At 44.3% G+C, this 72089-nt stretch overlaps 1 protein-coding gene across 1 annotated transcript; it reads right to left on the bottom strand.

The window, feature by feature from the left end:
* Window positions 1–15987: 15987 nt before the first annotated feature.
* On the bottom strand, window positions 15988–41946 carry mxra5a (matrix-remodelling associated 5a). The gene is made up of 12 exons (XM_084051415.1): window positions 41765–41946; window positions 39449–39636; window positions 37828–37957; window positions 35909–36150; window positions 33786–33940; window positions 28767–32879; window positions 25649–26022; window positions 24535–24857; window positions 22270–22515; window positions 21126–21473; window positions 19852–20152; window positions 15988–19314 (listed from the first exon to the last, which is right to left on the bottom strand). The coding sequence occupies exons 2-12, from the start codon at window positions 39625–39627 to the stop codon at window positions 17983–17985; spliced, it is 7743 nt and encodes a 2580-aa protein (XP_083907541.1). The 5' UTR covers window positions 39628–39636; window positions 41765–41946; the 3' UTR covers window positions 15988–17982.
* Window positions 41947–72089: the final 30143 nt, after the last annotated feature.

Genomic DNA, 72089 nt, shown 5'->3' with positions numbered 1-72089 from the left:
ACCACTACGCCAGCGGTCCGGGCCCTTTCTTTCTTTCTTTTGATTGAGGGTGTATGTGATGTATGTTACATGTGTTTTTATTTCATGATCAAAAAAGATATCAAAACTACCAGCAGTGGTGGAAAGTACATTTACTCAAGTACTGTACTTAAGTTCAATTTTGAGGTATTTGTACTTTACTGGAGTATTTTCAATTTCCAATACTTTTACTTCTACTCCACTACATCTCAGAGGCAAATGTTGTACTTTTACTCCACTACAATTATTTTAAAACTTTAGTTACTAGTTACTTTGTAGGTTTTGATTATTATTACAAAACATACATGAACCACTTCAGCCCTATACGTTTCGGCAATTTGAAAATAGCCGATCTACAAGCTCGCGGCACATTGTGAGCTTGTAGATTTGCTATTTTCAAAAGATTTGTATACATTTGAAAACTATAAATGTGACACTCTGCATAATGAGTATACTTTCTACTTTAAGTACATTTTGATACCAATACTTTTGTACTTTAACTCAAGTAAATTTTGATTAGCCTACCAGACTTGTTATTGACACTTTTACTTAAGTGAGTACTTTTTCCCACCACTGAGTAACAGTGAGTTACAGTAGCCTACAGAATCTCGGTAAATAAAGCTGTTATGTATTCATGGAGCATTGTTTCGTGGAGTTATCAAATAACAGAGTATTTTTGGGGACCTGCAGATGGAGGCTCGGGTCCATATTATTTATCTTTCATCCTGTCCTGAATGGAAGCAGTCAGATGAAGAGCTTTAATCTTTCAGTGACTTTACAACCGAGTACAGCAAAGTCAAACGCTCACAAAAGAAAGAAGAAGAAAGTAACTGAGTGGATTTTTAATTACAGCTTGACTCAGGTCTGTCTAAGTAGGCCTACTGAGAGACTCTGACTCACTGTCTGTGACACAGCAATTTTTTTTAGACCAGGGTTCTTCAACAGGGGGTCCGGGACCCCTAGGGGGTCCTCAGAGTTACTACAGGCGGGTCCAACAAATCTTTTTCTTTTACATTAACCTAAAATAGCAGATCTACAAGCTCACAACGCCTGGTGTTGTGAGCTTGTAGATCGGCCATTTTTAGCAAAGAGGTTTGGTGTAGAGAGGGGAAAAGAACATACCAAGTACAGAGACAAAGGTCAAGTTTACTTAGTATTGAAATGTCTGAAAATACATATTGACATGAATCCAACATATTAATAGAAAAGATAGTAAACAAACCACAAAACATGAATTTACTCAACACTGATGATAGTTGCTGTCAAACAAGTCTATGAAGCTCTCTATAAAATCTATTAAAAAGGTAAATCTGCAGCACAAGTTTATGTAGTGGGGGTCCCTGCTTCATCTCTCTATCAGCTAAGCAAGCCTTAAGGGTTCCTTGGCCTGGAACAAAGTTGAAGACCCCTGTTTTAGACATATCACCGTCTAATCACCGCACAAACCCATGGCCAACTCAAAACGTGTCCAACTCGGCAAACTGTTCAATCATATAGCACTTTTCAGATGGATCTCTGTGTGTGTGTGTGTGTGTGTGTGTGTGTGTGTGTGTGTGTGTGTGTGTGTCTACACGTGTCATTCTACTCAGACAATATGACCCCTGAAACATCCTGGTGGATTTGCTTATGTCAGCAGAATAATTTCTTTGAAAACAAACAAACAAACAAACAACACATACAGTGTATTCAATAAAGGTTGATACGACTAACTAAGACTAAATCTAGCATAACACATGTTCAGGTACAAAACACAGCACACGCCTCTCTTCTCACGCGGTTCCACATCAGTCGGTACTAATGTGTATTTACTGAAGATACAGAAATAAAAAGAATATATACATGAATGAAACAAAGTACCTCAGTGTGTTCATTTGTCCACTAGGGGTCACTGTGGCTCTTTGACTCAGGCCCCAGGACCATGCTCACACATACAGTACAGTGCACCATACAGCAGACTGCAGACTGCAGTGGTAGCGGATGCTGTGGAGTAGAGGATGCTGGGCTGTGTGTGTGTGTGTGTGTGTGTGTGTGTGTGTGTGTGTGTGTGTGTGTGTGTGTGTGTGTGTGTGTGTGTGTGTGTGTGTGTGTGTGTGTGTGTGTGTGTGTGTGTGTGTGTGTGTGTGTGTGTGTGTGCGTGCGTGCGTGCGTGCGTGCGTGCGTGCGTGCGTGCGTGCGTGCGTGCGTGCGTGCGTGCGTGCGTGCGTGCGTGCGTGCGTGCGTGCGTGAGATCCAATCCACTGGGAACAATGTACATTGTACAGAACCCCTTGTAATTTACACTGTCACGCCTTCTATAGCCGACTGCTGTTAATACTACTAGGACACTGACAGAAGATTGGATGATAGGGTTGGGGCGTGTGTCTGTGTGTGTGTGTGTGTGTGTGTGTGTGTGTGTGTGTGTGTGTGTGTGTGTGTGTGTGTGTGTGTGTGTGTGTGTGTGTGTGTGTGTGTGTGTGTGTGTGTGTGTGTGTGTGTGTGAGAGAGGGAGGGGGGAGAGGGAGCGGGGAAGGGGGAGATGGAGTGAGAGAGGGAGGGAGGGAGAAAGAAATAGAGAGGGGGAGTGTAGAGGCGGGGGGGAGATGGAGACGCAAAGGTAGAGAGGGGGAACGGAGGAAGAGGGAGAGAGAAAGAGAAGGAGGGTAAAGGGGTGGAGGGGGAGATGGAGAGGGTGAATGGAGAGAGAGAGAGAGAGAGAGAGAGAGAGAGAGAGAGAGAGAGAGATTGGACGCGAGCACACAGACCGGGCCAGAGAAAAGGCGGTGAGAATGTGGACTATTATACACCTTCACAGATATATCCACGCCGCTCATTCTCCAGCCAAAGTGCTCCCGTGTGAATCCATCCCCGGTTCGCCCAGATTAAAGCGCTGATCCGGAAGAGTGCCGATCCGTCCGGGGGATCAGTCACTCTCGAAAGCCCCATGCCCTGTGTTATATTATATTATATTATATTATATTATATTAGGTCCAGACTCCAGGATTCCTGGTCCAAAACCAAACCCGGCTCCATTTTTTTTCGGAGTAACAATGATATCTGTATTTAGCTCCCAGAGCCGCCTCTAGCCGCTTGCCGGCCCCGTTTCCTCTCTGCCCCGCAGAGCTGACACGGCGGTGACCCCGCCGGGCTCAGAATTCCACGGCGTCGGTGTGTTTGTTTTGACATGTGTGGGACGTCTGAAGGCCAGACGGGACCCCTCAGACATTCCACCCAGGGCCCAGACAGGTAAACCTACATACTATACAGTGGTGGAAAAAGTACTCAAGCCCCAAAAAACACAATCCGCAACTACCGATATTTACAAGAACATAAAAACAAGCCCAAAGTCGCTTATGATAATAAGCGGACATGGCAACCCCTGGCCGATGTGTCTCTGCATCACATTCAGGCAGTGGTGGAAATAGTACTCAAATCTTTTACTGAAGGTTTGAGTTGCACTGGTTTAGCCTAAACTCGCGCTCGCCTCATGTTCAAAAAACACTCATAGAGTTAGTTTCTGTCAAAGCGGTCCCAGAGCGTGGAGAGGAACACATTACTTTATTGAGTCCAAACATGTTAACAATAAATCATTGAGTTTACTCCTATAATAGTAATAATACATTTCACATTTCACATGAGAGGAACACATTAAAGCACCTCCATAAGGTTTTGCTCCACGTGTTCTCTGCTTTCTAGACGTGGCTAACGTAATGTTTTAGCTTTAATAAAATACATTCATTGAGTGTGATTCAAAGTGTGCATTGTGTGCTTGCGTGCGTGCGTGCGTGCGTCAGAACATTGCATGTGTGTACAGCTAGGCCTAATTTAAAGTAACTCTTGAAGTCAAGTCAACCACCACAGGGCTTATCTCTATCCATGACATCACCTTATTAATGCCTTGTTATAAGTACCTGGCAGGCTTTCATTTCATCTAATTACTGTAATGCCACTTGTATGCAAATAACAAACCATATGAGACCTCATTAAATAATAGCTAGATTAATCAATAAAAAAACAAACAAACTGAGGTTCAGTTTAAAAAATATATATATAAAATTGTCACTGCTCAGGCAGTGATGCGCACGCACACGCACACACACACACACACACACACACACACACACAGACAGTGAGTTTGGGATGAAAAATCAACACGCTCATAGCTGTCACAGAGCCCTAAGTGCCACCATATGCTGCAGTGCTGGGGCAAGCCGCCTCTGAAGCACAGCTCCACCACTCATAATGGGTGCTAACTGTTGCATGACCACTTTGATTAGTCTCCAACGCCATTCTGTTAATATGATCGGTGGCTCCTCCACTGGTGAAGTCTGTTAACCCATTTAGACCGGGAACGCATCTGTGTCATTCGAGATCTGAGCTATAGCCATTATTTGGCTATTCAAAAGATAGCAGATCTACAAGCTCGTACGGTGCCGTGCTACGAGCCTGCATGTAGATCTGCAATTTTTTTTTTAAATCGTGAACATTCATTTGTGCAAATCTTTGAATACATATATTTTTTTAAACAACTTTTTTAACTAAAAGCTTTGCTTCTGGGGGATTCAACAAAAGTCTTCTAAATCCTAATAAATAAACTTATGTTGCTATATATCAGTGGTTCTAAAACTTTTTCATGTCGAGGACCCCCAAAATGGTGTATTTGGCCGCCGACCCCCCATCTCAAAATATTTAGTTCCAGGGACCCCCCCCCCCAGAAGCAAGGATTTGAGTTACAAATGTTCCCTTTAAAAAAACAATCATTCAAATATTTGCACAAAATTGGTCAAGGTTTTAAAAAAATAGCAGATCTACAAGCTCATAGCCGCGCTTTGAGCTTGTAGATCTGCTATTTTTGAATAGCCCAAAGTATAAGTGGTTACACAGATGCGTTCCCGGTCTTAACAAGTTAATGACACACGATTTCTCCCAGTGGGCCCATCGGGAGCCTGGCGTACACAGAAAGTAAATCATTGTCAGCTGCAGATAGAGACAGTGAAGGGGGGAGGGGCGGGGGGAGGGGGCTCAGAGATGGGAACACCATTCAAAGGTCACGCAGCAGTAGCTATAGGGAACCACGGTACCCAGAGAGAAGATGTACTCGCCAGATTAGGGCCTGCAACCCCCCATACGGGACCGAGGGCTGTGAGATCCATAACGTCCGAAACCACCCTGACACCAAGACGTGATTAAATATTGACTGAATTGACGCGTTAACGTCGACAAAGGCAATTTCAGGGGGGTGGGGGTTAGGGTGGAGGGCTTAGCGGTTTAGGCCAGTGATTATCAACCTTTGTCAATTAAATTCGAAGGAGCTTTTAGAGAAAACATTTTACATTACGTTGCCAAAGCAAGTGTCAAAATATAATAAAAAATCACACCCAGTGTGAAGTGGGCGGTGTGTGGTCATCACTACATGACTCACTTAAAAAAAAACATAAATGTGTTTTTTTTAAGTCAATACTGCTATTCATAGGGCTGCACATGTGTCATGTGTTTCGCTAGCCAATCACAGTCCTGAATTTGCAAAGTCAGCCAATCACATTACAGCTAGTGGTGATGACACTAGCTAAAGTATAGATTTGCATTGACTGTGGAAGGGTTAGGGTTGTAGACTGCGTTTAGTAGACTATTGGCCAATCACGGTGCAGGATTGGTCAGTGTCCAAACCTCACTTATAGGAGGCGGTTACACCGCCCCAAAAACAGTTGAAAATGGGGAAAGTACTGATACAGTTTGGAGGGTGTACAGCATTGTGTAAACATGTGTTATGTCACATTGCGTCGTTATATAGGCCTACATGTTATATGTACAGGGTATAAAATAGCAGCAATGTTTTGCAGTCCACCCCCCCCCCCCCATCAGCTGTATTCTGCTTACCCCTACCTCAACGTGAACCTTTGTAAAATGCACAGCATTTTCACTCATTCTCCACTCTTGGCTCTGTGCATTCTCAGGTGCTGCTCTGCCCACATGGCAGAGCATTTAGTAGGTTATGCCATTATTGCCCACACCTGTGGTAAAGCTGCAATCCAGAACCCATTAAGACCTGAGGCCGATGCTACAAAATGCATTCTAAATCAGTGGTTCTCCAAAAGAAATTGTGCCAAGGACCTCCCAAATGATATGCATTTGGCCGCGGACCCTAGGGGGTTGCCAACTCCCAGAGATTCAAATAAAGGACACTTTTTGGTGGTCAAACCTCCCGAAATGCATAGAAAACTATGCATTTTATACCTATAACACAATACAAACGCATTGGTCTTACACCTGCATTAGGCTACTACATCACACTTACTGGAACATGGTTGTAAAAAGTTCTATTCAGACCATAATCATCAAGGAAATTAAATGCAATGCTTCAGCCATACACCAGATATGTATTGTGTATGTATGTATGTTTTGCAGTTTGACATTGGCAGTTGTTGGCTACACGTGAAAAAGTAAATAATACAAGTATGCTTTGGAAAATAGTCGAAATAAGTAGGCCGTACATGATTTGAACCTCCAAAATGTACCCTTCACCTTGTTGTTTATGCCATAATGACATCCACAGGTTTTATAGCAAATGTTGAAATGAGGCCTTAAATGTGAAATGTTCTACAAGCTGTGTCAAGATGTTCAAATCGGCTACAGGATAGGTGGGCACTAGGGACATCTGGGCACCTCGATGTACAATCGGCTATTTTGTCAAAAATGTTTAAAAAATAACAACATTTGAAAACTCCTATTAAGTAATGTAAAGTATACATTATGTGAACATGCACTGTACATCATTATTAGACTTAATGTTATCCTTCAACCAACCATTTTCCCAGCACTATTTTCCCATAAATCAGCTGACTCTCACACACACGCACGCGCACACACACACACACACACACACACACACACACACACACACACACACACACACACACACACGGGGTGCATTTACTTGCTCACCTGCTGCAGGTCTTCCAGAATATCCAGCACAGTGTTGGGGCTGTTCATCATCTCAGCCTTGGATTTTCTTTGCAGTATTTGAATCATTAAACATTGCACTGTCCAGCTGGTTAGTGCAGTCCATGCTGTTGCAGCTCAGCCCGTGTCTAACTTAACTATAAGCTAGTATGATGTACTAACGTAACCTCACATGCAGCAACTTATTTTCTGTATAGAGCAATGTTCGATGCACCTTTATTTTGCGTCGCCCGCTTGAGCATGTCTGTGGCAGCATGTTATGAGTCCTCCCTCTGACATACAGTAGCTCTGGTCCAGAGCGTTGCAGGGAGTTCTAACGTGGTGCTACAGAGTCAGACACAGTCCATCTGACAAATCTCCACTCATGGGCTTAAGTTTTTCTTCCCACTGTTTGTTTTAAGAACAAAGTATTCTAGGGCCGGGGCATCAGCTCTAGACCCCCCCATCTGAAAATGTGTTGTGCCAGGGACCCCCCCGCCAGGCCCCCCCAAGATTTGTGTTAAAATAATTATTCAAAAATGTTCAAACCATTTAAAGGTTTTTCAAAGAAATGTTAAAAAAAATAGCAGACATACACGCTGTTAACTTGTACATCTGCTATTTTTGAATACCCAAATGCTAAAATCTAAAATGACACCCATGCTTTCCCGGTTTTAAAGGGTTAATTAATAAAATGCTATTTTAACCAATCTGTAACTGGTACATCTGCAGTGGGTACAGTAGGAGGTGAACTCCCTATTCTTCCATTGAGTCATTTAGACCTCTATGAGACATCTAATTTACATTATGACTATTTTTCTAGTTAGACCCAAATGCAAGGAAGTCAAAATTCTTGACATGGAAAACTTGTGTACTGTATAAAAGTGAGAAAACCAAGCAACAAGAACTGACTATACAACTGGTTACAAAGGCAGACAATCCAACAAACATCTAAGGAAACAGACAGGCATAAATACACTGGGAACTAACGAGACACAGGTGAACTCAAGGACAATCAACACAGGGGATTGGCTGGGGCAAAGGAGGACATAAAGCTGACACAAATTAACAATAATCACAAGATGGAGAGAGACAAGACAGGTAGACAACTTCAATGGAGTACAGGAAACACAAGACTATTCCTTCAAAATAAGATACAAGAAGTAGTTCAAAATAATTAAGGCTCAGAAATGATCTCTCTCTGGGGTTGACCGCTTCAAGATATATGAAGAAGACAGTGCATGCAGCATGTGAGTGTGGCGAGTCTGAGCAGACTGCCGAATATATTATCCCCTGCACCCTGTACCAGTGGTTCCCAAACGTTTCAGCGCTGCAACGTCACAAAACAATCATATTTCAAGTTGGGACCCCCCCACCCTGACAAGCACTTTTAATTGTAAGAGTTGAGGCATTACATTTAGTTTGACTCGATTCCACATATTGTGAAAATAGCCAAACTACAGCTCACAATGCCTCGCACTTGGCGTCAACCGTGAGCTTGTAGATCAGCTATTTTCACAATCTTTGCCTCATTCTTGTGTAATATTTGACAATTTGTAAATTGTAACTTTAATGTTGGTTTGTTTACTGTTAAGCGAGAAAAACAATGTTGCACATTAAGCTAATCATCTGGGGACCCCCCAACATCATTTGGGGACCCCCCTGGGTAGCAGAGTGTTTCCAGTAAACCCAACATGCACAATATCAGCACCCTGACTCTGTTTGACCAGAATGGAACACAAGTTTAAAGGAGTACTGCAGTAGTTCACCCCCAAAAAATACTTGTTTTGTATCAATTACACACGCCATGAAGCCTTGAATTCATGGCCTCTTCAACGTAGGACCAGAGATGAGAGCATGGCTGCACGACACTGAGCTGGCCTTCTGACGACAGACGAAAAAAGACAAACTTGTGTCCGTTGGTCGAGTGAGACAACAGACATAAAAATGTACCGACTGTAGCTTTAAGTTCCAAGCTGTTCAAATACTTCAAATAGCTTTGCTACCAAAACACATCCTAAAAAGAAAATCCTTCTTTTTGGGTAATTAGAGCGAATTTTGTTGCAATGAAAACACGTGTGGAGGAGGATGCTCTTTGTGGGAACAACATGATCAGGGAATGTTTGGTTTTTCCCCCCGTTGGTCTGAGAGAGTCATCGAAGACACGCAAACGTGATGGTGCAGGAGACAGAGCGATTTGAGCAGACACCCTGTGAACTGTGGCCAATGTGATTCACCCTCCACACACACATTCATGAGACAACGATGCACCCAGGCGCACACACACACACACACACACACACACACACACACACACACACACACACACACACACACACACACACACACACACACACACACACACACACACACACACACACACACACACACACACACACACACAGAGAGAGACAGATCAACAGCTAGACATGCATGCGACTGCCCACACACAACATTAATCACTAAAAGCGGCACTATGTAACTTTTCTTTTAATGAATAAAATGCAATTTTGTCCAAACTGGTAGACTAGAGTATCATCACCTTCATAAACTAATGGCCTACGTAATTTTTTTTTACGTTCATAAACAAATAAAAAACTGCTCCAAAACAAAACTATATGATATTTCTTAATCCTTTCACCCAAAACGTTTATAACAAATTATGACTATTAACATAAAAATAACACTGTCTGTCCGTTATGTAACATAAGAGATTTAAATAGGTTTAAATAGGATTAAACCTGACTTAGGCCGAATGATTTACTGATGACATAGGCCATTTTTTTTTCTCCCTGCTCTTCTATTGAGACATCTAGATCATGTCAAAGGTCATGTCTCACCTAGACTCATCTGACACAGATTTTGACCTGATAGTCAAGATTCAATTAATCCCCTGAGCAAGCAGCCAGGCTCTATTAGCTCAATGGTAAAGATGTCAGCCCTTGCTCAGGAAACCGGGTTCAAATCCGGGGTAGAAGAGGAAAGTTGTGTAGTGCAGCTTTAAACCTGACCTATATCGTATGTCAGGGGTCTTCAACAGGGGGTCCGGGACCCCTAGGGGGTCCTCAGAGTTACTGTAGAGGGTCCAAGGTTAACCACTTGAACCCTAACATCCCTATTCTGAGGGGAACATTAGCCGAAAATGGCAGATCTACAAGCTCACAACGCCTCGCGCTGAGCTTGTAGATCTGCTATTTTTATGATAGTCAGTCAATGAATCTAGTCTATGACATGCATGAAAAAGTTTGATCTGCAACGCCATTATAAACAATAAAGTGGGGGGTCCCTGCTTCATCTCTCTCTCAGCTGATAGGGGTCCTTGGCCTGAAAAGGTTGAAGACCCCTGCCGCATGTCGTCGGTGTTGCATGACGAAAACAGCCGATCACCTACGAGCTCCAAAACACGTGGAATTGTGCGCTTGTAGATCGGCTATTTTCGAAAACATATTTTTTAAATGGTAGCAGAACAATGAAAGTATACACCTAATCCCTGTATTTTTTTAAACATGTTTATGTATATTTTTTAAACATTTTTGCCTTTAATGACGTGCCCCAAAAATACAGGGTTGCCAGGGTGAATGCGGTTAAAAAAAGCTATAGCTGAAGGCACTCAGCGCCATCAGAACGTTGTCGACATCACAGCAACCACGGAGCCACAGCGAGGAGAGGGAAGACATGCTTTCATTACCGTGGAATCTATCTCAACATCCACACACTCTGTTCCCATGGGCGCACGAGGAGAGAGAGAGAGAGAGAGAGAGAGAGAGAGAGAGAGGCCGTGGTGGAAAAAGTACTCAAATTCTTTACTTAAGTAAAAGTACCAATACTGCAATGTAGAAATACTCTGTCATAAGTAAGAGTACAGAATTAAAAATGTAACTTGAGCAAAAGTATTGGCATCAAAATGTACTTTAAGTAAATGTTTGAAAATAGCAGATATAAGCTTGCGACGCGTTGTACAGTATTTTTTTTTTTCAAATAGCCCACGTATGAAATAGGGCCAAAGTGGTTAATGTATGTTTCATAATATCATAATTTATATCTGAAAAGTAACTAGTAACTAAAGTTTTCAAATAGTTGTAGTGGAGTAAAAGTATTGGAAATTAGAAATACTCAAGTAAAGTACAAATACCTCAAAATTGGACTCAAGTACAGTACTTAAGTAAATGTACTTAGTTATTTTACACCACTGGAGAGAGAGAGCACAAGATCTTTCTGTAGGGATTGTCTTTTACAAGTTTCCCAAGGGAGCTTACAGGGGGAAAAACAGGGTGTGCCAATTATGGCAATTATGGCACCCCACGTTATCAACGATAACGTGGGAATGAAACCTGACACAGGGAAAAAAGAGACACATTCAGTCTGCCTACTTACCCTACAAGTACGAGATCTCCCTCCACACAGCTGATTCTAATTAACGATCAATGCTTATTATCAAGCTCTGAAATCACTTTTAATCCCCATGCAGAGATTCAGGTGTCATAGCAGTCAGAATGACACACAGGACAGGAGTTATGCGCTAAGAGCAAGTGTCAAGAGCCATATGGAAGTGATGTCCACAATTCACAGGTGTTACCAATGACTCTAATGAAGGCTCTGTTCCATTTAGTGTAGCACTAGCGGTTCTCAAACTTTTTTAATTTAAAGGACCCCCGTAACTCTGAGAGTGTAACACATGGAACCAAATGGACCTGTACACTCTCAGAGTTACACGCACCCATAAGGTGTTTCCAGTAAACCCAACATGCACAATATCAGCACCCTGACTCTGTTTGACCAGAATGGAACACAACTTTAACAACTTATTTTCTATCAATTACACACGCCATGAAGTCTTGAATTCATGGTGATTTGTTTAGTTTTTGTCGCATTCCTAAGCCAATAATTTCCTTACCGGATGGCTGCTCTGTAGGACACCCTTTGAGTCCCAAAAACTACCGGTTAGTCATCGCCCATGATCGCCGGTCATTAAATGATTGGTTTAGGAATAAGACAAAAAATAAACAAATCTCCATGAATTCAATGCTTCATGGGGTGTGTAATTGATAGAAAATAAGTCATTTTTTGTGTGAACTACTCCTTTAATTACCATCATTGGTAAAACCCACAACACAGGGAAGTAAGGAAGAGGTCCAGTTTATTTCCAATATGGCTGCTGTGTATAGAGACTATTTTTTGTATGTAAAAATGAAGTACATGTACTCAAGTACAATTTTGAGGTATTTTTTACTTTACAGGAGTATTTCCAATTTTCAATACTTTTACTTCTACTCCATTACATCTCAGAGACAATATTCTACTTTTACTCCACTACAATTATTTCAAAACTTTCAATTACTTTATAGATTTTGATGATTATTACAAAACATACATTAATCACTTCAGTCCTATACATTTCGGCCATTTGAAAATAGCAGATCTACAAGCTCACAATGCGGCACATCGTGACGCATTGTGAGCTTGTAGATGTGCTATTTTCAAAAGATTGTTACACATTTTAAACATTTGAGAACTTGTGAAATGGGACATTCTGCATAATGAGTACTTTCTACTTTGGTACTTGAAGTACATTTTGATACCAATATTTGTGTACTTCTACTCAAGTAAATTTTGAATTCCGGACTTTTACTTGTAACAGAGAATTTCTACATTGCATTATTGAAACTTTTACTTAAGTAAAAGTACGTATCAGTACCTTTTCCACCACTGGATCGTGTTTGCAGCAACAAGGCCCAGAGGGCTCCGCCGCTGAAGGCCTTTGATGCGTCAAATCAGTTGAAATCACAAAACCAGACAATCGTAGATCATACGGCTTCCCGTTTCTCCCCTGTTTCACTTAGTTCTGTGGCATATGGGCCAAGAATATGCCCCCTGATGAATAGAAATAACCTCTTCTCTGCTGATTTATTATGATGTCATGTCACACATTTGCATAATATTCCATCACGTTAGAATGGAGAAAAGAGAGGCGGTGCAAAGTTATCTCCTGTGTAGAGCCAGGTTATTATAGTTTAGAATTTCTTGTTTTCAATTTCAGTTTGGTTTTAAATATATATTTAAAGTGGGTTTGCTAGATTTGTGTTTGATTTGATTAGTTTAGTGTTAGTGTTATTTTTTTTGGTTATTGTAATATTGGGGCTATTTGTAAGGACCGAAATTCAACAAGATCAGAACAGGTATTGTGAAAGATAATACAAAACATACAGTTACTTAGATAAATGGAAGATAGAATTTCACATCCACCCGAAATACTAGCCTGGAAAACCCTCCCTCGGTCACAGAATTCAATTAAAATTAAATCTTATTTCGCAACCAGGAGGGCTTATTAGGCTACCGAAATACTACTGTAGGCTTATATTATGCAATACCGCCTGCTTATCCTGTTACTGTAACTATTATAACCACGATGCAGGCAGGGCCGTGTAAACCTCAGAGAGCATGATACAGTAGGTTACAGTGCCTTGCAAAAGTATTCACCCCCCTTGGCTGTTTACCTATTTTGTTACATTACAACCTGTAATTTAAGAATTTTATTTGATGAATCCGCACGAAATAGTCTTCGTTTCGAAATGAAATGAGAAATATATATATAAAAAAAGGATTAAAAAAAATAAAGAACTGATAATTGGCATGTGCATATGTATTCACCCCCTTTGTTATGAAGCCCCTAAAAAGTTCTGGTGCAACCAATTACCTTCAGAAGTCATATAATTAGTGAAATGAGTCAGGGTTGGGTAAAAAAAATATCCAAATCTTTGATGATCCCCAGGAGCACCATCAAATCCATCATAATCGAATGAAAAGAACATGGCACCACAACAAACCTGCCAAGAGAGGGCCGCCCACCAAAACTCACGGACCGGCAAGGAGGGCATTAATCAGAGAGGAAGGTGCTCTGGTCAGATGAGACTTTTTGGCCACCATGTTTCACTGTGGGGATGGTGTTCTTGGGGTGATGGGATGTGTTGAGTGTGCGCCAGACATAGCGTTTTCCATGATGGCCAAAAAGTTACATTTTAGTCTCATCTGACCAGAGCACCTTCCTCCATACATTTTGGGAGCCTCCGACATGCCTTTTTGCAAACTCAAAACGTGCCGTCTTATTTTTAGCTGAAAGTAATGGCTTTCTTCTGGCCACTCTTCCATAAAGCCCAGCTCTATGGAGTGTACGGCTAATTGTGGTCCTATGGACAGATACTCCAGTCTCTGCTGTGGAACTCTGCAGCTCATCCAGGGTTACCTTTGGTCTCTCTACTGCCTCTCTGATTAATGCCCTCCCGCCCTCGTTTCAGCCAATAGCATTAATTTACGTTTGCATTTCCGACCGGCTATCAACCGGATATAGAAAGATGGCGGATTTGAAATCGCTGCACAAATAGGCTGTTTTCGGTCTGTAGAAACCAATGGCGTGGCGCTGTCCATATTCTTTTTTTTTTTACGGTCTATATGGAGGTAACAGGGTCACACATGATGGAGACGGGTGGTCCCAACATGTGAGGAGCCGCTGTGTTCCGCTGTCTAGCCGGGGGTCACAGACAGACAACTCTATAATACCTGGAGGTCACGGCAGAGCAGAGGGCCATAAAGTCTCGCCTGTTAGGCTGACATGCGGTGCTTCTTGTATGATGTGTAACATATGGACGACAGCCAGCCACGCATCACTGCATGCACCTGGAAAATAAAGGGCTTGTATAAACCACCAAAACGGGTTCCGTCTGAAAGATCAGAGCTAAACGGCACCGTCGGTCCACACCACAGGGGTTCGTTCCTCAAGCGGCTCCGTGCCAGGGTCCCACAAATAGCCAAAAAAAGGAAAGGAAAAGGAAATAGCCAAAGTAGCCCATCTACAAGCTCACATCACATCATATCGGAATACGTTGTCAGCTTGTAGGACAGGTATTTGTGCTATTTTTGCAAATGTTGAAACCCTGTGGATATTTTGGAAGATTTTTTTTAAGAGATCAAAAGTGTTCACAAATAGCTCAAATAGCTGATTTACAAGCTAAGCCTTAAAAACCTCACTCAAAACCCACCTCTTCAGGATAGCTTTCCCCAGCTGAGGTCTAGCTAGGATGTCTCCCCAACCCATGCTTAACCTTTCATCGATTTCGATCTAGCACCTATGTCTTTATTGTTTTCGTTTTTCTTTTTAAAGCCGGTTCCTTCCTTTTCTTTATGTAAAGTGACTTTGGGTACTTAGAAAAGTGCTATATAAATCTCAGCTGTTAGTATCGCAATGCAATCCATTTATGCCCGACAGCGATACTAGATTATTTCAACGTTTTGATGGGGTAACTCCCTTCTATACTCCCATTTCTGTCAGATCAGAAAACTGGTGCACTAACCCCCCTCCATCCAGATGTTTCTTCTCTCTGCATGGGAAAGGAGACCGTGACTGCATCATAATTCCCACAGCAACGGTTGGAAGCAAGTGACGTAACTCCTCCATCCGAAATGCAAAGTCGAGCATTTTCTCAGCCTTTTTAAAGTGCTCTCTGATCCACTTTGGCTCCTTTGAAGCATATGGCACGGGAAGAATACTGTGTCACTCCTAACTCACCGCAGCATCTCCACGTACGTTGTCGTAAGATACACTTTATCTTAGCATTCTTGACCTTATGATGATGATGATGATTAACTAGCTCAGTGGTCGTGTGTATGCCCTGAGATTGGGAGGTCGGGGGTTCAATCCCTGGCCGTCATACCAAACACTACAAAAATGGGACCCAAAGCCTCCCTGCTTGGCACTCAGCATCACAGGTTGGATTGAGGCGCAAGTACATGGCTGCGACATATAGCGTTCGCCGTCATGTCCATGGGGGTGTACTCGTCAGTGGTGGCAAAAGTACTCAAATGTTTTACTAAGTAAAAGTATCAATACTGCAATGTAGAAGTACTCTGGTACATGTCAAAGTTTGGAATTCAAAATTTACTTAAAAGTATTGGTAAGTATTAGTATCAAAAAGTACCGTTAACTAGGTAAAACTGTCACCTAGCTCAGCAATAATCAAGTTCTCATTTTTCAAGTTTTTCCTTTGTTTTTGGGTAGAAAATATTTTATTAAAATATGTAAAACATAAAACAAAAATAAAAAAAAGTCCTAGGCACCAGTCTGTCGAAGACAACAAATAATTTACAAATGAGGACAAGGCAGCAGACACTGCATCAGCATTTTTCATTTAGCTGTTTTCGGAGAGATGACACACGCAGCGGGGGAAACTCCCCGCGCCGTTATTAAAACAGATGCAAAGACCCTGCAGTTCCCATATGGGGTTGCCAGAGCAATAATCTGCATGATGAATGCGGTTCGGGGAAAAAACGCCACACACGTCGCCTTCAAGTGAAAGAGCAAAAAAAGAAATCCAATAAAACTGAATCAATGTCAATTTCCACTCATTAACTGTCCTGCTGAGAAATCAGTCTCTGCAATATCATACAATGTTTCGTATCAAAATACTGTTTTGAATTATATAAGTTAAAAGAGAACATTTTCTTGGTCAAGCAGAATGTGAATAATGTATACCAATCGACACACTTTGACATACACTGTCGTAGTCAGAAGAGATGGAAAATAACATTATAATGCACTAACAAAGCAGGTAAACCCAGTCATAGCCACTTAAAGGGTTATTTCACTTTAAAACACTTCCCGGGGTCATTTTCATGTCTGCTCGGCCAAATGAGTTTTTTAATTACGTTCACATTTTCTGTAATTAATGTCCATGCATGAAATCGATGAAATTCATGCATGGAATAATTAATCGACATACGCATTTGAAGGACAATATCAGTCACCAGAACCAGAGCTGTGTGTTTCCGATGAGTCTAACGTGGCTTACAGAAATGTTTTCAAGTGAAATACCAAGGGTCTATATTTGGCCCTCTCCTTTTTCCCCCTCTACACCAAACCCCTTCTACAAGCTCACAACGTTGTTGTGCTGTGATGCATTGTGAGCTCGTAGATTGTCTTGAGATGCATTGTGAGCTCATCGATTGTCTTGAGATGCATTGTGAGCTTGTAGATTGTCTTGAGATGCATTGTGAGCTTGTCGATTGATTGTCTTGTGATGCATTGTGAGCTTGTAGATTGTCTATATTCGCCGACTGTCAGGCTATTTCGACATAGCCCAGAATTGGGACGCCACGGTTCACGTCGAGATAGTGCTGCCAATGTCTTTGTTCGGTTATAGAAACTGCTGAAACATCAAACATCCATCACCTTACAGCATAGCCCGTTGGTAATAAATCACCTGCTGGAACCATCTGTTGAGTTTGTCTACGTTGCAATCCATCGATAACATCATTTAGACACGTAATGTTTTTTAATTTATACCGTTTGGACAGTTAACCACTTAAACACCAGCATTTGCATTGCGGGGAAAGCGTTCGCCGAAAATAGCAGACAGACAAGCTTAACAACGCGTCGCGCTGCGACGCGTTGTAAAGCATGTCGATCTGCTATTTTCAGCTGAAGCTTTCCCCGCATTAAAGGAAAACAGAAAATATACTAGTATAGAGCCCTGAGGTACTCCGCTCAACCATACGGGGTTTAAGTGGTTAAAGGAGAGATCCTGACCAAAATACATGTGGATCTGCCTATAATCCGTCACCAACATAGCTGATGCAGTTGACTTTTGTCTAATTCGGCTATTGTTTTCGCACCAAACTTTTTTTTTTGTCTCCATGTAGTGTCCTGGCACTCACACATGCACTGTTTGTCACTCATGAGCTGCCGTTCCTACAGAGCGGCTATGATGTGTGAACTCTCGCGAGATTCTCGCTTGGAGTTTGGAGCGACGAAAATAGCCGAATTATCCCCATGCTGTAGGCTCCATTCTAGCTGTGGGAGGGGTCTGCAGAATGGAGAACAGGGGCTTCTATGAAAAAAGTCAACTGCATCAGGTATGTTGGTGACTGATTATAGGCAGATACAATCCACATGTATTTTGGTCTGGATCTCTCCTTCAAGACCGGCAGCTGCATTCAACGTGTCAGTTCCTTCCGGCACGTGGCGGTGACGAGTGGAAACGGCGAACAGTTTCGAAGCCCTCAGAAAACGTTGAGGTACGTCGACTTGGAGTCCACGCCCACGGCGTTCCGGGCCGTGCAGCGGTACAGGCCGGCGTCGCGCTGCGTGGGGTTCTGGATGACCAGCGACCCCTGCGGGTGCAGGTATTTGTTCCCGAAGAGGCGCGGCTGCCCGCTGACGGCCAGCCGCGCCCGGTCGGGCGTCTCCCACGCCACCTCGGCCCGCGGCGTGCCCGTCGCCACGCAGTTCAGCTGGACGGCCACGCCCCTCCGGGCGTACACCACGGCGGGCGGCCCGCTGGTGATGCGGGGCGGGAAGGCGAGCACGGCCACGGCGGCGGAGAGCAGGGCGCCGCCGTACTCGTTGGCCGCCCGGCACACGTAGGAGCCGCGGTCGTACACGGACGCCTGCCGCACGGACAGCGTGCCGTTGGCCAGCACGGCGTAGCGGCCGGCCCTCTGCGGCCGGCCGAGGACCACGCCGCTGGGCAGCGTCCAGGTCAGCCGGAGCGGATGGCCGCCGTCGCCCGACACGCAGTGGAGCAGGAGGTCGTCGCCGGTCATGACGCTGACGGGGGAGTTGTACCTGTTGCTGATGTGCGGCTTCCTCCCGGGGAACAGCGTGACGGCGCGCTCCAGCAGCCCCGCGGCACCGCGCCCCAGGCAGCGGTACACGCCGCCCTCCGCCACCGAGGGGTTGGCGATGACCAGGGAGCCGTCCGAGGGCCGGTGGAAGAACTTGGAGAAGCGAGCGCCGCTCAGCAGGGGGGTGCCGTTGGGCAGCAGCCAGGTGACGTGGCGCGGCGCGCCGCCCTCGAAGCTGCAGTTCAGAGTCATGGCGTTGCCCACGGTCAGGGGCAGGCTGACGTCCGCCGCCGGCGCCGCCCCGCGGACCACCTGCGGCCGCCGCTCCGCGGCCTCCCTCACGTCCAGGTGCACCGTCAGCCGGGCCTCCCCGCCCTCGTTGCGGGCGATGCACGCCAGCCGGCCCGAGTCGGTGACCTTGGGCGCGCGGATGTCCAGCGTGCCGTTGCGGTGCACCGTCATCCGGCTGCCGTAGTACGGCGCCGGCAGGATGACGTTCTCCGGCAGGACCCACATGAGGCGCGGGACGGGGCTCCCCGTCGCCTCGCAGTCCACCGCTAGCCGCTGGTCTCTGACCGCGTTCACCCTGATGCCGTCGTCGCCGTCGGCAGCGCCTTGTGCGCCACCGCTGATGGTGGGCGGAGTCACCAGGACCTCCACAGTGATGACCCTGCGGTCCGTTCCCGCGCCGTTGCGGGCGGAGCAGGTGTAGTTCCCTCCGTCGAAGCGCTGGGCCTTATGAACCACCAGCGTCCCGGAGGAGAGGACCTAAAAAGATGAAAGTGTGTATCCACATATGTGTGTGTTAGTGTTGCAAATTTTGATTTAGTTTTAGTCATAGTCTTTTGAATAAAACGATGTTTAGTTTTAGTCATATTTTAGTCATCTGAAATGTTTAACTGTTAGTCTAGTTTTAGTCGACTAAATCTACAGTTGATTTAGTCGACTAAAATGTATTTTGGCGGTGCCTTGATGCCATCGAAATGGCAGATTTTCAGTTAGCTGCATGCCGAAAATAGCAGATCTACAAGCTCACAACGCGCGTTGTGAGCTTGTAGATCTGCTATTTTCGGTCTGTGACACCCGTGCGCACATATGATGACTTCTCTTAGTTTTACTGGGTCTCTTCTCCACTAGTACCTCCCAAACATTTTAGTCTAGTTTTTATTTGTTGACGAAATTGTCAGTATACTTAGTCATAGTTTTAGTCATCATAGCTTAGTTTTTATTTTGTTTTCTTCAGTGAAAAAAGGTAGTCCATGAAAATTTTTCGTCATAGTTTTAGTTGACGAAAATCAACACTACCTGGTACTTGTCGGAGGCGGCGGGCGGGATGGCCCGGTTGGTGGGGGACGTCCAGGAGACGACGGGCGCCGGCTCGCCCTCGGCGCTGCAGTCCAGCGTCGCCGTCTGGCCGTACGCGACCCTGACGACCTGCGGGGACTTGTCCCCGCGGATGCGCGGCGGCTCGGCCGCGACCTGGACCCTCACCCTGACCTTCATCTCGTCCTTGCCGAGCTGGTTCTGGGCGTAGCAGGTGTAGTCGCCCTCCTCCCGCATGCCCACGTCGTTGAAGAACAGCGTCCCGTTGTCAAACACCACGTACCTTATGGACAGGGACATCGTTAGAGCACAATGACAAGGATCTTTGAATAGTCAAATCAAACAGTACGGTGACATTTTTATTAACCCATTCACAGTGGTGGAAAGTAACTAAGTACATTTACATAAGTACTGCTTAAGTAACATTTTGAGGTATTTGTACTTCAATTTGTACTCCAATTTCCAGTCCTTTTACTTCTACTCCATCTCAGAGGCAAATATTGTACTTTTACTCCACTACATTTACTTGAAAATTTTAGATACTAGTTACTTTTCAGATATAAATTATGATATAATGAAACATGCACTAACCACTTTAGCCCTATTTTATACATACGGTATAGGCTATTTGAAAATAGCAGATCTACAAGCTCACAACCAGCAGATAACGCGATCCAAGGATTGACTGCTCCATTCACTTCCCTGTTAAAATATTAGGGAAATATTCTGAATCTCTGCTCCTGTGTTTTACTATGTATTTTTGAGCGAAACATGCCATTTTCAACTGGCGAACGCGATGACAAGCGAACGCGATGACATTTTTTTCATCATACTGGAGATAAATATTCTGTGACTACTTGAAAAGGTAGGAAAATCGCAAAATCCTGGCAGTGTGGGCTTTTTGGGCCATGTAGTGCAGGGACGTGCACAGATAGACTCTAGGTGGTGCTTGAGCACCTGCCCTTTGCCCTCTTGACCAGAAGTTTTTTTTTTCCAGTTTACAGCAGGGGTCTTCAACAGGGGGTCCCGGGCCCCTAGGGGGTCCTCAGAGTTACTACAGGGGGTCCGCCAAATCTTTATGTGATATGATTTTTCTTTTTACCATAACCACTCGAAACCTAGCATCCCTTTTCTGAGGAGAACTTTAGCCAAAAATAGCAAATCGGCTATTTTTGGCAAATAGGTATAGGTGTAGAGGGAGAAAAGAGCAGACCAAGTAAACACTGCATTCAGGACAGTACAGTACAATACGCTACCTGCGGCTGCGTCCAGGGCCGGACCTAGCCTCCTCGGCCCGCTGCTTGACCGGGTTGACCATGGTTCCGTCCGGCAGGGCCCAGCTGATCTCGGGGTAGGGGAGACCGGAGGCCACGCAGTCCACCTTGAGGTCGCCGCCGTACGCTACCACCTCCTGCTGGCCGGAGGGGGACTGCAGCCTCTTGCGCTCGATCCTGGCCGCCCGCGTCAGCACGCCGGCCCTCAGCAGCACGTAGTCGTCGCCCATCTTGTTGCGCGCCACGCACAGGTAGTCGCCGCCGTCCGCCTCCGTCACGGAGCGCACGGTCAGCGTGCCGTTGGCAAACACCTTGATCCTGGGGTCGAAACTTTGGAGAGAAGAAGAAACAAGTTGTTGACTGCCAATGACGAGATTTTGTGTTTTCAGTGGTTTTTACGCTAGATGGCGCTGTTCGCTAGGACATGAGTGACCATTTCATTCTCAGTCCCTGGATTTCCCCTGCATTTTTGACGAGACATGCTATATTCAAGGGCCTACAACAAGCGAACGGGGGATCGCGATGAATCAATTTTTTTCCCCGTGGAAGCAGAGATAAACCTTTCGTGTTTAGCTACGACCGGGGGATCGATCATACTGGAGATAAATATTCTGTGACTAGTTGAAAAGGTAAGGAAAACGAAAAATCGCTGGCAGTGGCTTATCAAACAATGTTTTATTTCAGGCGGTCAAAGAGTTAATAACCCATTATGACCTATGAGGCCGATTCTACAAAATGCCGTCTAAAATCAGCAGCTCTCGAACCTTTTTGTATCCAAGGACCGCCCAGAATGATATGCATTTGGCTGCGGACCCCCCCCCCCCCCCCCCCCCCCCCACATCTGAAAATGCTTTGTGCCAAGGACCCCACTAGAAGAGAAGAATTTTTAAGTAAAAAAAAATATATATATTCAAAATGCTGACAGGTGCCGCCTGTCAGCAAGGCAGGGAGTGTTGGGCGGGAGGAGTAGGACTACGTCCTCCCGGTGGGGGCTCCTCACTGGCAGGTGAGTCAGTATAGGATACAACAGCAGTGACACAGAAACGTGTGTGGGGGGAGGAGTTAATTGGAATAACGACTAAATTGGGTAGAAAAAGGGAGGTTAAAAACTGCCTGTCGACATCACCTGTACTGGGAGTCCACCAGTTTCTTGGAGGGAGTCCTCCAGATGATCCGGGGCTCCGGCTGCCCCGTGGCCAGGCAGTCCAGCTGCACCGTGCCCCCGTACATCACGTCTGTCCTGTGGGGGGACGACGACACGATCCGGGCCTTGGTGGAGGAGGCGGGGGCGGGGGGCGAGGGGCCCTTCACTACGGTCAGCGTCACCGTTCGCCTGCTGGAGGCCAGAGAGTTGCTGGCCGTGCATTCATATCTACAGGGACGGGAACGACATGACAATTACACCTCACGATTATTCTGGCAAAAAATAATTGTGATTATCTATATCATCACGATAATCTAAATAATGCTTAGTAACCCATTAAGACCTGGAACTGTGTCATTTTTAGATTTGAGATAAAAAGCATTTTACACTTTGGGCTATCCAAAAATAGCAGATATACAAGCTCGTAGATCTGCTATTTTTGAAAAATCGGGAAAATATGTGCAAAATCTTTGAATATATATATTTTTAAAGCGAATATTTTAAAGGACAACTTTCGTTTTTTTACAACAAAGGTTTATATTTTAGCTTGTAATTAAAGTAAATAAAAGATGAGTCTTATTTTTTTTCTTTCATTTACTGCTTTCTATAGTTTTAGCAATTTGCGATGTTTTTTACAGTGGGCGGGGGCATTCTGTCCGGTGGCTAAATATGCCTTTTTTACACAATAAAAAAGGTCCTGTGGTCTTTGATGGCCAGATGTGAGTTATTGGGGGATAGAAGAGCTACTGTAAATAATAATAAAGAAAACGAAAGGTTATTGTGTAAAAAAAAAACATATTTAGCCACCGGACAGAATGCCCCCGCCCACTTAAAAAAAAGATCACGAAAATTGCTAAAACTATAGAAAGCAGTACATTTTGAAATTTTAACACTCATCTTTTATTTGCTTTAATTACAATCTAAAACATAAACCTTGGTTGTAAAAAAACAAAGTTGTCCTTTAACTCAAATCTTTGCTTCTGGGGGTCCCTGGAACAAAATATTTTGATGGGGGTCCGCGGCCAAATACTGTACATGGGGGTCCTTGACATGAAAAAGATTGAGCACCACTGATATAGAAACATACGTTTTTCAGAAAACTGTTGAGATTTAGGAGACATGTAGATCCCTGGCAAATAAGCCTAATATGCCTTAAAGGAATAGTTCACTCAAAACATTACTTATTTTCTATCAATTACACACCCCATGAAGCCTTGAATTCATGGAGATTTTTTTGTTTTTTGTCGCATTCCTAAGCCAATAATTTGATTACCGGTGGAAAGATGCTAATGTCTCAGGTAGGAGACTCAAAGTAGACACTTAGAGTCTCCTACCAGAGTCTCCACCGGTCATCAAATTATTGGCTTAATTAGGAATGCGACAAAAACTAAAAAAATCTCCATGAATTCAAGTCTCCATGTGAGTAATCGATAGAAAAAAATATATTTTTGGGGTGAACTATCCCTTTAATACATTATACAGTAATTGTCCTCTATAACTAAAATCTAAAATTAAAAACACCTTAACTATGTTATTTATTTTAGAAACGGTTCATCTTTTACTCAATAGGGGCAATGCCCGTCACAAGTTGATGATGTCATTTGTTCATGTGTGGTCTAGCCCCATAGGGAATGCATGGAATGCATGTGCAAAAAAAAACATATCTAAAATATTGATTTGATACTCATATTAACCTTAGGAAGAATTAAGTTGTTTTTATTTTCACAGGCATTCCATACATTCCATAGGGATAGACCACACATGGACAAATTACATCATCATCATCTTGCGACGGGCATTGTAGTAAAAGATGAAACGTTTCTAAAATAATAATATTTAAGGTGTTCATTTTTCTTAATTTTAGTTATAGAGGGCAATTATAATGTATTAAGGCCTATATGGCTTATTAGCCAGGGATCCTTTTAAAGCCTCTCTAATGAAAAAAATGTAATTTTGTCCAATCTGGATGGTAAAGTTTGTTAACTCATTCACTACTACGACACCCCCGTGCGTCTAATGAGCCTGAAAAAAATCATGTAATATTCTCCGTGACCTCCGTCCTCACGGAGAATATTCCATGATTTTTCAGGTACAGTAAAATCGCGGTTTTCACCGGCAAAGGGACGGTAGACGATGTCTTAACTCTGGCAGTGAATGAGTTAAGAGGTCGGTCTTCAGATTACGGTGGAATACTGGGAGTGAGTCCGCAGTTTTATCACGACAAGCGATAATGACGATTTGCCGTACCTGCCGCCGCTGGCCGCCGTCAGACCCCGCACGTAGAGCGTCCCGTTGGGAAACACCAGCACGTTGTTGCGCCCGCCACCGGCGAACTGCGAGGGCGCCAGCTGGACCCCGTCGGGCGTGGTCCAGCGGATGGCGGGCGCGGGGGTGCCCTTGGCGGTGCAGTGGAGGTAGGCCGCCCCGCCCTCGGGGAGGGTGGCGTTGTCGTGCTGCGCCTGCTGGATCACCGGCGGCAGCAGCGTGACGTGGAGGCGGACCGAGGCGGTGTCGGCGCCCACCGGGCTGCTCCCGATGCACTTGTACACGCCCCTGTCGGCGTAGCTGGCCTGTGGGTGGTCCGCAAGGATTGTTATGGTTAACTAAAATATACAAAATGACTACAATAATTAAACTACAATAAATAAAACTAAAACAAAACATTTCAGTAAATGTGCCACTATATAACCTTTTTTTATGAATACAATGTAATTTTGTCCAATCTGTATGGTATACAATATAACTTATTCAATTGGGGTGGTTGTATTTTGTCTCCCTGCGCTTCTATTGAGACATTTAGATCGTGTCAAAGGTCATGTCTCACCTAGACACAGAATCTGACACGAATTTTGACCTGATGGTCAAGATTCAATTTATCCCCTGAGCAAGCAGGCAGGCTCTATTAGCTCAATGGTAAAACATTTCAGCCCTTGCGCAGGAAACCAGATTCAAATTCGGGGTAAAAGAGGAAAGTTATATAGTTTAACTGATACAAAAATACGAATTTATCATGTGTTTACAGAACTAATTGAAATAGTGTCGTAGCCTTTGTCCATATGTATTGAGCCTAATATTTAAAAATATATTTAAGAATAATGAAAATAGCCAGTCGTGTTGTGAGCTTGTAGATTTTTTTCGGAACTTTTTGAATATCACTCCAGACAAATACAGCATATCACAGTAATAATACAAAAACTAAAAAAAAACTAATCAAAACTAAACTAAAACTAAGCCGTTTTAAAAAAGATAAATAAACTATAGCCGACCCTCCACGAAAACTAAAATCGTATACTGAAATTGAAAGCAAAAAAATAAATACAATAAATAAAAAAGAATGAAAAATTCTAAACTCTTAATTTACCTGGCTGATTCGGAGGGTGCCGTTGTTGAACAGCGCCACCCGCTGGTGCGGTGGGATGACGGGCGGGCTGACGGACAGGTGGACGCGGTCGGGGAGCACCCACGTGACCCGGGGGGCGGGGTGCCCCGTGACGGTGCACTCCAGATCCACGGCGCCCCCCAGGGGCACGGTGGCGTCGCGGTGCCGCGGCTGAAGCACCCGCGGGTGCTGGGCCAGGACGGCCAGCGTGACCAGCGCCTTGTCGGTGCCGTACTGGTTCTGGACCATGCACAGGTACTGGCCCCGGTCCGCCGGCTGGGCGGTCCGGATGACCAGCGTGCCGTTGGCGTGGACCTCGAAGCGCTGGACGCGGGTGTTCTGGGCGACGCTCGCACCTGAAGGTATACAAACAAAAGATTTGAGAGAACATTACAGAAAATGTGGAAGAGGGAAAAAACTGGAATGATCCTACATATCATTTTAGGAATGTCGGTCATCAGTCAGTCATCTTAGAGCTGTTGTGTGGAAATAAGAAAAAAAAACCTTCTATGTTGCCTAGAACTGGATAATTGATTGAGGTCATGTGATCAGTGACATACGCAGGGTGTACTTTTGGCTGAGGGAGCGGAGCCAAAAGTGGTAGAAGACATAGTTCAATGTTGAAAATGAGTGGTATTCCCCTTTAAGCAATTGCTCTGTACTTGCACATGGCCATTGATCATTAGCATATGCACACCGTGAGGGAAGCCCCTTTTTGCGTTTTGCTGGAAACAACGAACATTGTGAGCTCGGCTGATGGGACTGTCATCATGGTTACGGCCCCCCAGCCTATGGGATCAGGAGGCCACGGAGTCCCCACAGTATGTGGTTAGCTGTTGGTGCTAAGCGTTAGCCTGTTGTTTACTCACTGTCTGATTTGGATACTCTAGTTCTTTATTAGGATGGAGAAAAGTTGCTTTAATTAAAATAGTTAAGCCGTTAAGACCTGAGGCCGATTCTACAAATGCCTTTTAAATCAGTCGTTCTCAAACTTTTTTGTGTCAAGGACCCCCACATTGATATTTATTTGGCCGCGGACCCCTATCTGAAAAAGATGTTGTGCCAGGGACCCCTAAGAGAAGATTTATGTTTTTTTTAATATACATATATATTATATATATATATAAGGTTTTTTCAAACACTTAAGATTTTTCAAAAAGGTTTCGAAAATACTGGGTGTGCAGAGAGCTTGTATATCTGCTATTTTCTGAATTTTTTGGAGAAAAAAAACCTAGCTAAAATCTAAAATGACACGGATGCTTTCCCGTTTTTAATGGGTTAATTATGAAGGAAAGCAGGCACACACTCATAGCCAACGTGCGAGACAGTTTAATTTAATAAAAAGTAATACCATAACGTGCTTTGACAGTCTTTTTCATACCCTGAAGGAGACTTGATGAAATGTTGGCAGTTTTCAATTAAATCAAACCTTCTTGCATCATTCCTGTATACCCGAGTGAGTGCTTTCCTGTCATACCTCACCGTGGTCTGCATCTCTCCAACAATGTGTTCTTCTCCCTATCATTTATGCTTTATTTAATTACACAAACTTCATCATCATAAACGTGGTTCTCAGCCTGACGGTTGCACGCTCTCAGGGGGTCCCACGTTATTTTTAGAGGGTGTTATTCCGAGAAGATTTCATGTGTAAAATATATCTCTATGGAGAAAAATTTGTGACATTATAGCAGTGGTGGCAAGTAACTAAGTACATTTACTTATGTACTGTACTTAAGTACAATTTTGAGTTTTTTGTTTACTTGAGAAATTTCAATTTCCAATACTTTTACTTATACTCCACTACATCTCAGATCCAAATATGGTACCTTTACTCCACTAAGTTTATTTGAAAACGTTAGTTACTAGATACTTTGTAGATTTTGATTATTATTACAAAACATACATTAACAACTTCAGCCTTACTGTACATACATTTTGGCCATTTGAAAATAGCCAATCTACAAGCTCACAATGCATCGCAATTTTACTTGTAACAGAGTACTTCTACATTGCAGTATTGATACTTTTACAAAAGAAATAAAAAATGTTGTACTTTTTCCACCACTGCATAATAGTTATTATTATTGCCTCTTGCTATTGATGTAATGCATTCTAGCCGCCCAGGGACCAACTTCAAACACTGATCAGCTGAAATTCTCTGAAACAAAGCAATAGTTCACAGTTTATAGTTCTACAGTATATTATCTTCAGAGGGATGAATCGTTTCTATCAGCTATCAGGGTCATGAGCTACAGTACAAGGATCACAAACACATTATATTTCAATATTAAGCCCTGGGAAGACTGCATTAGTGCTATTTTTGTTTGACTGTGTGAAATTAGAAACCATTTAAGCTGCCTTTTAATTTGCCTGCATTTACAAAATACGATGATCAGCATGATTTTATTGCCATGTTTGTGGGCACCAATCGCCCTGAGACATCTATCTCAGCGAGGTTGGCGCACGCTAGTAAATAACGACAGTTTTAACCCATTAAAACCGCGAAAGCTTGTACATCTGCTATTTTTTGGACATTTTAGAAAAATCTTGAAAGACAACTACTGAGTTAGAAGCAGTGGTGGGAAAAGTACTCAAATGTTTTACTTAAGTAAAGGTAGCAATACTGCAATGTAAAAGTACTAAGTCCGAAACAAAAAATTGACTTGGGTGAAAGTACAAAAAAAATGACTCTAAGTACCAAAAGTAAAAGTACTAAAATGTTGGAAAATAGCAGATCTACAAGTTCACAACGCGTCCCATCTTTTATACTTTGGCTATAAAAAAACAGCAGATATACATGCTCATAGCGTGGCACCGAGTGAGCTTGTAGATCTGCTATTTTTGAAAAACATTATTTTGTGCAAACCTTTGAATATATATTTTTTAAAGCGTACATTTGTAGCTCAAATCTTTGCTTTTGGGGGTCCCTGGAACAAAAATATTTTGACACGGGGGTCCGCGGCCAAATACATATCATTTTGGAGGTCCTTGACATGAAAGCCACTGTATTAATGTTAATGTTAATCAGTTATTAGTACATACAAAAGTACTGTGTCTCTGAAAGTGTATAAAGCTGAATAGGAGGTTCATTCATACATACCGGTGGAGACTTTGGTCCAGGAGAGGAAGGGCATGGGTTCCCCCACGGCCTCGCAGGGCAGCTGGGCGTCCGCCTCTGCGTTTACGGTGACGGTGCGTCCGTTGGCGTTCGTTATCCGCGGCCTCCCCCTCGATGTGGAGGCCGTCCCAGGAACATGGTGACCACTCGACACACTCTGAGTGGGTGATCTGGACGCGTCGGACCGCGCGGTGGACCGCGATGTGTCTGTGGGTGATCTGGACGCGTCGGACCGCGCCGGGGGGCGTGACGTGTCTGCGGGCGAGGGGCGAACAGTGGTCGTCTGTTTGTCCGCCAGCGCGCTGGTCGATTTCGGGGCGGAAGGCTTTGCCGTGCTATGGACTACGACTATATTTTGTCCGTCTGAGTGCGTCGCAGGACGCGCGCGGTCCGGCCCTGGACGGCTGTTGATGACGATGAGGGGATCCCCGCCTGGAGGGAGGGGTATTCTCTGCTCTGGGCGTCGGGCTCTCTCGCTGTGGCTATCTGGGATCTGGTTGAACTTGGGACCCTCGCGGGTTACGGTATTTGACCCTGTTGGGCCTCCGGCAGGGGTAGCGTCAGGCACCGTGGCATGCGGCGGCCTCCTCCCCCCGGATGGGTGCAGAGGAGGCGACTTCGCCGTGGCAGGTGTCGTCGATATAAAATGCCTTAAAACGCCGGCGGCAGCAGAAATTCCTGACGTCGGGGCAGCTTCTTTGAAAAGCTCGTCTCCGACTGAGGGACTGTGAGCTGTTCTCCCGTCACCCAACCTCGGAGGAGAGCTTTTAGAAACCACAGGCCTCTTTGTGGTTTCCAAAGCATCCTCCTCCTCATGAAGGCCACCTACTGCTGCTGTTATTGTTGTTATTATCCAGTCGCTCACAGAGTTTGTGCCGGAGGGACGGTTGATTTCACGCTGGACAGAGGGAGCAGCTGAGGGGAATAACCGCACATTGATCTCTTTGAAAGGCACCTTTTCAGCTGCTTCAGTGGGAGAGCTGCTTTGCCCCACATCTGGTTGCACTCGCACTGGAACCCGAGCGCGCTCAGCCGACTCGTCAGAGCGTGGCACGGGTCCAAGGTCTCCCGTAACGCTTCCCCTTTGTGTCTCTTCTAAGGGTTTAACGGGCGGAAGAGGGGCGCTCGTAAACCTCCGGCGAGTGGCCGGCGTGGGAACGCCCAAGCTCGTGCCGATCTCCGAGGCGCTCGCACCGGGAGCCGTCTCCCCGCGGCCTGTTCCTGGAGAGGTCGTCGGAAACAACGGCGCGGCTGACGTGCTTCGGAGAAGCGGTTTGGCCGGAGACAGAAGGCTGTGCTTTGTCAGGGGGAGAGAGGCTGGTGGGGGGGTGGGGGGCTCGGTGGCTGCCCTGTCGTCGTGCCCGGAGACTGTGCTCGCTTTGTGACTCAGCGGGCCTGATGACGTGGCTTGGCCGCCGGTGAATGGAACAGCGCTGTTGACGTTGGCTGTCGTGGATTTGGCATTTCCCCACCGTTCTATTTTTAGCCGCGTGGGAGCCGTGGCCTCGGCAGTTGCTAGGGGAGCCTCCGCAGGTGTGGTGGTGAACCGGCCGGGCCGATCCGGCCTCTGCTTCCTCCTGTCGGGCCTCTGCTTCCTCCTGCCGCCCCCGTTCCCCCTCCGCCTGGAGTTCGGGGGTCGGAGCCGAGCGGGCCCCCGTCCCCTGGTCCCCTTTTTACCGCTCAGCCTGCGAGCGGGCATAGTTGTGGGAGAGACTGTCGTCAACAGCGCTTGAGACTTCCTGTCGTCGCGTCTGGTGTCCTCCGGCTCAGCACGTGGGGCCAACGTGGCCTCGGTCTCGGTAATATATTTGTTGTTCTCATTCGTTGTCGCGGGCTCGTCTGTGGTCAGCGGAGGGTTAAGTCGACTCCCGCGGAGCACAGAGACTTCTCTGTGTTCGCTGGAGCTGCTGACAGAGCTCTCCGGGCGCTCGGATGTGTGAGAGCTGTCGGATGTTGTTGTGACTGCGTCGGCGGTTGTAACAGCATGTTGATGCACAGAGCTGTCATGCACAGTGCTGCTGCTCGTGCCGAACACGCTCGCTTGCCAGTTAGTGACAGCCCTCTGGGGGACAGATGTGGGGCTCGGGAGGGGAGGGGCAGTGCTCACGGTTGAGTCACGGGCGTCCGCTGTTTTGCGACGCGTGTTGGGCGTGAAACGTGCGCTCTGCGGTTGTTGTTTCCTGCTGTGGGTGCGGCGACGGGCGTCGGGGTCGTTAGGTGTCAGGCGTGCGCCTTGTGAGGTGCTGGCCTCGTTGTGGCGTTCGGTCGTGGCGGGCGGTGCAGTGGTGTCCGCCTCCGAGTCGTCGACCTCCGACGACCCCTCCACGTTGTTCCTCGACGGCGCCCGGCGCCCCGTTCCTTCATCCTCCCTCCTCTCCGTGGTGGTCGGACTCGCCGTGGCGTTGCTCTGAGCGGTTTTGTCTCTGATCTTGGCCAAAATGTCGGCCCACTTCGCCGGGTCTATTTTGTTGTTCGACATGCTAATCCTTCTCCTGGTCTCGACGACGGCGTTTCTCCGGTCGTTGGCGTTCGGAGCCGCGGGCCTGCGTGGCACGGCCGGTCTCCGCCACATGGTCCTGGATGGGTGGCTGCCCCTCGCGCCACCGCCGGCGCTCTGACTCGCCCCTCTCTGCTTATCTGCGGGAGCCTCGGCCTCCTCGGAGGCGTCTTCGTCGCCGGACGCCTCCTCCTCCGCCGCATCCCGTGTGGGGACTTTGACTTTGGTGTTGACGCCCGCGGCCGACTGAGGTCTCGCCGGGAACTTCCTCAACGGCCTCGCCGCCACCGCTCGCCTGCTCAGCGTGACTTTGGTGGCCAGCGTGTCCACGCCGTGCTGGTTGATGGCCACGCATTTGTAATAGCCGTTGTCGGACAGCTGACTCTGCGCGATCCGCAAAGTGCCGTTGGAAAAGACCACCGCTCTGGACGAGTTGAGCCTGAAACTTACAACGTCGCTGCCCGGGAGGACCCAGTTAATGTCGGCGTCGGGCGAGCCTGACGCCGCGCACGGCAGCGTGACGTACTCTCCCACGAAGCCCTGGACGGGCGGAGGGGAGCTCTCCTCCCCTGGCGGCGGGCTGGACGATTCCTCCACCGTCAAACGGAACGGGAGCACGGACATGTCTCCGTGCACCGTGGCGATGCAGTAGTACACACCTGTGTCCGAGTGGCTGACCGACGAGATGGCCAGCTGTCCTTCGCTGGACACAGACACCCTGTTGTCTGGGCCGCTGGACGGCGCCCACACCCGGGTGCCATCCGGCAACATCCACCGAATAACCGCCGGCTCGGAACTCCGCACTTTACAGTCCATTTGGCCGGCGCTGCCCACTACGGCGCTCAGCGCCGTCCGCGTGGCGTTCGTGGACTCGATCGCGACCCACGACCGCCGCTGCCTCCGCGCCAGCTCGGCCTCGACGGTCTGCGAGAAGCGGGTGCGGAGGATCAGCTTGGCGCTCTTCCCCGTGGACTGCGGCCTGTTGAGCTGCAGGTCCACGGACTCCTGCATGAGCCACGCCGGCACGGCGGCCATGTTGACCCTGACGCCCGTGTAGTACAGAGCGTCCCTCTCCACGTCCTGTCTGTACCGGACGCCGCCGCCGCCGCCGCTCGTCGGCACGGCGCCGTCCCGCCGCAGGTGGGCGGGCACGTCGCTGTAGTACGCGATGAGCCTCCAGAGCAGCTCGTAGCTGTCCCGGTCCACGGGGCAGTCCAGGTCCACCGACAGGCTGACGTTGGCGGAGAGCCGCAGCGGGTCCACCTGCTCCCAGTCCACCCGGGCGAGGTTCTCCCGGGGTTCGCCCACGGTGCACGTCAGGTCCACTTGGTTCCCGTGTTCGTCGGACAGGCCCAGGGAGACGTTGCCCAGCGGCTCCCTGAACTCCTCCGCGGCCATAACTTCGGTGTCGTCGGCAGCGGCGTCCTCCCCCGGGGGTCCGGCCGTCTGACGCGATGACCTGATGATGACGGGACCGCTGCAGACCATGCTCTCCTCCGCGGCCTGGAGCTCCTTCGCGCGGAGGTGTCTGGGCGAGGAGCACAGCGGACACAGCTGACCTCCAGGGTAGGCGCGGTCCTTCTTACACTTCAGCACACCTGGCGGGGGAAAAACAACACAGGAGCACGACTGTTATTATTTATGGTATGGACACACATATGACAATAATGAATGCTTGACATAAATGATAAAGTTAAACATTTACAGGGATGAATGACTGATGAAGAATGAAGAATGAAAACTCTTCACAAATCTCTGCTCTCCGTTTGTATGACACAAGACTAATTGTATGTAAAATGTTGAAAAGCACATACTATCAATTAATTCTGATTGTTTGAGGGTACATACTGTATGTAAAATATTGTAAAGCACCATGAGCCACAAGTATAGATTATCCTATACAAGTATAGTGTACTATTATTATATGTATGGCAATCCCTTGTGAATTCAATAACGGTCTGTCTGTCTTCTGTCTGTCTGCCTGCCTCTCTACTATTTATCACTACCACTAAAATACAGTGGTGTAAAAGTAACTAAGTACATTTACTCAAGTGCTGTACTGAAGTACAATTGTGAGGTACTTTTACTTTACTGGAGTATTTCCAATTTTCAGTACTTTTACTTTTATGGAAATATTGTACTTTTACTCCTCTACAATTGTTTAAAGACATTAGCTACTAGTTACTTTGCAGATATAAACGATTACATTATAAAACATACAGCAGCCACTTTAGCCCTATTTTACACCTATAGGCTATTTGAAAATAGCCAATCTACAAGCTCTCTCTACGAGCTTGTAGATCTGCTATTTTCAAGAATTGTAGTACTTTTACTTTTGGTACTTTAAGTATATTGTTAAGCCAATACTACTACTTTTACTCAAGTAACATTTTGAGAGTATTTTTACATTGTGGTATCGCTACTTTTACATAAGTAAAATATCTGAATGCTTCTTCCACCACTGCTAAAATATATATATATATCATTTTGCACCAGCGGCTCACCCGGAGACACCACGCTCTGCCAGTGGTGGAACCAGCGCATGCGGCAGTCGCAGGTCCACGGGTTCCCGTGGAGGTACAGGTTCTCCAGCCGCGGCATGGCGGCCAGCAGCGCCGGGTCCAGCGTGGTCAGCCCGTTGTCGGACAGGTGCAGGTGCCTGAGGGTGGAGGAGGCCTGTCACAGTTATTACATCATCGCCTAATCGCAATTATTCTAGATCAGTGGTTCTCAAACTTTTTCACGTCAAGGACCCCCAAAATCGACACTTAATAGCCCGCGGACCCCCATTTGGAAATATAAGCCAGGGACCCCCTTAAGAGAAGATTTTTCATGGCTAGCAGTGATTCTCAGCCATTTTAATTTCAAGGACCCCCAGTTTGACATGCATTAGCCCATGGTTCTCAAACATTTTCATGTCAAGGACCCCCAAATTGAAACTTATTACCCCGCGGACCCCCATTTGAAAAGATAAGCCAGGGACCCCCATAAGAGAAGGTTAATACGGCTTTCTAGCAGTGATTCTCAACCATTTTAATGTCAAGGACCCCCAGTTTGACATGCATTAGCCTACAGACCCCCATTTAATGGCATTTATACCTCTGGGACCCCAATTCATATTGTAAAATCAATGTTAATTTAACTCTGAGAGTGTACAAATGGAACCAAATGGACCCTAACGGGTCCATTTGGTTCCATTTGTACACTCTCAGAGTTACAGACCCATAAGGGTCCATTTGGTTCCTGTCCATCATTTAGCTGCGGACCCCCTGGAACCCCCTCAAGTACCCCTGGGGGTCCCCGGACCCCACTTTGAGAACCAATGTTCTAGATAAGCGTTTCTAGCCTGGAAACCAGACGAATCTGCCATTGCAAATATGGGGCGGGTTTAGAGACATTTTTTTCTTCCTGCCCCTTGGAAATGCACGTTCCATACAGAGATTCCAGACTAATATCCACAAAGTGATATTAGTCTCGCCATGCCAGGCTAAACCGTGTCCTTTTTCCCAAAAAATTACATAAATAGCAGATCTACAAGACAAATTCGTGACAGGATAAGCTTGTAGATCAGCTATTTCCGTTATTTTTCCCTTTTTTAAAACGTATACAATTATCAAATATGTCAGTCATTTATTTGTATATTTAAGCTATTTGTCATATCTGCCCTGTGCAATTTTTTATTATGAATCCTAAAAGTCCAAACAGATTTTTTATTTGTATTCATATGTTCAAATATGCCAAAAACACAATTTAATCGTTAATCGCAAGTTATTATATGACAAATAATCATCAACTTTTCGTTAGCCGCATAAACGTCTAAGTCATATTTGAAAGGTTATTTCAGATCTGCCTAAGTCATCCAGTTGACAATGTTCTATTTGTTTTGCCCACGTCTTGTTTATCTGCCTTCATTTATTCCTGCCTAACTCTACTCTGCTAACACTGCTGCTGCTTCACTCTGACTTATTGCCTACGTCCTCAGCCTATCAGAATGCTTGTTTTAGTTGTATGAGAGTAGAATTAGGCAGGAATGTCAATTTGACCAAAAAGTGACGTAAGCAACTATAATATGAGGCTAAAGGTCCTTACACACCGGGGCGATTTTTTTCATGCGAATAATACGTTTTTTTTTTAAACCTTATAAAGTCAATGCAAGCTTCCACACCAGTTTCGCGGAGCGAAAAAAGCGTCTTTTAATTATTCGGAACGAGTCCGAATTTTGCGTATATTCGCATATTCGCCTGTGTGTAAGGACCTTAACGTTCTAAGACCTGAAGCCGATTCTACATGTCTCCTAAATCCCAACAGTTTTCTGAAAAACGTATGTTTCTATCAGTGAGTGGTTCTCAAACTTTTTCATGTCAGGGACCCCCAAAATGATATGTATTTGGCCGCGGACCCCCATCTCAAAATATTTTGTTCCAGGGACCCCCCAGAAGCAAGGATTTGAGTTAAAAAATGTTCGCTTCAAAAGAATATAAATATATTAATTTGCACACATTTTCTCGATTTTTCAAAAATAGCCAAAGTGTAAAAGAATGCATTTTTGTTAGCTCAAATCAAAAAGTGACACAGATGCGTCCCAGGTCTTAATGGGTTAAAGTACAGTAATGGCAGCCCCTCCTACCTGAGGGTGGAGGCGTGGAGGTGGCCCCCCATCAGGGTGAAGGTGGAGAAGGTGGCGGGGTGCAGCCGCTGCAGCCGGTTGCCCTCCAGCTGCAGCAGGCGCAGGGCGGTCAGGCCCTGGAAGCTGTCCGGGTGGATGAACTCCAGGCGGTTGTGGTCCAGGTGGAGGCGGGCCAGGGACCACAGGCCGTGCAGCGTGTCCCGGTCCAGCTCCACCAGCTTGTTGTAGCTCATCTTCAGCATCTGAAACACACGCGCCCGTCAGTCACACACACACACACACGCGCGCACACGCACGCGCACACGCACACGCACACGCACACGCACACACACACACACACACACACACACACACACACACACACACACACACACACACACACACACACAGAGAGAGAGTGAAATTACTGATCGTTAACCCATTAAGTAGTTCACCCAAAAAAGTACTTATTTTCTATCAATTACACACCCTATATAAAGCATTGAATTCGTGGAGTTTTTTTTTGTTTTTGTCGCATTCCTAAGCCAATAATTTGATGACCGGCTTAAAGATGCTACTGTATCCGGTAGGAGACACAAAGCGACAAAGGAGTGTCTTACCGGATAGACCGCCGGTCATCAAATTATTGGCTTTGGAATGCGACAAAAAAAAGAAATCTCCATGAATTCAAGGCTTCATGGGGTGTGTAATTGATAGAAAATAAGAACTACACCTTTAAGAGGTCAATTCTACAAAAGCCTTCTAAAACAGTAGTTCTTTCAAGATTTAAAAAAAAGTTCAAATGTGCACAAAGTGACGCGCTGTGAGCTTGTACATCTGCTATTTTTGAATAGCCAGCGCTAACATCACCCATCACTAACACCCATCACAAATACGCACACACACACACACAAAGAGAGAGAGAGAGAGAGAGTGGAATAAGACATGAGGCCGATTCTACAAATGCCTTCAAAGTCAATAGTTCTTTCAAGATTTTTCAAAAATGTTCAAAAATAGCAGTTGTTCAAGCTCGCTTTAGTAACAGGAAAAATACTTTTTCAAGATGGGATATCAATTTTATCCAATCAGGATAAACAAGTTAAATTGAATGAATTGGACATGTAAATGAGCGGACAGGATTGGATGAAATTTGTATCCCGACCTGAAAATGTATTTTATGTTTGCTCAAGAGCTGGGAGACGCCTGTTACTGAACAAACACTCTATATAGCAATAGCACTTTTTGGTTTTACCCAAAATATATCACCTTCACCACCTTTGACTCTGAGAGTGTACAGATGTAATGAAAGGGACCGGCAAGTGCCCATTTGGTTACATGTGTACACTCTCATACAGTAGTTACAAAACGGAGATGTTATCTCTAAAGAATTTACGGCACACTGGTATGTAGATTGGGGGGGTTGTTGTTGTCTTTCATGACAAGGCCTGCCACTGCAAAAAATAACTGACCCACAAGGGTCCACTTTTACACTGTTTACTGTGTGACATGGTATGTTATTATTGTGACTTCTGTGAAGGATACAGTAGAGTAGCCTGTCAGGCTAGTCATTCATCTTAATATATGGAAACTTAATAATGTGAAACTGTCTTTTCTGGATGAAATCCGGTAGTGTCTAAACTAAAGCACTGCGTGCTTGTTATTGCCTGCTAGGTCATTGGCAGTGTGACAGTGTGTTCAGGTCATTGGCAGTGTGAAAGTGTGTTCAGGTCATTGGCAGTGTCACAGTGTGTTCAGGTCATTGGCAGTGTGACAGTGTGTTCAGGTCATTAGCAGTGTGACAGTGTGCTCAGGTCATTGGCAGTGTGACAGTGTGTTCAGGTCATTGGTGTGCACTGTGACAGTGTGTTCAGGTCATTGGTGTGCAGTGTGACAGTGTGTTCAGGTCATTGGTGTGCAGTGTGACAGTGTGTTCAGGTCACCTGCAGGGAGGTGAGGTCAGTGAAAGCTCTGTGGGGCACTTCATGGATGTTGTTCCCGTGGATCATCAGCAGCTCCAGTCGACTCAAACCAGCCAGAGATTTCTCTGTCAACGTGTGGATGGCGTTGAACCTGGAACACAATACAACACAAACAACACAACACATCCCATCAATCTGTAGGTAGGGTTGGGATTCGGAACCGGAGGAACCTGATCCAACATCACATTTTGGAATCCAGAACCAGTTTATTATCACACTGTCAGAGCTGGTATGTGGACCCCATTTTGAATTCCCATAGACGTGTTTAATATCGCATCAAATAAGAACTGTGTTGCAAAAATAAACAAATGACCCCGGCGGTTTGACTCTTATGGATATGAAGCATCAACTGACGGTGAGAAAACGCTAATGGTACTTCCGCCGAATTAGTTACATTTTTGCCAGAAACAGACTGTATCAAATATGAGTGACTGACTATCATAAACGATACAGAAACTCCTCCCTGACAATATCGCCGAGACAGTTTGTTCATTGTTGGACCACAATTCTTATATGAGACGATTCTACGATGACCCAATGTTATTGTGAATTAAATGATTTCACAGGGGATGAACGAGTGACGTCAGGACTTCTGTACTCTATACAATTACAATACCGGTCCGGTACGTTTTGTATTAGTGTTAAATAGCTCTATATTCTCACAGTCATTGCTATGGGCTAGTGTTTGTACAGATCTCCTGCCTCTCCAGCTCTTTATAACATAAACTGCATTATCGGTGGGGACACCAATTTTATCCAATAAGGAGAGAGAACTCGTACAGGATACAGGAGGAACAAAAGTTAAAATTGAAAGTAATGACACAAAGTGAGCAGAGAAAATTGGAACTGGAACACTATCTCATTTAAGCTGATAAATAGTACTATACTCTCTCCTGATGAAATGGCAGAAAATGGCAGAAAAAAAGTAAAATCTTGTTAATTCGGTAAACAGGGGCCGACCCTCTTTACCGAATTAACAAGATTTAACTTTTTAACTAACCTTCTTTTAACCATAAAATGTCACGTAAGCACTTTAAAATAAGTTACAGATTGCAGCTTTAAATGTGCGCGTAACGACATCACGTGGTTCTCAACCTTTTCAGACTATATGACCCCCCAAAAATAATCATATTTAAACTGGGGATCCCCCAAAATAATCATATTTGAACTTGGGACCCCCCACCCTGATAAGCACATGGAATTGTAGGAGTTGAGGCATTACATTTAGTTTGACTCTGAGTTCCACAGATAAATAGTGTGAAGATAGCTGATCTACAAGCTCACAACGAGGCGTTGTGATCAGCTATGTAGATCTAAGCTATGCAGCTTGTAGATCAGCTATTTTAAAATGTTTTGCCTCTTTCTTCTTTTTTAGGTATAAAAAATATCTTAAAAGTCCTTAAATTGCCACTTTACTGTCACCTGGGACCCCCCTCCCTCCAATTTAAATAAATAAATAAATCATGTGGGGTCCCGACCCACAGGTTGAGAACCATTGGTCTACCACATGTATGTACAGTATGTTTGGCTGAATAAAAGCCACCGTCATCATCAGCACAGCAGCACTATACAGTATACTAACCCCAGGTTGATCCGCTCCACGTGTTTGGAGATGCCGGAGGGGATGGAGAGGAGGGAGCGGAAGGTGCAGTGGAGCTCGGTGGGCTGGGGGCAAGAGCAGGAGCGGGGGCAGGCGGGGGCACCCCGAACACCCACCATCATCACCATCACCCACACCGTCACTGCTGTGGGCCGACACATCTTCACACACTGCAGGTGACAGAGAATGTACACATAAGTTTAACCCATTCAAACCTGGAAAGCATCTGTGTCATCTTTTTTCTTTCTTTGGCTATTCAAAAATAGCAGATCTACAAGCGCTATGAGCTTGTAGATCTGCTATTTTGGGGGGGGGGGGGGGGGGGGGGGGTGAAACGTGAACATGTGAGGTCCTTGACATGAAAAGGTTTGAGAACCACTGATATTATAGAAACATCGTTTTTTTTCCAAGAAAAACTCTACATTTGTAGAATCCCCAGAAAACAAAAATATATATATTCTATTCAAAGATTTGCACAAATGTTCACGATTTTTCAAAACAAATAGCAGATATACAAGCTCATAGAGCTTGAGCCAAGAGCTTGTCTATCTGCTATTTTTGAATAGCCAAAGAAATACAAAAAAACACATCACTAAACCAGGGGTCTTCAACATTCTTCATTCCAAGTACCCCTTAGCTGAGATGAAGCAGGGACGCCCCCCCCCCCCACACACACACACACACACACACACACACACACACACACACACACACACACACACACACACACACACACACACACACACACACACACACACACACACACTACATAAGGTATTGTATTAAATCGTGTTGCAGATTAAACTTTTTCATAGATAAGTTTAACTGCACTTCATCAAGCAGTGAATGGAAGAAGTACTCATTTTAGTTTACTTATCAATACTACAGTGTATAGGCTACATTTACTCTGTTTACAAGTACACGTCCTGTATTTGAGATTCACTTGAATAAAGTGCAACAGTACAACAGCATCAAAATATACTTAAAGTACCAAAAGTAAGAGTACTCATTATGCAGAATGTCCAATTTCACAAGTTTTCAAAAACTATAAAACATCTTTTAAAAATAGCAGATCCACAAGCTTGTAGATCGGCTATTTTCAAATGGTCAAGTATATATATTAATAGGGCTTGAAGTGGTTCATGTACGCTTTGTAATAAGAATCAAAATCTACAAAGTAACTAGTAACTAAAGTTTTCAAATAAGTACAATATTTGCTTTGGAGGTGGATTGAAATGTGGAGTAGAGATGGGATTGGAAATGGGAAATACTCCAGTAAAGTAAAAAAAAACAAATACCTCAAAATTGCACTTAAGTACAGTACTTGAGTACATGTACTTAGATACTTTACACCACTGGAATGAATTGACTTCACTCCACTTCATCAAGTTATCCACATATATCACTATACAATTCAGAGTGTTAATTTAACCAAGAGTGTACAAATGGGACCAAATCGACCCTTACTTGGTCCCATTTGTACACTCTAAGAGTAACAAATGGATATATGAGCAATATAGGCAATAGCGTCTTTTTAATAAGCAATAATATAGGCTACTATAGCCTACTGGCATGGAGTGCTTATTGTGGAGAAATTAGATTTGGAGATGAATAAAAATGAAAACTCCTTTATTGCTGAACTTGCTAAAAAAATATGACAGAAAATGTGAGTTCTCTCATGACTCCAATGAATGAACTCCTTGCGCATATTACGTAATTGGCATTTAACCCATTCAATCCCGGAACGCATCTGTGTCACTTTAGGCAATTTCTTTGGCAATTCAAAAGGTGCCGCGCTATGAGCTTGTAGATCTGCTATTTTTGATAAATCGTGAAAAAATGTGCAAATCATTGAATATATATTATTTTTGAAAGCAAACGTTTTTTGACTAAAATCTTTGCTTCTGGGGGGTCCCTGGAACAATATACTTTGAGATGGGGGTCCGCTGCCAAATAGCCTACATATCATTTTGGGCGTCCTTGACATGAAAAAGTTTGAGAACCACTTACTATAGCAACATAAGTTTTAAAAAAAAACTGGATTTAGAAGACATTTATAGAATCCCCCAAAAGCAAAGATTTGAGTTTAAAAAAATATATATTCAAAGATTTTCACAAATTGTCATGATTTAAGAAAATAAATAGCAGATCTACAAGCTGGTAGATCTTGTTGAATAGCCAAAGTATAAGATAATGGTTAAAGTGGTTAAAATCTAAAATGACAGTTGCTTTCCTGGTCTTTATAGGTTAAAGTCGTGTTTGAATCCTCATCATAAGATAAGCTTAACTCGTCTTTACCTGGAACCCTTGACAGATCAGTCAGTCAGTCAGAGCTCCACATATCCAGTCAGAACGTGACCTTGGTGACCTGAACCGTCAAGACGCATAGCTGGATCTCCAAAAGGAAAATAAACTTTTTGTCCAGGAGGAAAGAAAACAAAAAAAAATGTTTTTCTCCTTTTCTTCTTCTTCTTCTTCTTCTTCTTTAGCTTACAGAAAACCCCGTCCAAAGCTTAAAACCATCATAAAGCTCTAACAACCGACTCCAGTTTAATAAACTCCATAGAAAACAAGTTCCGTTAAAAAAAGAAACAGTCTCTGCGTTTTGGCTGCAGCCTGCAAGATGATTAGAGAAAAAAAGAGCCGGCTTTCTTCTGCATCTGTCTCTGTGTGTGTGAGCTGTTAGATTCCACCACGGGAGTGTGTGTGCGCGTGTGCATGTGTGAGAGGAGTTATGGTGTATGCAGACTCAGTCTCAGAGTGTGTGTGTGTGTGTGTGTGTGTGTGTGTGTGTGTGTGTGTGTGTGTGTGTGTGTGTCTGCGTGTGTGTGTGTGTGTGTGTGTGTGTGTGTGTGTGTGTGTGTGTGTGTGTGTGTGTGTGTGTGTGTGTGTGTGTGTGTGTGTGTGTGTGTGTGTGTGTGTGTGAGAGAGAAGTTCTGGTGGTGTGTGCTGAGTGTGCGCGCGCTGTAGATTCCACGACAGGAGTGGCGTGTGTGTGTGTGTGTGTGTGTGTGTGTGTGTGTGTGTGTGTGTGTGTGTGTGTGTGTGTGTGTGTGAAAGAGAGACAGAGAGAGAGAAGTTCTGGAGTATGCAGACTCAGAGTGTGTGTGTGTGTGTGGAGACTGGAGCAACAGGAGGGGCCACACAAAGTGCTGGGAAGCAATGACAGGACAGCACACAGTTACAGGGTGGGAGGGGAAAACACAGTGAGAAGTGATGGAAAAAGTATACTCACATGTTTTACTTGTGTCAAAGTATCAGTATACCACAATTTTCGATGAATTGAGTACAAAGGACTGACCCAATGGAAACAAGCCATAGGTTTTCTTGGGTTTTAAAATCCTCTTAGCAGACCTTGTATTGAACTGTACTTTCCTGTGTTTTTTTTGTTGTTGCAAACTGCTAATAAAGTATTCAATCAATCAATGTAGAAATACTCTGTTACGAGTAAAAGTTTGAGATTCAAACTTTACTTGAGTAAAAGTACAACTATTGGCATCAATGTGTACTCAAAGCGCCAACAGTAAAAGTATGCATTGTGCAGAAATGTCCCATTTCAAGTTTTCAAAACGTACAGAAATCTCTTGAAAATAGCAGATCTACAAGCTCACAACGCGTCGCGATACGACGCGTTGTGAGCTTGTAGATCTGCTATTTTCAAATAGCCGAAGTATAGGCCTATAGGGCTGAAGTGGTTAATGTTTTGTAATATTACATAAACAATATGCAAAGTAACTAGTCTCTAAAGTATTCAAATAATTGTAGTGGAGTAAAAAGTAGGCTACAATATTTGCCTCATGGATGTAGTGGAATAGAAGTAAAAAAAACAACAACACAAACTCAAAATTTGTACTCAATTACTTTCCAGCACTGTCAGTGAGCTCCTTTAGTGGGAGATATTTGGTGAGTCATAATCTTGAAAGAGCACCAGAAAAGCCTCGCTCGCCGCAAAGGCTCATAATAATAATAACTGCTGCCTCAAGGTCAAGCGTTGGCCAATAAATACATCGGCGGAACAACATCTATATTAAACTGAACGCAGTAAAATCCTCCTCAGTGTGCATTTATCTACTCTTGTAAACGCCAGACTGTGACACAAGTAATGGGGTCACATTTGTTACACTATCGAGTCCAGTTTTTCTCAAACTGTTCAGGCCATGACCCCCCCCCCCCCAGAATAAATATGTGAACTGGGGACCCCCCACCCTGACAAGCACTTGGAATTGTAGGAGTTGAGACATTACATTTAGTTTAGACTGAGAGAACGAGAGCAATCCATGGTCTCGAAGGGCGGATCCAAACCCAGGCGCCCGGAGCAGGCGCGTCCTCCGATTGCTTCACCAATCTATGTCCCCGCCTCCCCCCCCTCCCCCCTCCCCCCCCCCCCGGTCTGTGCACGGAGCAGGCTGACGTCACCAAATTTAGAGCGACGCCCCTCTGCACTCTGAATGGTTAGGAGATAACAAGCTTCAAAGACCATCGTTCCTGCATCGTTCCCCCAGACTTTTTTCTTTTGTAACAAAAAAAATGGCTGGGTTTCCGAGGCTACATTTAGTTTGACTCAGTTCCACAGAAAAAAAAAAAGAAAAAAAAATAGCACATCTACAAGCTCACAACGCTTCACAACACGAGGCGCTGTGAGCTTGTAGACCTGCAATTTTCAAAATTGTTGCCTCTTTCTTATATTATTTGAGAAGGTGGCCAATGTTTGACCAGTTTTTATAGCATAGTTTGTGGATTACTTTTGATATAGTAATGGTCTCTTTTTCTTTTCCTTCTTGTTTTTGTTTCTTGTTTCTTTTAGTATCAAAAAGGTCTTAAAAGTCCTTAAATTGTCACATGACTGTCATCTGGGGACCCCCCCAAAAATCATTTAGGGACCCCTCTGAGGGTCCGACCCACAGGTTGAGAACCACTACACTAGTTTAAAGGAGTAGTTCACCCTAAAAATGACGTCTATCAATTACACACACCACGAATTCATGGAGATTTTAGTTTTTGCCACATCCCTGAGACAATAACATTTGATGACGTGGTGGCTGACTCAAGTTATTGGCTTATTAGGAATGAGACAAAAACAAAGAAATCTCCATGAATTCCAGGCTTCATGGGGGTGTGTAATTGATAGAAAATACCTGTATGTCATTGTTTGGGTGAACTACTCCTTTTCCTCCACTGTGCGCGCTGCAGCGTGTCTGCTGCACGCGCCGCGCCGCACACCGAGAGGCAAAGAGCGCGTGGTGTGGAAGGTGAAGGTTAAGTGAGTCAGAGCTCTCTCATTAACACTCACTGACACGTACGTGCATGTTTAACATGCATGCATGAACATGCACGCAGTGCACGCCCTTGCTGGTTCTCTATCTCTGTGCGTGTGTGTGTGTGTGTCTCTCTGTGTCTCTCTCAGAGTGTGTGTGTGTGTGTGTGTGTGTGTGTGTGTGTGTGTCTCTCTCTCTCTCTCTCTCACTCCCTCTGCCTGTCTATCTCAGTGTGTCTCTCTCTGACACGCACACGCACGCACACACACACACACACACACACACACACACACACACACACACACACACACACACACACACACACACACACACACACACACACACACACACACACACACACACACACACACACACACACACACACACACACACACACACACACACAAAGCATTATGCAACCCTTTTCCCCCCTCTGACTACTGTTCTGCTTTATAAATGACATCTCATCTACATCATCACCTAAGTGCTGCAGTCCAGGGGCCTCCGCATGCAGGGACCTCAGGCGGGCCCCCGACCAAGAGGGGCCCCACGCACGCAGCCAATAGCTTTGTGATGAAGTGGAGTTCAAGGGAAAAAAACAGTCTCTCAAAGGTCACGGAGAGTAGCTAAGTACATTTCACTCAGATCTGACAGTCAGTATGTATTTGAAGACTCCACGGTCTAGCTCAGTAAGGACGGGCCGACCGTGCCTTTGCTGTGTTCACTTAGCACACAGTTGTGGAACAAACTCCCTTTGAGGATCCACCACACACACCACAAATACTGAACCTATGAACTTATGAACATTTACTCTCAAGTACTGCACTTTTGAAGTACTTTTATTTCATTTGAGTATTTAAATTGTTTTTTTTTTTTATTTGTTATACTTATACTCCATTACATCTCAGAGGCAAATATTGTATATACTTTTTACTCCACTGCAGTTGCTTGAAGTTACTTTGCAGATTTAGATTCTTATTCCAAAACATACATCAACCACTTGAGCCCTGCTTTATACTTTGTATTATTAAAAAAAAAAGATTATTCAAAAAAATATAAAAATGTGAGTACTTTCACTTTTGGTAGGCCCATACTGTACGTATATTCTGATGTCAATACCTTTGCACTTTCAACTCAAGTACAATTTTGAATACAGGGCTTCTACCGGTAAGCGGTAACAAGAGTATTTCTACTTTGTGGTTTTGCTATACTTAAGTACAAAGAGTACTTCTTCCACCTCTGCTGAAAGGTCATAGAAGGCCACAGAGCAGAAGGGGTGGGGGGGGGTGGGGGCTAGGGGTGTGAGGGGGTCCTCATCCATCACAGTGTCACACTGGACCCCGTAGCACACCTGCACCAAAAGGACCGACAGAGGCAAGGTCACCTCACCTCATGCACTCCTGTACACTACAGTACACACTACATCAGAGCTTTGCAAAGTCTTTGTACCCAAGGCATTTCAGTCAGTAACACCCACGTCACGAGTAGATTTAACCATTTATTGCAACAAATGGAATACAGTTATGAACTTTCCGTTGAGCAGCATGCTAAGCAAAATCAGGGAACGCTATGCAAACCCCTCACAGGTATACAAGAGTGGGCCCATAGCGAGACATTTAGTCAGATCAGTGGCGTCAGTTCAGCAAAAGCTGGTATGGTAAAGGTTAGGGTTGCCAACTCCCAGAGATTAAAATAAGGGACACCTATCGTGGGCGTGCGGCAAAGCCACCTGGCAGAAATACCTATAACACAATACAAACACAATGGTCTTACACCTGCATTAGGCTACAATTCATATATCTTATTTTTTTTCTCCTGGAGCCAAGGTATGCCATACATACCCAATTGATGCCCCTGAGTCAGATTGACATGAGTCATGCATGCCCTGCATGAACTAACGCCATGCTTCATGTCACAATCTCAACTCACACCTGTACCCCTGAAAATATGAACTCACAACCAGTCGTGACATACAAGCTTGTGGGTTCGCTGTTTTTGATCATTTAGAAAAATATATATATACATACAAATGATTTATGGTATGGTATGAAATTTGCCTCTGCTGTATTGGGGGAAACAACATCTCCATGAATTCATGGCTTCATGGGGTGTGTAAATAAGCGAAAATAAGTAATTATTTGGGTGAACTACTGTACTCCTTCAACGCCAAGTTTAACTGTATTCCATTTGTGGCAGTAAATAGTTAAATCTACTCGTGACGTGAGTGTTCCTGACTGAAATGCCCATCGGTGCGCTTTGGGTACAAATACTTTGCAAAGCCTCTGATGTAGTGTGTACAGTAGAGTACAGGAGTGCATGAGGTGAGGTGACCTTGCCTCTGTCGGTCCTTTTGGTGCAGGTGTGCTACGAGGGCCCAGCCTGACACTGTGATGGATGAGGACCCCCTCACACCCCCAGATCCTGTGTCTAGGTGAGACATGACCTTTGACACGATCTAAATGTCTCAATATAGAAGCGCAGGGAGACAAAATACAACCACCCCAATTCTATGAATTATATGGTATTAACATACTCTGCCATACAGATTGGAAAATTAGATAAAAAAAAAGATTGAAATAAAAATAGAACAAGATATTTAAAATAATATATATACCAAGTTGCTTATTTCTCTCACTAAACATGGCAACGATTTTTGATCCCATATGGTTGCTTATTTCTCTCACTAAACATGGCAACGTTGACAGGCCAAATGAGGAACAGCGCCACAGTTCATAGAGTTACATACAGTGGCCGAACACAGTATTGCGAACACAGTATTGCGAACACAGTATTGCGGGTCGTCTAAAGACGACCCGCAATACATGCCGTATCTGCGGCCGGAAGCAGTACAAAGGCACTTGTAGGGTGTAACCAACTGGCATATTTATTCACCAACATTTGACAAAACATAACAAAGACATGAGCTGAAGCACCTTCTCACAATGGTGTCTGACTTCTCACCCTCAGCTCTCTCTCTTGTGAACTGGCAGCAGCCTTTTATACCCAGCTGGGGCTAATGAGCCTGGACTATACCATTAGACTGCAGCATGGACAGGGGTGTTCTAAAACAGTGGTTCTCAACCAGTGGTCCGGGGACCACCAGTGGTCCTTGAGGGGGTTTCCAGGTGGTCCCCAGCTTAATGATGGAGAGTTGTAACCAAATGGACCCTTATTAGATCTGTAAAATGAAACCAAATGCTGAAACCAAAAGCGGAAACCAAAAGCGTAAAATGAAACCAAATGGACCCTTACAGGTCCATTTGGTTTCATTTTACGCTCTCAAGAGTTCAATTATTGTTAAAAATCTGCATTACTTAATTAAATAATTGACATTTTGATCAACGTTTGCCCGTTATCTCTCCTATGGTACTAACATCAATACAGCATGGAATTGTGGAATTGGGGCTAAATCTCATCAAATGGTGGTTCCGCGGCTCAAATGCCGAATAAATAATGGACCCTGATATGAAAAGGGTTGAAAACCACTGTTCTAAAACATATAATAAATACCTAACTAAACATACAATACATACATGTACATAAATAGCCTTAATACACACAAGTATTCTCATGAACTACACAGGTTATTCAATTATTCCTTCTTCACACTACACTAACTTTTCACTGACGAAAACTAAATAAAAACTAAGCTATGATAACTAAAACTGAGACTAAATATATTGACAATTTCGTCAACAAATAAAAACTAGACTAAAATGTTAGTGAGGGACTAGTGGAGACTTTTAGTTCCAGTAGAACTAAAAGTAATTTAATGTTTGGTTGCGCTCGGTTGTTGCGCTCTGAAAATAGCCGATCTACAAGCTCACAACGCGTCGCGCTGCGACGTGTTGTGAGCTTGTAGATCGGCTATTTTCAGCATGCAACCAAGTGGAAAATCAGCCATTACTTACATACTGTATGTCTTTAAGGCACCGCCAAATTACATTTTAGTCGACTAAATCAGCTGTAGATTTAGTCGACTATAATCTTATGATATTTAGTCGACTAAAAGTTAAAACTGAACTAAAACTAAAACATTTCAGATGACAAAATATTCAAAATACTATGACTAAAACTAAATCAGAATTTGCTGTCAAAATCAACACTAGTTATAATACATGTGCAACATTTGTAACAGAGGACCTCTCTGTTACACCGGGTAAAACAACATTTGCTAGCATCCTGCTGTAACATTGCTCTGCCACAAATGGGTCCGTCAATCTTAAAAGGAGCATGTGTTGCTCGCGGCTCGGTTAGTTTTGTCAGAAACAAAACAACGAGCCTCATAAAACAAAGGGGGAAGAAAGAATCGTGTAGCATTGAACTTAAAGGACCATAGCGCTGGTCTGGCCCGTGTTAGTCCATTGACTATATGACTCACTGTGTACTTGACCTGACTGTAGACCATTCCAAAGCCATAGAAAGTGGTTTGTTTGGTTTTCGACAAAGCCACTGGATTCCGTTTCATTTCAGTGTGGTAGACTTGAAAAGACTTGAAACCTGCAACACTATACAGTACATATCACTGTGCTGTTCTTGTTATTATAATTATTATAATTATAATGATCAAATCAAATCAAACTTTATTTATAAAGCACATTTAAAACAACAGAAGCTGACCAAAGTGCTGTACAAGGTTGAGACAAACAAAGCATCAACGCATCAATACGCGCCCATTGGCGCACAGACAAATACAGTGCATTATTAGGACACAATAGCAGCAGAGCAAGGACAATTAAAAGCCAAAGAGAATAGGTGGGTTTTTAGGAGGTATCTGAAAATCCCAATGGACTGGGAAGAACGGATGGGGAGAAGGAGGTCGTTCCAAAGCGTGGGGGCGGCAGCAGCAAAAGCGCGGCCACCCCTGGTCCTTTTATTGGTCTTTGGGACGATCAGTAGGGACTGATCTGCAGACCTTAGGGCCCTGGCTGGAGTGCATGGATCTAGCTCAGCGAGGTATAGTGGAGCAAGCCCGTTTTGAGATTTAAAAGCAAATAAAATGACCTTAAAATTAATTCTAAAATTGATAGGGAGCCAGTGAAGTGAGGCCAGGACAGGACTGATGTGCTCACGTTTTTTGTGCCAGTGAGAAGGCGGGCCGCAGCATTTTGGACCAGCTGTAGGCGCCTGATATAATTATAATTATTATTATTTTGACAAAGTTACCTTAGTGTTGTGTTGTGAATGAATTTCAAAGTATGGGTTGACTCCTTGTTTAAGCCTGGCCCAAAATAGTCCCTGGAGGAAAAAAAAACAATAACTGATGATGCATGCAATGATGTTTACACAATGTTGACTCAGTCATTAAGTAAGTAAGTTCAGGAATGTTTCACTCTAATGACAAAATGTAAACAAAAACGGTGAAATCTAAAAGTGAAGTCATTACGTGTGTGTATACTATGGCCAAAAAGCTGTGATTAGACAATAACATGTATCGGAGAATGTATGGCCTTTTAAGTGGTCGGATTTTGTTCTTGCAGCTTTGCCCTTCAAAGATGTCAATAGGTTTACACACTTAATTACATTCATGAGCTGGTGTTGAGTTTGCGTAGAACTAAGGTTGCATCTAGTGTTCATTTTGACAGCAAATCTTGATGTACAGTGTAGTTGTAGTCATAGTATTTTGAATAAAATTCCATTTAGTTTAAGTCAAATTTTTGTCATCTGAAATGTTTTAGTTTAATTCACCCCAAAATTATATATATTTTTAACTCAAGTACAGTACTTAAGTAGATGTACCTAGTTACTTTCCATGATTGATCTTCACTACCTTCACCATACGCGTCAGTGCATGGAACCTGAAAGACAGAATTCTCCAAGAGCAAAAATAAATCCATGTTGTTTTTTTTTTAACCTAAAGCAGGGCCGGCTGGGGATCCACTGGAAACCCTGAATGTCGATGACCTCTTACCCCTATGCGTGTCCCTATGTGTGCTTTTGTCCTGACATACTTTTCCCGGCCACGGCATAATAAACGTCATGTTGTTGCAAACATAAATCAAAGCCGTGTCACGGTGGCACCAACTCGCCGGATCGCGTTCCTACTAAAACTTAACACATTAAGACCGGGAACGCAGATCTGTGTCATTTTTAAGATTTCTTTGGGCTATTCAAAAATAGCAGATATACAAGCTCATAGCGCGGCACCGAGTGCCGCGCTATGAGCTTGTAGATCTGCTATTTTTTTTAAATCGTGAAAATGTGTGCAAAATCTTTGAATATATATATGTTTTTTTAAAACGAACATTTTTAACTCAAATCTTTGCTTCTGGGGATTCTACAAATGTCTTCTAAATCCTAATAGTTTTTTTTTTTAAACGCATGTTGCTATAATATCAGTGGTTCTCATACTTTTTTCATGTCAAGGACCACCCAAAAAAATATGTATTTGGCCGCGGACCCTCCCCCCCCTGCGGACCCTCCCATCTCAAAATAGGTTGTTCCAGGGACCCCCCAAGAAGCTAAGATTTTTAAATAAAAAATGTTCGCTTTATAAAGTTACGATTTTTTTTCTAATTTCCACGATTTTTCAAAATAAAATGAAAAACTTTCAAAAATAAAAGCTTCTACATCTGTTATTTTTGAATAGCCAAAATAAATATTAAAAATGACACAGATGCGGTTCCCGGTCTGAAAGGGTTAATCAGGCCTTCGCCAGTTCCAGAGAGCCTCTGTTGATCCAGAGGGCTATAATCCATCGCTCCCAGCCTGGAGTGAGTGTCCGCATGACTCAGATAAACTGCTTCCTTGTTCCTCACAGGCAATAACTTTGGGGAACTGGCAGCGAGTCCTTGGACCCGGTGATGGTGTTTGAATCGACGTGCTCAGCACAAAAAAAATAAATAATGTTGTTTGTATTTGAACTGATAGCCGTAAACTTTTATTTTATCGCCTCCGCAAAGTTCCTCCAAAGTCTTTTCCTGGCCGGAGTTCGGAAAAGTGTGTGTGTGTGTGTGTGTGTGTGTGTGTGTGTGTGTGTGTGTGTGTGTGTGTGTGTGTGTGTGTGTGTGTGTGTGTGTGTGTGTGTGTGTGTGTGTGTGTGTGTGTGTGTGTGTGTGTGTGTGTGTGTGTGTGGGGGGGGGGGTCTGTCTTCCGTTGCTCAGAAACAATTGGAAAGGAGGCTTTTGTTTCCACATAGAGATATTCAGCTGTCACGAAGTTGACACCAGTGGTGGAAGAAGTACTCACATTCATATTTTACTTTAGTAACAGTAGTAATACCACAATATGAAATAATCGGTTACAAGTAAAAGGCCTGTGTTCAAAATGTTACTTGAGTAAAAGTACAAAAGTATTGGCATCAAAATATACTTAAAGTATCAAAAGTAAAAGTACAAAACATGTTTGAAGGGCTAAAGTGGTTCATGTATGTTTTGTGGTTAATGTATCAAAATCTACAAAGTAACTAGTAACTAAAGTTTTCAAATAATTGCAGTGGAGTAAAAGTACAATAGTTGCCTCTGAGATGTAGTGGAGTAGAAGTAAAAGTATTGAAAATTGGAAATACTGCAGTAAAGTAAAAAATACCTAAACGTTGTACTTAAGTACAGTACTTGAGTAATTAGTTATTTTACACCACTGGTTGACACGCAGTCTAACACGCAGGTCCGAAAAAGAGAACCCGGTAGGCTGCAGAAGTGCACAGTAGCCATATGTTTTTTTTTTTTAAGAATCGCAATTAATTCCTTGGCTGACGAAGTTATGACACTTTTTTCGTGGACTGAATTTAGGAGATATTGACCCATGGATGAACATCTGGTAGTGATTTGTTTAAAGCCAAAATGTAGCAATACTTAGCGTGTAGGAATGCGGCCCTACTACGCTGTGCTTCTGTGTGCGACACGTGTGTGTGCTTGTCTTGGTTGCTCATATAGGCCTACAGTATGCACATAACACATAGGCCTACAGTAGGCTATGCTCATAACACGGCAACACAGCAAAGTGCCATGAAGGCACAATAATAACAACCCATTGAGACCTGAAGCCGGTTCTACATGTCTCCTAAATCTCAACATTTTTCTGAAAAAGGTATGTTTCTATATCAGTGGTGCTCAATCTTTGTCATGTCAAGGACCCCCAGAATTATATGTATTTGACCGCGGACCCCCATCAAAATATGTTGTTCCAGGGACCCCCCAGAAGCAAAGATTTGAGTTACAAATGTTCGCTTTAAAAATATAAATATTCAAAGATTTGCACACATTTTCAATTTTTTTCAAAAATAGCAGATCTACAAGCTCATAGCGCGGCACTCGGTGCCGCGCTATGAGCTTGTATATCTGATATTTTTGAATAGCCCAAAGTGTAAAATAATGCTTTTTAGCTCAAATCTAAAAATGACACAGTTCCAGGTCTAGGTCAGGTTAATGGGTTAAGTGGTTAATTGTAAAACGTGTGTCTTTTGCTCAAAACTCCTTTTCTCACGTTATACTGTAGCTTCTCACTCTCACATGCAGGCAGTGGGGATCATTCTAGACAGGCCGATATATAGGTCACAAAACACAGATAGATTTACTGACCTCGCTGAACTGCGTCATCTCTCCAGCGAGAGGATATATCCGCGTAGCGCAGTGCTATCCATGCTGCCAAGTGTGAGTGTAACCCTGTGAATTACAGCTGTGCAGTAATGCAGCTGTGCTGGCATGTCCCACTTTTTAACCCATTATGACCGGGAACGCATCCGTGTCATTTTTAGATTTCTCTGGGCTATTTGGATCTATGGCAGATCTACAAGCTCATAGCGCGGCACTCGATCGTGAAAATGTGCGCAAATCTTTGAATATATATATATTCAACACATACATTTTTACTCGAATATTTGCTTCTGTGGGTCCCTGGAACAACATATTTTGAGATGGGGAGGGGGGGGGGGGGCACATATCATTTTGGGGGTCCTTGACATGAAACAAGCTTGAGTACCACTAATACTATAGCAACATAAGTTCTTCTCAACTGTTAGGATTTAGGAGACTTTTTTATAATCCCCCAGGAGCAAAGATTTGAGTTACAAATGTTCACTTAGAAAATATGTATATTCAAAGATTTGCACAAATATTCACGATTTTTCAAAAATAGCAGATCTACAAGCTCATGGCGCGGCACTCGGTGCCGCACTATGAGCTTGTATATCTGCTATTTTTTGAATAGCCCAAAGAAATCTAAAAGTGACACACAGATGCGTTCCCTGTCTTAATGCGTTAATAGTCTCGTCTCTCTCTCTCTCTACGGCAGAATGCGATATAAATGTCTTTTTGGCTTTGGTGTTATAAACCCATGTGATTATAATGTACGAGGTCACCTCTGTTCCTGAGGACAGGGTGAATACAGTGTTTAGTTCTCAAACATTTTCAGGTCAAGGACTGCCAAATTGATACGTAGCTGTATTAGACCTCAGTTTGACAATACGTAGTGCCAGGGACCCCCATTAGATATTACAGGGGTCCCCAGCGAAAGCAGTTCATAATAGCAGCATCACAATCATTGTAACCACTTTAACCATAATTTTCTACTTTGGCTATTCAAGAATAGCAGATCTATAAGCTCATAGCGCTATGAGCTTGTAGAGTGAGGTTTGGACACTGACCAATCCTGCACCGTGATTGGCCAATAGTCTACAACGCAGTCTACAACACTAACCCTTCCAAAGTCAATGCAAATCTATACTTTTGCAAAGTCAGCCAATCACATTACAGCTAGTGTCATCACCACTAGCTGTAATGTGATTGGCTGACTTTGCAAATTCAGGACTGTGATTGGCTAGCGAAACACATGACACATGCAGCCCTATGAATAGCAGTATGGACTTAAAAAAAACACTTTTATGTTTTTTTTTTAAGTGAATCACTTCCATCACTGTGATGACCACTGTGACCACACCGCCCACTTCACACTGGGTGTTTTTTATCTGGAAAATCATTGAATATATATATATATTTTTAAAGCGAACATTTTTAACTCAAATGTTTGCTCCTGGGGTACCTGGAACAAAATATTTTGAGATGGGGGTCCTTGGCCAAATACATATAATTTTGGGGGTCCGTGACATGAAAAAGTACCACTGATATAGCAACATACATTTTTTCAGCGCCTCGCAAAAGTTGCGACAGGAAGGTCCTTGGCCTGCAACTTTTTGCAGGCCAAGGACCCCCTAGATGAGAAAGAGATGAAGCAACCCCCCCACTACATATTGTATAACATTGTGTTGTGTTCATAGATTTCATAGATTAGCTTCATAGACTTGTTTGACAGCACTATCATGCAGTGTTGTGTTGGATTCATGTTTAATGTGTATTTTCACACTTAAACTGTAAATACTTTGTAAACTTGACCTTTCACTCTGTTCTTGGTCTGCTCTTTTTTCCCTCTACTCCGAAACCTCTTTGCCGAACATGTAGATCGGCTATTGTTGGCTAAAGTGCTCTAGAGATGATAAGGTTCAAGTGGTTAATGTAAAAAAAAAAGAAAAAGACCCCCTTTAGTAACTTTGAGGACCCCCTACGGGTCCCGGAACCCCTGTTGAACGCCCCTGAAATAGAATAAATAGTGAAGACCTCGGATACCACTTTGAGAATCTCTGATTTAGAGTTTCAAGGAAGTCGGGGACAAAAGGGACATGTGTTTGTTTGATGAAGATTAATAGTATTCTCTTTGAATCGTTTACGTTAATGAAGTCATGATGTTCCGTCTCATCGTTTCTAAATGAAAAACACCACTTGTTCCCTCTGAGCATTTCAACGTTTAACTCATTAAGACCGGGAACGCATCTGTGTCATTTTAGATTGTAACCACCTTAACCATTATAATATACTAAAAAATAGCAGATATACAAGCTCGTAGCACGGCTTGTAGATCTGCTACTTGTTTTTGGTGAAGAATCGTGAAAAAATGTGCACATCTTTGCATAATATGTGTTTTTTAAAGCGAACATTTTTAACTCAAATCTTTGCTTTTGGGGGATTCTACAAATGTCTTCTAAATCCTAACAGTTTTTTTTTTAAAGAAAAAGGATGTTGCTATAATATCAGTGGTTCTCAAAACTTTTTTCATGTCAAAATTATATGTATTTGTCCGCAGACCCCCCCATCTCAAAATACTGTTTTCTAGGGACCCCCAGAAGCAAAGATTTGAGTTAAAAATGTATATATATATATATACATACAAAGATTTGCACACATTTTACAATTTAAAAATAAATAAATAGCAGATCTACAACCTCATAGCGCGGCACTCGGTGCCGCGCTATGAGCTTGTAGATCTGCTATTTTTTAATAGCCAAAGACATCTAAAAATGACACAGATGCGTTTACCGGTCTAAAAGGGTTAATCTACGTAATAGTGATTCCCGCCTTGATGCTAATGGTCTGCGTTGAGAAGACCGTCCGTTGGCCACAGGCATTCGTTCCAGTCGCTAACGCGGCGTGAGACCAAATCTATAAAAGGCCGGAGAACATGAAAATAGGCCCTGTTTGGATGATTATGTCAACAGGATTATTATTTGTATTCCCTCAAAAGAAGGCTTGCTATAGCTTTTGATGGAGAGATGAAGCAAAGGCATCCAAAGGCATCCAGAGGCATCGCGATGCATTGTGAGCTTGTAGATCGGCTATTTTCAAATGGACGAAATATATATAGGGCTGAAGTGGACAATGCATGTTTTGTAATAATAATCAAAATCTACAAAGTAACTAAAGTTTACAAATAATTGTAGTAGAGTAAAAGTACAATATATGTGTCTCTGAGATGTAGTGGAGTAGAAGTAAAAGAACTGAACATTGGAAATACTCCAGTAAAGTAAAAAATACCTAAAAGAAAGTACAGAACTTGAGTAAATGTACTGTATTGTGCTGGGTTTTTCATTCAACTCACTTGGGCTCCAATTAGCGCTATTGTGGGTTTGTGTGATCCAATTGTATGCATAATGACTGCAGCCATCTCTAATTATTGATTGACGGGCTTAATACCACATTTGAACTCACTTACTTGCCATACTCAATCTTTGTGCAAGTGTGTGACAAGTGCTGACAGCAGTACTTTCTGTAGACAAATCCGCCCACTAGAGAGACTGACTGCGGGGGTGGTCCATCCAAAATGGCCTTGCCTTTTTCAGACAAAGAACTCTTTGCCGAGGCGAAGGCAAACGCCTGGTGTTAAGAGTCATAAAACGTGACTGTTGAATGTGGTGTGACTATGAGTTATACTCACAGCAGCCTGGGGTCACAGAAGATCTCAGACGACTCAGAAGCCTATAGTTTCATGCTGTTTGGATGAGCAGATGTGTGCACCTTTCAAAACATCGTGAGAGCCCTGTCTGGAGTGAAACACAAAAGCCGGAGTTGAAGTGAAAATGACCCGAAACATAGTGAAATATCCCTTTAACCCCATTCAAACCGGGGAAGCATCTCTGTCATTTTATTTTAGATATGAGCGTTGGCTATTCAAAAATAGCAGACGTACAAGCTCACACTGCGCGTCACTTTGTACCACGCTGCGAGCTTAGCTTGTACATCTGCTATCTTTGAACATTTTTGAGAAATCTTGAAAATGTTTGAAAGCATTTGAATAATGTTGAATTCTCTAACACAAATCTTCTCTTCTGGCACAAAAAAACATTTTCAGATAGGGCTCCGCGGCCAAATTTATATCAACTTGGCATGAAAATGTTTGAGATCTACTCTGCCCTACAAAACCAAAGTGCAGTAACTACGTTTTTGGACACACCGACTTATTTGTGTATCCCAAAGGTCAAGGTACTGTATTTGCAGGTTAATAATGCTGCTATCCATTGATTAATATGCACTTAAAGATATCTTGAATCTTGAATTCATAATCCCATGGGGGAACCGTCTTTGTTTTGGTGAGTGGCGAAAGTGTATTTTTAGAGACGAGAGGCTGTGCTACCGGGGGTGTGCGGGCAACGGATGGAAAGTAACACAGCGTTAAGGAGAACACCTTCTAACGCTATGGACCAGAGCTACTAAACATCCATCCATCCCTGGTGGCAAAGGCAACCAATCACCTCTTGCTTTTTAATCTGGACTCCTGCACAGCCACAGCTACCAGGGTCCATAAGTTCTGTGGTTCATAAGTTCTGTGATGGAGCTGCAGAGGTACCAGACACATTTGTAAGAATCCAATTCTGAAATTCACAGGTTACCAACATCAACAGTAAAAATCCTGGCACTCAACGTACATTTTTTTAATAAACCTCTGGCACCCCACTTAAGTACATTTTGATGCCAATACTTAAGTACTTTTACTCAAGTAAATTTTGAATTCTGGACTTTTACTTGTAACGGAGTATTTCTATTTTGCAGTATTGGTACTTTTACTTAAGTAAAGAATTTGATTACTTTTTCCACCACTGCTCACAGGTCTGACTCACACACACAGGCAGAGCCTCATAGCCATGAGTCCTGTGTGGAGCTGCTTCTCTGGGGAGAGGAATGAGCAGAGACACTGTGCACAGCCAGGTACCATGAAGCTCCCCAAAATAAACCGCCCAACGTGTGACAGTGTGGTGAGTGTATATACTGTATATATACGTGTATGAGCCTGCATGCGCCCACGCTATGGTGTGAGACACAATAAAAAAGGCAGGGAGCGAGAGAGGATGTCTGTGTTCATGGTGAAGTGCGTGCGTGTGCGTGTGCATGTGCGCGCGTGTGTGCGTGTGTGTGTGTGTGTGTGTGTTCGTGCGTGCGTGCGTGTGTTTGTATTACCACACTTGCGAGGACCAAGTATAGTAGAATTTGAAGAAATATACATTGTGAGGACCGTTTTCCTGGTCCTCACAAGACAAATGGTTGTTTGATAGTAAAATGTCATGCACCGAAAAACAGCCGATCTATAAGCCCACAACGCGTCGCAGCGCGACTCGTGGGGGCTTGTAGATCTGCTGTTTTTCGGCTTTAGGCTTACGGTTAAAAAATATTATTTTATTATTTTAAATGGCATTCATAACATGGCTGTCTTAAAGTGTTGAGGTCCTCACAAGCATAGTAATACAAACGTGTGCGTGTGTGTGTGTGTGTGTGTGTGTGTGTGCGTGTGTGTGTGTGTGTGTGTGTGTGTGTGTGTGTGTGTGTGTGTAAGTGAGGACATATGGCCCTCATATGTGCTGGGTCTGGGTCTTTGCCACTTCCAGCTCACTGGAAGTGTTCACTGTGTGTCTTTGTGCAGGCCGGCGGTGGGAGAACTACTCAGATTATTTACTTAGCTACAATTATCAATACCACAACGTGGAAAAGTCCTGTATTCAAAATGTCACATGAGTAACAAGCACAGAAGTATTGGCATCAAAAACTATACGAAAAAAGTGTTTAAGTACTCACTATGAATGGCCCGTTTCACAAAGGTATGGAACCATATTAATTGGTCAAACTTTTTCCGAAAATAGCAGATCTACAAGCTTGTAGATCGCCTATTGTTGATTAGACAAAGTATTACATAGAGTTTAAAGTTGCACTACGTAACTTTCCTCTTCTACCCCAAAAGAGCAGGGAGACAAAATACAACCACCCCAACTGTATCAGTTATATTGTATTAACATACTCTACCATACAGATTGTAAAAGTTATATTGTATTAACATACTCTACCATACAGATTGTATAAGTTATATTGTATTAACATAGGCCTACCCTACCATGCAGATTGTAAAAGTTATATTGTATTAACATACTCTTCCATACAGATTGTAAAAGTTATATTGTATTAACATACTCTACCATGCAGATTGGACAAAATTACATTTTATTCATTTAAAAAAAAAGTTATATAGTGCCCAAGTGCCGCTTTAAGTTAAATGGTTAATGTATGTAAAAAGTAGTTTATTGTAGTGGAGTAGAAGTAGACTATAAAGTATAGAAAAATGGAAATAATCAAGTGAAGTAAAATGACCTTAGTACCTGAGCAAAATGCACTTACGTTACTTTTCCACCAATTTCTTTGCGCAGGCCGACTGTGTCTCGCCTTGGAAAAGAAGACCCAGATAGCCTTGGCCCCGCTGCGGGTTTTTTGGATCCATCCTTTGGCCCGCTGCGCGTTCTGGATCCATCCCGGAACATTACATAAACACCAGGGGAGGAAGCTTAATACCTGGAAAGTCAAGGAGATCAAATCTTCAGGATGTGCAGATGTACGGCTGTGTTGTTGGAGGCAACCAGAAGGCAAAGGGATTAATGTGTGCTCTCTATCCTTCTGGTCTACAAATTGTTGTGAGGTTGTTGGGTTATTTTCCCCCTTTACTTCGGAGGGAAGCGAGGCTAGCGCAAGGTGAATATGGAAGATTTATTCACACTATACGTGCACGCAGGTATAGTCAGAGGCACGCACGCACAAGCACACACACATGCTCGTATTACTTGTGTTCTATGTTTTATTGCCATTTCTTTTTTATTGCCGTTTTTGAGCCCAACCATAAAGCCGAAAATAGCCGATTTACAAACTCACAACGTGTCGCTGCGACACGTTGTGAGCTTGTAGATCGCCTATTTCCGACACCGGTGCGCGACTAAGTATAGGCCTAATAAATCAAACATGACTCTAATCCCAACCCCCAAAACCATAACCGCTAAAATATGCCTTAATCCTAACCCCTAAAAACCCCAGCTTACATCTCTCCCTCGTAAAACACCCATCTTTACCATATAAATGGTCCTAAAACTACTATACTTGTGGGGTACGTTTGGTCCTCACCTGTATAGTAATAGTGTGCACACACACGCGCACGCACACGCACACGCACACGCACACGCACACGCACACGCACACGCACACGCACACCTCACACCCTGGGGGTCCGGGGACCCCCAGGGGTCCTTGGGGGGTACCAGGGGGTCCCCAGCAAAATGTGTTAATATAGCGTCACCATCGTTTTAACCACTTTAGCCATATTTTATGCTTTTCAAAAAAAAAAAGTTTGAGAACCACTGTCGTAAACGATACAGAGCCACCTCCCTGACAATAGTGCCCGGACAATTTGTTTATTTTTGGACAACAATGTTTTTATGACCCAATGTTTTCCATAGAGAAAAACTTCCCTGACCATGGGGATGAGCGAGTGGCGTTGAGACTTCGGTACTCTATATCGGAGATAAGAGGTTTCTGCGGTTTTCTCCCGACAGCGACCATGTGTAAAATCTGGACGGCCGTGTATACGGCTGCTGCTCAGAGGTCGCGACCCCTCTTGTAAGGGGCCCGTGTCTCGGCCCCGTGAGTGGGTTGTCGGGGTTGACACGCTGTCACTCAGGTGTCACGCAGACGGATGGCGGCCGCGCGGGCCAGTGATGTCACCGGGTTCCTGGACGCACGGAGGAGGAACTTCTTCCAGGCAGTCAATTTCATGGCTCATCGACGCGAGACGGAGCACATGACCTTATGTTTGCAACCTGACAAGAGGACGACTGTATATATAATATACACAGTATGCCGTGTATACAGTATGTGTATATATATACATACACATACTGTTTTACATTTTGACAATTTGACAATTTGAAAAATGAAATAAACAGTGTCCACACCAATATTTCTTGTTCTGTGTCGCACTGTTGCTAACATATGATTCATATCACAGTCCAGGTCATGGTCCAAATTTCACAATCCTTCGTATGATATGAAGGATTGTGAAATTTGGACCATGACCTCGATCGTTTCCGAAAGATATAAGCATCTCTTCGGAGGGCAGCAGCATATTTGTTTTTCGGGAGAATCTGTCCGCCCATTCTCAAGTTATTTTATTCACAAACCCATTATCACAGACAGGCAGGCAGGCAGGCAGGCAGGCAGGCAGGCAGGCAGGCAGGCAGGCAGGCAGGCAGGCAGGCAGGCAGGCAGGCAGGCAGGCAGGCAGACAGACAGACAGACAGACAGACAGACAGACAGACAGAAAGACAGAAAGACAGACACACAGACACACAGACACACACACAGACACACACACACGCACACGCAGAAAGGACCATTAACAACAACTTCTACGAGTAACAAAGCAAAGCTGATTTAGTTTGGTACCACTATAACCACAGACTGAGCACATCACATCACATCACGTGGTGGTGTGTGCCTTTTGCACACGCACAGAAACAACACTCCACACGCTCCACTCTGGCTGAATAGCTGTCAGAAGGTGTTCTTTCACTGTATAATCTGATTTCCTGCACCACCAGGGTCTGGCTGAGGCCGTCAATGTGGTTCTGATTTCTGCATCCGTCCCCTTCCCTCCCCATTAGAGAGGCACTGAAGTTTTTCCATGGACCAGACACATACACACACACACACACACACACACACACACACATACACACACACGTGCGCACACATACACACACACACACACACACACACACACACACACACACACACACGTGCGCACACATACACACGCGCATGCGCACATCACGCACACACACACGGTAGTCTCCCCTGGGCCAGACATCTGTTCTCATGGTGCGGAGCAATAACAAACAAAAAGCTATAGCACTTAACCATATGAACCCCTAGTAGTGTCCCTATTCTGGTGGGGTGAACCTTCAAAAAAAATTATCTACAAGCTCACTGACTCAGTGACAGGCTTGTAGGTCAGTCCCATGGCTTGGGGAGCAGCTTCTCGTCCTCTTCCGTTTTCTCCTTCTAACCCAGAACCCCCCCCCGCCCCCCCCCACCCCCCATCCCATCCCATCTGGGGTGCCAGTGGCTCAGGAGGTAGCGGCGCCGTCTTGGGAAATCCAGGTTCGATCCCTGGCTAATCCTATGGCTTGTGTTTCTACTGCACATGTCGAAGTGTCCTTGAGCAAGACACTGAACCCCTAGCCTCGGTCCCAGCCTCACTTATCTGCGAAAAGAAGAGTCTGGTCACGACCTAAAGCAGCGAGTGTCTAGGAAGTGCTGAGTGGGTAGGATTTCCGTCGTACGCGTTTCCCCCGGAAACGATATTTTTTTGACCAATCACAACACTCGTTTCATTCACGGAGAATGTTAACAGATTTGCAAAGCATCAACGTCATTTCCTTGGGCGGTACTTCCGTCAAATTCAACCGTTTCCGGTTCTTCACTTCCCAGACAACCAACATCCCAGGTCTTGCCCAGCGTGCTGAACCCCTAACTGCTCCCGGTGAGCAGGTTGGTTAACCCATCAAGACCTGGAACGCATTTTAGTTTTCCTTGGCTATTCAAAAATAGCAGATATACAAGCGCATAGCGCGGCACCGAGTGCCGCGCTATGCGCTTGTAGATCTGCTATTTTTGAAAAATCGTGATTTTTTTTAAAATATTTTTTTTTCCGAAAACCGATTTGATGTGATTTTTCCGTCTTAATGGCTTAATGTGAAATACATTGTAAAGCGCTTTGGAGAAAAGTACTATTATATATACATGCAGGCCATTTACCAGTTACCATCTGCTTTGTTGCAGCCATGCATTCAGACCCCCGACACCTGTCTGTCTGTCTGTCTGTCTGTCTGTCTGTCTGTCTGTCTGTCTGTCTGTCTGTCTGTCTGGCTGTCTGTCTGGCTGGCAGGGGAAACAATTTGAAATAGAAGCCAGCAGTCTGGCTGCCATCATAAAGAAGGCCCATACACCCAATGCCTCCTGAGCCTATATGGGAGCCAGCAGGTCAGAGTGACTGCGGGCAGGTGTGTAAAGCTGGCTCTGCAGTAAAAAACAAGTAGCAAGCCTTGCCGAGCCATGTGGCCCTGCAGGGCGCTATAGAAAGTCCTGTTTCTGTAGCGTGATCGAGGCGGCTTGATGTACAAGTACACCACCCAGCCATGATGTACACATACAGTACACCCCCCGGACATGGCGCTAGGGACAGGGACTTACCCCCCAATCAAACCCCTTGATGCTAAATTGAGTGCTTGAGTGCCAAACTGGGAGGCATCGGGTCCCATTTTTATAGTCAAGTCAAGTCAAGTCACCTTTATTTATATAGCACATTTAAAAACAACAGAAGTTGACCCAAAGTGCTTTACAATCACAATAGCATAACCTAATAAAATACAGCAGAGTAAAAGTAGAGCAATACCTAAACAAAAACACCAAAGATAATACAAAATACAAATGCAAAAAGAAGAAAAATACATTAATGGCCATAGGTTAATTGCCCTCAGATTGATCTGAAGGCAATGGAGAAGAGGTGGGTTTTTAGGGTGGATTTGAACCTTTCAATGGTGGAGCTGGACTTAATATGCAGTGGGAGATTGTTCCAGAGTATGGGTGCAATAACAGAGAATGCCCGGTCACCTTTAGTTCTTAGGTTTGTTGGGGGAATGTCCAGGAGCATTTGGGAAGATGACCAAAGAACCCTGAGGGTAGGTGGTGCAGAAAGTAGGTCAGAGATGTACTGTGGCGCGAGGCCATTTAAGGCTTTAAAAACATAGTATAACCCGGGAATCGAACCTCCGACCTCCCAGGTCACTCCAACCACAAGGCCACATGAGCAACATGCATCCAATGCAAAAAAAAAAAAAAAACCTGCACCGTAGCCGATTGCTGCATGGAGGTCTCCTAAACCGGTAACGCGGCCGAGGGAGCCATGAATCAACTATAAATCAGCCCCGTCCCGCTGGCGTTTCCATGTACACACAGAGAGCGGAGAGGCTATGGTCGGGTCATGAGAATACTATGTGAGAAAAAGGACAGCCCCGCACGCTAAACCTTCATGGGAGCGCTGCGCTGCACCGCGGAACACCTGTTTCCCCTCGCTCATACTGTACGCACGCACATGTGGGATACTTTTAGAGCAGCGGTTCTCAACCCTTTTTTTCTTTTTGGTATTATTTCAAGAGCCATTCCCCATAACGCAAATGGAAGCCAACGCACACACTCAAGAGTTATACAGGCCTAATTCTCTGGCCAAATAGGAATCTAGACCTCTATATATCTGTGGTGAGTTAAGTGACTAATAGACAGTGATTTATGATAGCATTCTGGGTTGCTTACAAGGGCGTGTGGCACGTTGGCATCTGGTTGATTCATCTTGTGTGTCTATTTATTTATTTTTTGTCTGTCTTTTGTCTGTCTTTTTCTTTTCTGCTTTTATTGTGAACTTTTCTTTTTAAATTACACCTATTATTTATTTTCTGCTACATTTCATTGTCTATATCGAATTTAAATCATGTCTGTTTGTGTCAGGTATATTTCTTTGTTCCACTACATTTGATACAGATTTTTTTTGTCTTTATTTTTTTTAAAGGAAATTGTGACAGCAATAACATGTGGGGGGAGGGGTGGGAAAGGGGAGAAAATGGAAAAGTACAAAATGTAAAATTGATTTCATGTAAAACCTGAAACTAATAAACATATTTGTTTAAAAAAAAAGAGTTATGTATACAGGCCTGTCAGGGTCCATTTTAGAACCCCCTCAATGAAACCCAGAGGGTCCCTGGACCCCACTTTGAGAACCACTGTTTAAGAGAGAGTGAAAAGGATGCGTTACGTGCCAGCTACAGTACAGTGAACTATACGGTACTATACAGTCTCAAAAGTGGATTTTCTCAACCAATTAAACCCAATTGAATGCAGTAAAAAAAGACATAACAGTACAGAGCACCTCAGGGGTCAATACTAGGCTCCATACTTTTTTTCTCCCTCTTAACACATTGGCTGCCAGTCGCGTAGATCTACGCGAACCTATTTAAAGCCGCAGCGTGCCAGTCGCGTAGATCTACGCGAACCTATTTAAAGCCGCAGCGTGCCAGTCGCGTAGATCTACGCGAACCTATTTAAAGCCGCAGCGTGTCAGTCGCGTAGATCTACGCGAACCTCCGCTATTATGAAAATCCGTTAGGAAATTTTGCGGTGCACTTTCCGGAATTTTTTGATCCCCTTCCGGTTCCGGTTTCAGCACCGGAAACAGAAATATCCGGTTTCCGTTTTTTTCGATCACACCCACTTCCTGTCTGGGATCCGGGTTTCTAAGTCGATCTCCGGTGTAGTTTTTCTCCTCGCATCGCACGGTCTAGCGTTTACCCCTGTAGCTTAAAGATGGCGGAACGTAAAGAGATGCGGTCTTTTCTGCTCGTCACACACAGATCCCCTGTGTGTGTAGAACCCAATGAACGCGCGTTTTTACCGGATTTAGCGGGGTCTATGGCGATATGAAAAAAACAAAAAAACAACAATAAAACCTTGGCACTAGTGAGTACATTATGAGATTAACCTCTGGCGTTCAATGTGTTAAAAGGATTAGTTCACTCAAAAAATGAAAATTCAATTCAAAAAATCAATTCGAAACTCGAAATCAGCGGAGGTGAGACGGACGGACGGACATCCCTCCCCTCTCCGTATGGCCTCCCATCAGCTCCTTCCCTCCACCGGGTCGACGGTCCAGCAGCTCTCCCTCTCTCCTCTGTTTCCTCAGCTGGGAGGAACCCAATTTGTCTCCATCAAGAGGAAAGAGGATCATCTCCTCCATGGAGACGCTCCCAATACGTTCCTGAACAGCAGCATGAGAGTTACAAAATACACCCTTTTATTCTGTCTGGCCGAAACAGGCTTTGCTCTCTCTGTGAAACGGGGTGTGTGTTCACAAGACAATGCATTTTTATGTTTTAAGTTCACTTATCGTCTCGCCCGGGCTGTAGGGGAGTCCTGCAAAGCAAGGCAAGGCCTTCTTTTTAACCTCTTAAAGGGATAGTTCAACCCCAAAATGACTTTGTTTCTATGGATTAGTCACCCCATGGAGACTTGAATTCGTGGATATTTTTTTAGTTTTTGTCTCATTCCTAAGACAATGATTTGATGACCAGCATGCAGCGATAGGAGACACAAAGACTGGTCATCAAATTTTTGGCTTAGGAATGCGACAAAAGCTGAAAAATATTCACGAAACAATCCCCCAGGGGTCTAAGGTATAATTAGGCCCCTAACCCTTTCCCCTGTACACCAAATATCTTTGCTGAAAATAGCAGATCTACCAGCTCACAATGCGTCACAACGCGTTGTGAGCTTGTAGATCTGCTATTTTCGCCTAATGTGTGTTCGCCCCCAGAATAGGGACACTTTTTGTGAGGCGTTTGGGTCGCTCCCTCCTCTCGTCCGAGAGACTTTTACTGTTTACTGTCCAGATGAACGAAGGACAGCTGGAGACGTTGTCAGGTGTCCAGCAAGCCTGCATCACCTCCTTACACACACACACACACACACACACACACACACACACACACACACACACACACACACACACACACACACACACACACACACACACACACACACACACACACACACACACACACACACACACACACACACACACACACACCTGAGCATGCAAAAATACCAAGGCCGATGGAAACCATCAGCACGACAGCATTCTGACACATTGCACACGGATCATGTCCACATTCACAAACACACACACACACGCACACACACATGCACACGCACTCCCACACACACACGCACACGCACACGCGCACACGCACACATCACTCAGCACTCAGCACGACATGAGCCAGCTGAGTGAGGAGTCCAAAGAAATGGGAACAATGCACGGCTCCTCTCTAGTTCTTAGATGAAAAGCATTACACACACACACACACACACACACACACACACACACACACACACACACACACACACACACACACACACACACACACACACACACACACACACACACACACACACACACCCACACACGCGCTAATGCTTCACAGATCAGACAAGGTAGTGAATTAGTCAAGAGAAGCAAGGACACGACACTGTGACTCTAATGAACTCCACTGTCATTTAGATGGAGAGAGAGTGTATGTGAGAGAGACGGACACAGAGGGAGAGAGAGAGACTCAGACAGAGACGGACAGTCAGACAGACAGACAGACAGACAGACAGACAGACAGACAGACAGACAGACAGACAGACAGACAGACAGACAGACAGACAGAGAGAGAGAGAGAGAGAGAGAGAGAGAGAGGGAGGGAGGGAGGGAGGGAGGGAGGGAGGGAGGGACTCAGACAGAGGGGGAGAGACAGACAGACAGACAGACAGACAGACAGACAGACAGACAGACAGAGAGAGAGAGAGAGAGAGAGAGAGAGAGAGGGAGGGAGGGAGGGAGGGAGGGAGAGACACATACACACAGACACATAAGTAGAGCGAGGGAGTCGGTCTGCCAAGGACACTGGCACAGCAGCCAGCTTGCACATTAGCGTGACACTCATTGAGGATTCATGGGGTGATAATGTAGTGTTTGTGTTAGTGTGCCACCCCGGGGGCACTGCCATGCCTCTGGATGTGGACCCAACCCCCCAGGGGCAGTGCCATGCCTCTGGATGTGGTCCCAACCCCCCAGGGGCAGTGCCATGCCTCTGGATGTGGCCCCTATACACAGGCTGGCACACAGCAAAGCCCAGTGGAACGATCCCAAAGCCATCGCCAACCCTCCTCACCACCTCCCATTTTATGCAAGGTGGCAGATATAGTCTCTGTCGGGTGGAAACCTTGTATGTCCAAAACCGTTACCCATTTTTTTGGTGTTGCCAGATTCTGTGAGAGAAACAAGCAACCATGCAGGTCTAGGAAAACCAGCCCCAAAAGAAGCAACTAACGGCCACATGAGCACTTTAACATATACATCAGCTATTTGAAAATAGCAGATCTACAAGCTCGCGACGCGTTGTGAGCTTGTAGATCGGCTATTTACAAATAAAATCTTGCGGGGAAATTATAATGAGCAGATCTGGCAACCCTGCATCAGTGTTGACGGGGCCCCCAGAGGGCCGCGGTTACGGTTTCTATGGTGTCTGACATCAGTGCTGACGAGGCCCTGGGTTATGTATTCAAAAGTACAAATTACAAAGTACATTTAATTTTTTCAATATCAATGTTATAGCCTACTGTGTGTGTGTGTGTGTGTGTGTGTGTGTGTGTGTGTGTGTGTGTGTGTGTGTGTGTGTGTGTGTGTGTGTGTGTGTGTGTGTGTGTGTGTGTGTGTGTGTGTGTGTGTGTGTGTTCAGGTGGTGAAGGAAGTGAGGAAGTAGGAGTTCGGGCCGTCCTACAGTCCCATGGGGAACATTACAAGAGGATGCGTGCTTACTTAAACTGGGAAAAATTACACACAAAATTAAGCTTTTCACCACCAAAGAGGGACAGACAATGACATCATAGAGGGAGCAGGGTTTCCCACACGTTTTAGCACGAGACCCAAACGTGAGTACTTTTACTCTGGTACTTTAAGTATTTTATTTTGGTTGACGATACTTTTGTACTTTTACTCAATACACATTTTTTATACCTTTTTAAGTATAAAACCGGACCATCTCGCCCGTCATTATTTATGTTTTCATTATTAATTTCTTTTCTGTCATCATTCAGCTGCAGCAAACTCCATATTTTACAACAAAATGTTCTTTTGTTTTTAAGATATTTGTGGGGCTTTTCTGCCTTTTTCATTGATAGTACACAGTAGAGAGAGACAAGAAACAGGGAGTGACACGCAGCAATTATCGTCGGGCTCGGGAATCGAACCTGCGACTTGCTGTCAGGCTATTATGTTGTATGCGCCTTAAGGATAGCTCACCCCCAAAATGACTTTCCGCGGTTCCGGTAGGAGACACAAAGGAGACTCTTTGTGTCTCCTACCAGAACCGCTGCCTACCGGTTGGTCATCAAATTATTATCTTAGGAATGCAACAAAAAACAAAAAATAATATTCATGAATTCAAGTCTCCATGGGGTGACTAATCGATAGAAAAAAAATACTTTTTTTTGGGTGAACTATCCCTTTAAACACTAGGCCAGCGGTGCCCCCAGAGAGATGGGTTTAACTTGTATGTTTAGCGCTATCACCCTGCGTTACTGTCAAAGTGTCCTTGAGCAAGACACTGAACCCCAACCAGCAGGTGGGAAAGGGTGAAAGTAATGAACATGTGTAAACCATTCTTAATGGGCACACTGGTGAGGACCACTTATATGAAGATAAGGTTGACAATTGACTTATAAGGTGCTCGTGTAAGTAAAACATCTGAGTACTTCTTCTTCCACTACAAGATGACTCCACCGACACCCGACAAAGACTGGAACATTGTGCAGGGAGGGAGGCCTCTCTCTCTCTCTCTCTCTCTCTCTCTCTCTCTCTCTCTCTCTCTCTCTCTCTCTCTCTCTCTCTCTCTCTCTCTCTCTCTCTCTCTCTCTCTCTCTCTCTCTCTCTCTCTCTCTCTCTCTCTCTCTCTCTCTCTCTCTCTCTCTCTCTCCCCCCCATGTTCCATATAACCTGAGGTCTGCATGTGGGGCTCCAAATAGCTCCGTCTGTCTGTCTGCCTCTCTGCCCCTCTTGAAGTTTAATCAGCGCTGATAAGACGTCTTCAGACACACTTCAAAGGGAGACGGAGCGGCAAACAGCACACGCGCACACGCGCACACACACACACACACACACACACACACACACACACACACACACACACACACACACACACACACACACACACACACACACACACACACACACACACACACACACACACACACACACACACGCGCGCGCGGCGTGACGGGCGAAGTCGGCGCTCCATCATGGGAAAGCACACGCACACAAATGCAGACACACAACAGAAGGTACAGTCATGTGCAAATCAGCATATTGGTATGCATGCACACACATGGTTCACCTCCTGAACACACACACACACACACACACACACACACACACACACACACACACACACACACACACACACACACACACACACACACAGAGAGAAGCAGACAGTCTGTAATAACAGGGTGATGACAGAACAGAGAGACGGTCTGAAAAAAAAAAAATAGAAGCGCGCGTCAACAATGGCTGAGTGAGTCTCATCATACAGGCTCCGGTATGGTTCCTGTGCAGATGGCCCTGCTATATCTGCATAACACTGTCTGAAGTGACTCACTGGGTTTCCTACACAGCATTAGTTTAGTCTATTAGCCAGTGGTGGGGAAAGCACTCAAATGTTCTACTTAAGTAAAAGTATCGATACTGCAATGTAGAAGTACTCTGTTACGAGTAAAAGTCCTGAATTCAAAATTGACTTGAGTAAAAGTACAGAAGCATTGGTATCAAAATCTACGTAAGGTACCAAAAGCAAAAGTACTAAAATGTTTGAAAATAGCAGATGCGACGCGTTGTGAGCTTGTAGATCGGCTACTTTCAAATAGCCTTTGTATAGAAAAGGGCTAAAGTGGTTAATGTATGTTTTATAATGTAATAATGTATATCTGCAAAGTAACCAGTAACTAAAGTTTTCAAATAACTGTAGTGGAGTAAAGTAGAAGTAAAAGTATAGACAACATTTTACTTAAGCACAGTACTTGAGTAAATGTACTTAAGTTACTTTACACCACTGCTATTAGCACATTGTTATAAAAAAGAAAATAGAAACGATGCATATCAAAGAAAACAAGTTACTGTGCGAGGAAAGGAAGAAGCCGGCAGTATTTGGAATCCTTTCCTTAATGGAAGGTCATTAAATAACATAGATTGAAAGTTCAATAAGAACAATACAAAATAATACAAGTTTACAAGGGGAGCAGCAGTGCATTAAAGATATACAAACACAACAACGGCACAAAAGAAGAAAAAAGACATGTCAGAACTAAATCATAACTACAGTCTACTTTAATGTACAGTATATGGACTACATTCAGTGGTGGAAAAGGTACGCACATTTTTTTTACTTAAGTAAAAGTACTAAAATATTTGAAAATAGCAGATCTACCCGCCCTCGCTTGCGGTTGCAGCCAATAGAATTCATTTCCGGTTGCATTTCGGACCGGATACATAGAAAGATGGCGGATTTAAAATCGCTGAAAAACCACCGGCTTCGAATGCTATCAATGCATTGAATGGGAGATTATCACGTTTTATCAGACCATTGAATGGTGACGAGTAGGCGATACACGGACCTATACCCACGATTTGTCAGACCATTCATTGGGCGTAATCAGGAGCTACTGACCTACTTTGGAGGCGGAGCAGTCCCCACAACAATATTTAAGATTCTGTGCCTATCGGTACATAACTCCAACGGCGCTGAGTAGGCTCAGGCGAGCGTCGCACCGCTCAGGACGGAAACTTGGTCGCTTTAGCTCCCTCGGTGGTCCTTCGCGGGGCTCCAGCTCGCCTGACACTGCGCGCCTCCGTCATGGTCCCAAACCAAAACAACCAAAACCAAAACCGAAACTGAACTATTTAAGTCATCTCCGTTGGTAGGTCAGTATGTCTTGATAACACCCAATGAATGGTCTGATAAATCGCGGGTAGGTAGGTCGCCTACTTCGCCCATTCAATGGTCTGATAAAAGGTGATAATCTCCCATTCAATGCATTGATAGCATCCGAATCAGGTGGAAAAACAGGCTTCAAAACGGGTCTGTATAAAAACCA

The sequence above is a fragment of the Gymnoscopelus microlampas genome (genome assembly GCF_963454915.1).
Source record: "Gymnoscopelus microlampas genome assembly, chromosome: 24".
Taxonomy (NCBI): domain Eukaryota; kingdom Metazoa; phylum Chordata; class Actinopteri; order Myctophiformes; family Myctophidae; genus Gymnoscopelus; species Gymnoscopelus microlampas.
The sequence above is the reverse complement of the archived record's forward strand: the minus strand, read 5'-3'. Positions and strand labels throughout refer to the sequence as shown.

Excerpts from the sequence above, each read along its gene's own strand:
- mxra5a (XM_084051415.1), bottom strand. The coding sequence starts at position 39,627 with ATGTGTCGGCCCACAGCAGTGACGGTGTGGGTGATGGTGATGATGGTG. Across the intron at positions 33,941-35,908 it reads CTCCACGCCTCCACCCTCAG|GCACCTGCACCTGTCCGACA; the intron begins GTAGGAGGGGCT and ends CTCCACCCTCAG. Across the intron at positions 20,153-21,125 it reads GGCCCTGGACGCAGCCGCAG|GTACGTGGTGTTTGACAACG; the intron begins GTAGCGTATTGT and ends CCTGTCCATAAG.